The 72,089-nt window shown below is 35.1% G+C and overlaps 1 long non-coding RNA gene across 1 annotated transcript; it reads left to right on the plus strand.

The window, feature by feature from the left end:
* Positions 1-30,473: 30,473 nt before the first annotated feature.
* LOC150106568 (uncharacterized) lies at positions 30,474-56,904 on the plus strand. The gene is made up of 3 exons (XR_016548318.1): positions 30,474-30,826; positions 41,102-41,493; positions 56,182-56,904. It is a non-coding gene; the product is annotated as an uncharacterized LOC150106568 (long non-coding RNA).
* Positions 56,905-72,089: the final 15,185 nt, after the last annotated feature.

Genomic DNA, 72,089 nt, shown 5'->3' on the forward strand with positions numbered 1-72,089 from the left:
AATACTAAAAATTAATGGAAACGAGTGTGGAGCATAAATACTAATGCCCAACTCAAAATTTAGTTTGATAGTTGCTGCCTCAACATCCCGGCAGGGGCGAGCAGTAGTGTCTGGAGCCTGTGTGCAAAACTTTAGTTGGCGCCCCTATCCTCCCCTCCAATAAAAAAATCACTTTAAAAAAACGTTTTTTTTTTTTTAAATATTTCCTCCTCTTTGGCGCCTTTACTATCCTGGCGCCTGTGTGCATCGCACACATTGCACATATGGCCGGCGTGCCCCTGTATCCCGGGTGTGGAACTGGAAAGACATGGATAACACTGAACAGGATTCTTACGCAATAGAAGATGTGCAAGCTTTCTGTACAAGTGGAGGAAAATTCCCTCACCGGAGTGTGACCGTGGACACCCGAACCAATCAATCCATCATATTTGCATTGAGTGCAGTCTTCGCACATATACGAGTCAAAGGAGCGACTTCCTAGAGGTGACACCGCCTTCTATAGACTGGATCAGAGAACATAATCTTAACTTATAAGTGCTTTCTCCGTCAAACGTGTAACTGCCTGTTTTAGTGTAATTATTTATCATTTACACTTTTTTTTTATTTTACTTTTTACATATCTGTACCCATTTTTGTAAATGTACTTTTATAACTTTATGTAGATTGCCATACGATAAACAATAAATAACCTCCTGGTAGGGTTACTGTTGGGAAGAAAACGAAAACACCACACACATACACTTAGTAATCTACAGTTTATTCGACATCTGAAACAACTATCGTTCAAAGATTTGAACCGTAGGTCAGATGTCCACAGAAACTGCACTTTCTCGCGATAGTTTAGGGCTCCTGTGCAGTCAGTCGAAATAAATTATCAATTTATTGTTTTTTCCCTTAACATAAATATCACTCTTTCTAGACATGTAGAATGAATCTAAGCTGCAAACATAACTTTAACTAGGCAAAATAGCTGAAAATATCACAACATTTTCTGCAAAAATGGTATGGCACCGTAAATGAATTCATTTTTTATATTTAGAAAGACATCCCAACTAATGTAATTCTGATTTTTATGTGTGGTCTCTTTGAGTTTACTTAGGTAGGGCGATATCGATGTTTATTCTTCTTTCCGACAATTTACTATTTCATAGCGAACCCTCTCTCTCGTTTCGTTTTGGTTGCCTAAGAAATATCGATGTTCATTTTAATTTTTTAAATTTAGAAAAAAAAAAAAAAAAAAAAAGATTACAAGCATTTATACTTCCAGTTTATTTTTGACATCCGTGCATCATGGTACGTGAAGAAATTTCATAGTGAATGCTTTGCTTTCTCTATGTAAAAAAATGTGGCTAATATTCCTTTCTTAATTAAATTCATGTATTTCAGTAATGTAAACTTGCGTACTACAGAACTATATATATATATATATATATATATATATATATAACGTTTTTTAACTTGGGTATATTATGTATTCAAGATACCAAATAATTTTATATAAACTTGGTTTTAATTCTATTTCCAAAGTAAGCAAACAGACAAGAAAGTCAAGTTTGCGCCTGCAAGTAGTGCAAGTCCAAGACAACTCTTGGTAGTGCCAGTCGAGGCAACTCTTGGTAAAGGTGGATAAAGTTCTGATCACTTTTCTTAGTGTATATAATACTAATATACTAATAACTAACTAACTAACTAATATATAATATATATGTGTGTGTGTGTGTGTGTGTGTGTGTGTGTGTGTGTGTGTGTGTGTGTGTGTGTGTGTGTGTGTGTGTGTGTGTGTGTGTGTGTGTGTGTGTGTGTGTAATATAATATATATAATAATATATAACTAAATAATAACTAATAAAAAGTAATATACTAATAAAGTATACTAAGAAAAGTGACCACAGCTTTATCCACCTTTACCACGAGTTGCCTCGACTGGCACTACCAAGAGTTGTCTTGGACTTGCACTACTTGCAGGCGCAAACTTGACTTTCTTGTCTGTTTGCTTACTTGGTCATGTTGTCATTTCCTGATAACATGATCAGGAAATGACACTGTCTAACGGCAATTTATTCTTACAATTCATTTGTAAATATATAGACTGTGTATTTTTTAATGCCTGGAAAAGAAACTTTTTTTTCCTGGAATCATTCATTCATTATTTGGTGCCACAAGTAAACATGTGGAGAGCAATTAACTTTTCTTAACAATTAACTAGAATCTACACAACTCTTAGTGACTGATCTTCAGGACCTTTCCGTGGGTTTGCGCCGCCTGAGTGCAAAATTTTTGTGCCCCCCCCCTTTAAAAATTAAAAGATCCCGAAGTACAGTAACACGTTTCGAATCATTTTATTATACTGCACATTAAGAGGAAATCTCCCTCTCTCTCTCTCTCTCTCTGTAAAAAATATAGTTTATGATCCTTTTTCATTAACGTATGAATTTTTATTAGTTAATGCTGCTATTTAGAATTTATGATCAGAGATGTTGAAGCCTAGATTAATATCATAGCTTGTAAGACGTCATTAAAACAATTTTTTTTAAGGGGAAGGGGCGGAAAAATATGTTACTGCACGTGGCGACAAAATTGCTAGGGTTGGCCCTGTGGCCAGTCCTGGTGAATATGGTGTTTGAGGTAGATATTGAAATCCCAAGTCGTATATTGTCTGTTGGATTTCATAAGCAGGTGCATTGTCCTGCAAAAGCAACACGCCTCTGCTTAGTTTCTCGAACCGATTTTCCTTCAGTACCTCCTTCAATTCCTTCAGAGCTGCTGTAACAGTTTCACCTTTCTTGAGGTAAGGTAAGGATTACACCATCCATATCCTAAAAGACAATGGCAAGAACTTTCCCTGCTGACTGTTTGGTTCGAAACTTCTTTGGCCATGGAGAACCTTTGTGTCTCCACTCCATTGACTGTTGTTTGTTCTCTGGGTCATAGTGACGAAGCCATGTTTCATCAACGGTTAGAATATGAGCTAAAAAATTTCACGAGGATGAAATCCCTTTATGAAATGTTCTTTTAACATCTCAACTATACCCGCCTCAGTGGATATCATTCACTGCAACCAGTATGTCCCCGCCAAAAAATCGCTTTCCGAACGAAGTAGGATAAATAGTAGTTATAAACAGTAGGATAATAAAAAGATATATACTTCTCAAAATAATCCAAAACAAACAAACAAAAAAAAAAATTGCACACACATCTTCGCCCCCACACGCCTTATAATTCATTTTTCGGTGAACTGTATTTTCGATGAATTGTGATTTTTCGATGATTTGTTGTTTTTCGATCAATTGCGTTTCGATGAATTGTCTTTTCGATTAACTGCTCATCGGTGAATTGCTTTTTCGGGGAATTGTCTTTCGATGAATTGCTTTTTCGATTAATTATTGTTCGATAAACTGATTTTCGATGAATTGTTTATTCGGTGAATTGCTTTTTCGATGAATTGTTGTTCGATGAATTGCCTTCGATGAATTGTCTTTCGGTAAACTGTTTTTCGATGAACTCTCCGGATACCCGCTAGAAGTGTATGTGTGGGATGAGGAATGATTGAGTGAGTGTAAGAGAGAAAATGTATTTTATAAAATCTATTAAATCACATTTTATGTAAGTAATATTTTTACACATTTGTATGCTAATTCAACAATGCATTTTTGTAATGTAATTCTCTGGTATTATTCACGCGAATAAGATAAGTGAATGCAACATATGCGATTTATTTTAAGATTTAGGAAAGCTAATATTTGTTTAAAGTGAATAAATTTAGATACTGGGAAGAAATCGAAAATAATTGTTGTACTTTTTAGACTTCGAAAAACGACCATTAATAATTTAAAAAGACATATTTAATTGCTATATTAAAAATATACGTGTATATATTTAAACATAAACGGGGCACTCAAATTTCTCTTACCAATTTTATTTCATTTAAAATTATTTCCGTTAATTTTTTTACATTTTCCACGTTAGTAAGTTTCGAAAATACTTCAATGTCTATCACTAAATAGTGCATAAATGAATATTGAATAGTTCCTATCCTAATTCTATGGAATTGGTTGGTTACTTCTTATTCCAGGAGTGTCTTATGACTGTAGCCGTGCGTGTGCACGGAGCAGACAAAACACCCGAGTTTCAGGGAGAGAGAAAAAAAAAAAAAACACCTCGCGCCGTATGAGACCGGCTAACTCACCTTTAATCGAAAGAGACCAACTGAAGGTTTCTCATGTCACTGAATGGAATTAAACCCAGTCAGTAGAAGAAGACCAGGTCTCTACGACCCATGGTCTTCTTCTATACTGACTGAGCTGCTGTGGCTCTATTGAATAGTACTTGAATCGAAAAGATTATGAATAGTGAACAACGTGCAGTGAACTTTTTAGAAATGTATAGCAGAATGATTCTATTCTTATATTAAAAGTAATACTTTTAATATATAGTAATTTTATCTTTCTGGCCTGGTTGGCCAAGTGTTCAGTGTATCCGCTCTCTAGTGCATAAATAGTGCATAATAGTGCATTCGAACACGCAGCCTCTGTAGCCAAGAGGCTGCGTGTTCGAATCCCGCCTAGGGGATGTTTGTGATTGTCTTCCACCCCCATACATTCATTCATACAAGTGAATAAACAATCTCCCAAGATGGAGTGGGTCACCATGGAGAAGTAGACTCAACCGTCCCGTAATGGGAGAGGTTTTCATCCCAGCAGTGGGGAAAAGTTACAAGCTGGAAAAATAATTAATCTTGTTTCATATGCTGTCGTTTTATTTTAATATTTTAACCCCTATAATATACAAATATCAGCTGACCGTATTGTCTGTATGGACGACATACAGACAAACTCTCCAATCAAACAGCGCAGAGGATCGGATTGGGACTTTTATGAATGCTTTTGTGTAGTAGACAAATTTCATTGCACAGTATGTTCCTGTCTTTAAACATAGTAGGTGTTCGAAAATATGTAAACATTAGTACTCCTTCACTACTGTATGTATAATAAGTTAACAAATGTTTGGAAATGACATCCAAATAAAAAAGGGAAACAATAAGCATGCTTAGAAAACTCTGTAAGCATTATGAATTACGGAAAAATACACATGAAATTAGGTTTGTGGGTGATAAAATTAAATCGATTACGAATCTCCTTCTCTTCTCTACATTAATTTCTTAAAAAAAAAAACCGTCTCTTCACAGCTGAAATTTAAGTATTGGTATGTTGTTTCAACATCTATCACTGTTCTATTACTATTATTTCAACGAAATATAATAAAAAGTATAATATTTTAACTAAGAAGGGCAGATTTGGAATGAATTCGCTTTGTAAAATTTTAATAAACATTCATGTTTTTTTTTTTAATTTCTTCTCACAGATGGCGCTTCTTTTTATCGCCGATAGTCACCAGCTTCCAAGTCAAATGAACGATAATGATGGATGCCTTCGGGAAAGTAATACGGATAACATCTACCAGACGGACAGTACCTATAGCGGAAAATGGTTGATTGAACTAAACAATCAACATAAAGATGCCGAAGGTAGAACAAATCTTGATCGGGGATGGCTGCTAGCAGTAGAACTTGTTCGTTCTGGTGCTTTTGAAGAAGCAAAATGCGTGTGGAAAAAAGAAGATACGCATGGGATGATTATGCTTTTCACGAATGATTGTAGAAATATCAGTGATCTCAAGAAAATGTATGAAAATACTGAGCCTTTTAAATTTCCTGAAATACGTTCTATCAACTCTCACAGTGAAACACAGTTCTTTAAAGCGATATTTCATTATCCAGGTGTTGAAAACCAGGTAAGCATATTTATATACTTATATGAATGAAGAGGCTTGAGATGGGAAATAAATTTCTGCGATACTATAATTTCTTCATCAGTGACCGCTATTAATATTTGACATTGCAACTGAATTATACATAGCTTTAAGTTTTTTCCTCCTACCATTTTCTACATGAAAGTGTAGGAAACACGAAGAGAACAAACAAAACAAACATGCAGAAGCAGTTGTCAGCTAGGATATCTTATTCAAAGGATGAAATGTATTTATTTCGGACGGTAGTTTGAACTGATGTTTTTTCTCTTTCGTGAGTTGAGTTCCTGTCTAAGCAATGTAAAAGTGCAACAATCATTCCCACATAAATATTTCGTCTTTTTTTTACATTAAAATATAATATTTAATGCATCGACAGTTAATGTTGTTTCAGTGAAAGAGACCAGTGGCGCTTTGATTGCCTGAACCAGAGGATCAGTTCTGATATCTGCAGAAAGAATTCTTTATTCAAAGAATTCTTTCTGCAGATAGAATTCTTTATTCAAAGAATTCTATCTGCAGAAAGAATTATTTGAATAAAGAAAGAACACTTTAACATGCATAAGGAATACGTTGCTGTCGATTAACATTTGGTGTTAACTTGTTCTGTGTGATGGTACTCTGTGAAAACTGTCTGACACCATTTCGCTCAGGCATGTGTTCTCCAAATCATTCATTTTCTTTCGTTAGAGAAGCCAGACACAAATTTTTTTACTTATGTTATTTTATTTTCTTCATTTATTTTCGGGGAGGCGAGGAGAGAATAGAATCAGCCTAATAAAGAAGTAAAAAGGTATTTTCAGAAAATTGAGATTATGTGTAACAAAAGCGAATGAGTTCCTTTTGTTACACATAATCCCCCCCCCCCCCTGAGTTCAGGGCAGGTAGGCCGGTTCTCCTGGAATTCTGATGACTCGAATTTTAAAGACTCGACACTTAGGTGGGGAAGGGGGGGGCTACCTTCACTTGTCATTTCTGGAATCTTAAATTAAAAACTACGACTTCCGTCTTTTAAAAAGATATAAGAATTTGAAATTCTAACACTACGCTATGACATTAAAGTTGGATAAATCCAGAAAAGAATGATACCAAACATATATATGTAGGATTTAAAATAGACCCGATTTAAAACGTGACAAAAAACGTGACATAAAAACGTTTCAAATTTCGGCTTATCTTTTTATATTATACTAGGGGGGACCCCCCCCCTGGCGCCTACAGCGCCAAACCCCCCCTGGTCTGGACTGATAGGCCAGTTCTCCTTGAATTCTGGTGACTCGAATTTTGAAGACTTGACACTTAGGGTAGCCCCCGAGTTTCTTCAAAACGTTTCAAATAACTTGACAAAAAACGTGACACAAAACCGTTACAAAAAAAAGCTTATCATTTTATATTATAGAGAAGATAGAGATAAATTAGACCCAAATGGAAAAAAAAATCTCAGTTACATGCAAACAATGAATCTTCTGAACTTGGAACATCCAAAGCCTATTAAATCATTCCAAGGAATTACGCACGCTAAAAAAAAATTATAATAAATACAAATAATTAGAAGGAAAAAAAAAAAAAAAGACTGGATTTCATTTGGTCGTGGATACTACAAATATAGTGACACCAATGACATTAGTAAATCAAGCTATATAGGAACTGTTGCAGTATAAACTGACAGAAACCTTGTGGAACAAAGTATGTGACACAAGTTAGCTATTGTTCGTCACTGCTGGCGCGCGGGCTTTGTGTGTGTGTGTGGAAAGATCTAATGAGCGATTGCAAAATATCACTTAGAATTAATCCTCGATTCCTATTAAGTGTCTTGCGAAAAGATGACTGTGGTATATTCTGTTTTGTTGCGCGAAGTAAAGCTTATTCAGTGTAAAGCATGGAGCGATTATTATTATTATTATTATTACTTAAGTATAAAGAGCTAATAAGCTTCATTTCGGCAATGAAAACATTATTTAAATTAAGGGGATATTAAATCCCACATAGTTTTAAAACCGAATAAGAAACTCAAAGATTGGAATCAGAGTTTCATGCCGAATATAGTAAACTATAGTTAATTTAAATAATGTTTTCATTGCCGCTTATTAATTCTTTATACTTAAGTAACTTAATGGTTGCACCTGTTTGGAAACTCGCATCGCAGAGTATATAAGTTCTTTTCGCTATACACTTTGTTATTATTAGGTCTAGCTACTCACTGATGAAGCCTCAATAAAAGCTGAAGCCGGTCTGGGTAGTGACCTCCCTACCATAATGTAATAACAGCATACATTTCCCAGGAAATGTGTTTTTACATTATGGAAAATACCTAAGAATAGCGATCAGAATTTACCGACTTTGCTGCGAGTCTTCCGGTATTGCACTACGTGCTAGGGTCACTTGCATTTGCTCACGCCAGTGGTCGCCCATACTTTATAGTTTACTATATTCGGCAAGAAACTCTCTGATTCCAATCTTTGAGTTTCTTATTCAGTTTTAAAACTATGTGGGATTTAATATCGCCTTAATTTAAATAATTATTATTATTATTATTATTATGACACCTCCAAGGAGTCCGTAGACTCGTCGCGGGAGGACACCCACTGTACAATTCTCCGTCTTCATCACTACACCGAACTTCTACTACCAATCATTTACATCAACGCCATCTACTGCCCGCCACCACCACAACTAATATTTTTTGTCTGTAAATTGCGTGTGTTTTGAAGGGGACGATTTGTCTGTATGCGGGATGAAAAATCCGAGTTTCCGAAGGGAAGGGGGGGGGGGGGTGAAAGTCAGATTAGAGTTGTCTTCTACTCAGTCACTGCTCCTAGAGAGCAGTGACTGAGTGGAATAATTTGCCCTCAGGGGGTAGTGAGTGCATCTAGTGTGAATTAATTTAAGGGAAAGTATTAGCTGGTTTCGGTGATTTATTTTATAGCCTCCCTCGATGAGTCCTTGACTCCCTGGAGGTCTCAGATAATAATAATAATAATAATAATAATAATAATAATAATAATAATAATAATAATAATAATCCTTAAAAGGTTTTGCAGGAAAATCTCCTTCTTACACTAAAAATTCAAAAGACTTCGTCTCTAAAATTAAAAATATAAAGCTCGAGAGTACAGATATTATGGCCAGCTTTCACGTGGTAGCACTCTTCACAAACATTCTAACTCAAGAGGTTCTTAATATTTTAAGTAACAAGATCTCAAAAAAGATGTTTCCTTTGCTATCACATTGTGTTAACTCAGGCTACTCTGAGTTTAAAAGAAAATTTATTAACAGAATAAGAGATTTGCAATGGTCTAGTATCTCCAATACTAGCCAACATTTGTTTCGAGGATTTCGAAGAAAAGACAATCTCCTCTGCTACACATAAACCTAAAATATGGCTTCGATACGTTGACGACATATTCCTTATTTGGGAATACAGTATAGATAATCTTCACATTTTTTTAAAATCACTTAAATAACTTCCACCCAGACATCAAATTGACCACAGAAATTGAAGAAAATGGATCTCTGCCTTTTTTAGACGTCAAACTTACTAAGATGTCTGACTCCATAAAAATCTCGATTTTCAAAAAATCAATGCACACAGATAGATACCTGCATGCGTCCTCAGACCACTATCCAGCACAGAAGTTAGGTATCATCTCCACCCTAGCGTATCGTGTGAGGTCTGTATTGTAGATCAGGGAAGAACTAAAAAACGAAATACAACATCTAACAAGAACCTTCGCAAATAATGGCTACTTTTCAAAAACTATTAATAAACAACTATACCGCCGTCATCAAAACAACGTAGAAACACAGGACAACCCCAAAGGTTATATCTCTTTAAAGTACATCAGCTCACTCTCCCAGAAACTAAGAAGAATTTTGATAACATTTAACACTCTTCATAAACTCAGATCAATTCTAAGCAAACCAAAACAGGCTCACAACCATCTTGTTTCCAGGGGTGTACAAAATCACTTGTGACTGTGGGCCATATTATGACCAAACTGAGAAGTCCATCCCTAGGTCTTGATGAACATCAAAGGAACATTACTTACAACAGAACCAGAGGAAACGTCCTCTCAAGCCATGTCCTGTTCTCAGTGAACACAAATAGTGAAGGCCGCCAACATGAGATAAACTGGACCACAACATCAAGCCTTCATATATGCCACGACGAGGTAAAACGCCGCATAGTCGAGACTAAAGAAATTGTCCAGGACTCCTATCACATAAACAGTAACCTTAGTTATAATTTACCGGACTCATTTAGCTTTGCTATCAGATACTGGCGCACTCGTGAAGTCACACGCTCGCAGATGCCTAACAATAGAATTTTAGCCCGGCTTGTAGCTTTAGTTCATACTTAACTGTAATTTGTAATCGTTTTGTAGTGGTACAATGTTTCTTTGTGGTATTTTTTGTTTGCTTTTAATGTTCTCAGGCCTGAAGAAGTCGTGAAGAAACATGTTGTGTGTTAAATAAAATAAATTGTTTGTCTAATTCTCGGAATTTAGTCAGTAAAAAATATGCACACACACACACACACACACACACACACACACACACACACACACACACACACACACACACACATATACTGTACATACATATATATATATATATAAACGTAGAAACACAGGACATATATTGGGTGGCTCCGCACCGCCCCGGCGCTTACGGCGCCCCCCCCCCCCGAGTTCCGGGCTGGTAAGCCAGTAACAGCGGGTAAGACGAAAAACCTTTTAAATTGCAGCTTATCTTTTTTTATATACATAGATTAGATATATAAATGGAAGAAATTTATTTTATCACTACATGTTACTAGATAGACATTTCCTATCCTATAATTCTCCGTACTATATCTGTGAATAATCTAAATTGGAATGGTACCTTTCAGATAGGTTAGCCTAATAGACTTGAAAAACTTTGTGGGAGAACGGGGTGTAAATTTTTAATTAAAATTGTTGAGGTACCTTCTTAAAAAGATATTCAAATTTCTAATTTTCCACATTAGACTTCGAATTGCTGAACCTAATTGTAGACCCCCCCCTTATTGTAGAACTTAAGTGGCTTAAAAAAATTTCGTGTTTGATGTCTATAGGGTTTCAGAACCATGTAAAGAAATACAAATAGAAAAGTATATAAATTAATAAGAAATAAAAAATACTTTTAGACTACCCACAGTACGAGACTATTCTAGGGGTTAAAAAAAACTTCATTGGTGTAAGCCCCATAAAATAATAAAACATGCGAGCGCGATAATTTTCTTTGTGGTTTTTCAATCACTCTTGATTAATGGTAATGCAAATTTCGTCTCATGTGACGTTAACATGAACACTGACATATGTTTCTTTTTTCCACAGATGGAGCTGTCGTTGAGCGGAGTGGCATGCTTTTGTGCAAATGTAACACCGCATTCTAAAAAAATTTGGGTCAAAAGTGATAAAGACGAGTACGACGAAGACAACAGGAATGGAGGCAAATGGCTTTTACATGAATTCGCTGAACCTGAAGACAGTGATGGACTCTCAAATCTTGATCGCAGTTGGTTGAAGGCAGTGCAACTTGTGCAAAAGGAAGTCTTCGGTGCCGTGAAGTACGAAATGAATGTCAGAGATGTGACCCGATCATCTACTCGTGGAGGGATGATTTCATTCATCACTGGGAACCACCTTGATGTAGAAGACGTGAGGAAAACAGCAGAAATTATTCGATCTCATGTGCAGTATCCTAAAATAATTACATACAAAACTGACGAAACTACCCGTAAGGGATATTTTCACAAGAACACTCCAATATGGGAAAAGACCACCAAGTTTCGGTATACTGCTGATGGAATTCTTCTGAATAGTGATGGTGAAGAGATCTGACATAATTCGGATCCATTTGACAATGCGAAAATCTTTTTCATCGACTGAGTTATTTGACTAATCTTTAAAAGTATTACTCTAGCAGTAGAAACGAATACATCGAATAATCTTTACTATATGCATTCGATAAATATATCAAGATTTCATTGTCCACAAAATTTTAACTTTTTGTTTTCTTTCCCAGCTGTGTGTGATTCTTACTCAGTTTCTCATGCTAATTCCAAATATGTTTTTAATTTTTCCCTATCATGTATAGTTTTTTAGAATCAAGTGTATACATTTGTATGATATAAATGCAATTAACAATATCGTACATGCAGAATGAAAGTCAACTAAAATGACAGCCCGAACGCCTTCCGTTTATGAGATAAACTTAATGTTTCCTGTTTCACAGCCTAACAATAATCAGCTAACATAACACGCCTTCACTTCTCCTTATACGCCGTGATCATTACTTACGGAAACTTAGATATGAGTCCAGAAGGTGTGTTTTCGGTCTCCGAAAATTTTTGGCAACCACAAAACTTCAGATTATAAAGAACTCGTTTTTTCTATGCTCAACGCATACTTCTTGTATCCCATGATATGCTTTGAGCATAGAAGAAACGATTTCTTTATAATCTGAAGTTTTGTGGTAGCCTAAAACGTTTTCTGACAACTGACTTAAAATGAGTCCATGCATTAGCATTATTTTGGTTTAGAACTTGTTCAAATTTGGGATTGTTCGTTAACAATCTAATTTCCGGCCCTTTGAAAATGCGTTCTTTTACTTTTGCATCACTTATTTTTTGGACTTTTTTGTTTCAAATACTGAATCCCTGCGTCTTCCTGTTCATTATTTTCCACAGTTTTTCATTAGTCCATGTTTGATATGAAATGGTGGCAAATAGATTTTTTCAGTCTCCACCGATGGTACATGTTAAGCATGCTTTTCTCCAGGTGTAAAATGTGTACCCAAAGGCGACTGTTTAACAACAAAATGATTACTCCTGATCCTGCTGTCCCATTCACATAGGAAGCAGAAAGAGTCTTCGGTCTCCTTGCAGGTGTCACGAATAATAATAATAATAGTAATTTTAAGTTTTTTTTTCCTTGACGCAGATCATAGCAGAAAAAGTGTTTATCATTTTAATAAGAAGCCCCACAATGGTGATTCCTTCTTTTGTGGTATCAATTCATTCAATGACAGTTTTTTTTTCTAACTCGAGTGGTGGCTGTCCAATGAACAATCTCTAAGTTCGCCTAAAGGTTGAACAATCTTGCTAGTTCTTTTTTTATGACATTGGTTCTAGCTCCCTAATAATATAATATTATCACTGTCTTTGAAAGTTAATTACTACCAAGTGACACCTACATTGGGCCTCTCTCAACTTCAACTGAGTTCATTATTATTATTTCTTGATTTATTTTCATTGGTGCAGAAGTATACCATCGTTTCTTCTGCACCAATGAAAACTCTGGCAGCGTTTTTCCCTCTGATGTTTTGCCTTCCACTATCAGAATTCATTCTTATCTAGAAGAGTAAGTACCTTATTCTGTGAACCTATTTTGCCTTACTACTTCGGTTTAACCTTATGAGGACAATTTAAACATGAGACAGGACTGTCTGTTTATTTTATTTATTTTTTTGTTTGTTTGTTAAAAGAAATATATAATCATTTTATTATGATGATGATTAAAATTATGTTATACCTTGTTCTTTGAAAATTATTTTATTTATCTTTATTCTAAATTGGTGAAAAGTTTTCTGCCATTATAAGTTATATTTTAGTTTAATTTCAATAGTTCTTAAATTCTCTATTTCAATATTTATTTATTTATTAAATTAATAATGACATATTCTGGATCATTACATAGAGACATATGACACATTAATTGGTTGTTAATCTATCTGAAAAGCACTATTTTGTTAAGTCTCTGATCCTTCATTAATCATTTTCTTACAGTTTGCGAAATTGCTCCCTGAGCTTGTAAAAAATTCTCGTATGATTCTAAAAAATAAAAGTCATATTCAGTAATTAAAATATTCTATTTTTACGGAGGAATGAACACTTTAGCTTGATAGGAAAAGGGTGGGTATTATTATTGTTATTATTATAATTATTACATTTATTATTTCAGAATAAAAGCATTGCAGGGGTGTGGAATAAAATGCTTTTATTCCACACTGAATAACAAGAATATAAACATTTTGTTCTGTCTGTTCCAACCTCTACGTAGTGAGGATTATACTTCCAGCTTCATAACCAAGGAGAGATAAAAAGTTCTCTTTCAATATATTTTAATTATATGCTACGTACAATTTTACATGTTTATTAGGTATAATTGAAATTTTTAAAATTTAAAATTTAAAATAATTACAGTCTTGTAAAGTTACTTTCTGCATGAACTAACATCTAACAGTGGATAGGCAAATATAGAAACTGTTTCTATTTGATAATTGAATTATAAACAAATCTATAACTTCAATGAGTTTTTTTGAGGTCGGATGTTCCTACCTTATGTAAACCAGCTTTTAAATACCTGATAGAGCATTTAAAAATTCATGTGTAGGGGCGCCACACCAAGGATGGGTGTTCACGAAAGTAGGGACAAATGATGTCACCTTTTTTATTATTTGCGAAGATCATTTTGGTAATCAAATCTTTATGGGTCCTAACATAAGACTACGGTAGGTTTATCTGTGAAAGTCGTCCTCAGTTCTGTTATGGTTTAATGCAGTCTATATTATATCCTTGTAAGTAAAGTTTGTAAATTTCCTTTAATATTTTCACACAGTTCAATTCCTTACTTTCGTTTCATCAACGAAGAACCAAAACTCTTGACGCTTTTCAGCACATTTTAAAATATCGAACTTCAAAAATGAAACTATTTCTGTTTCAACGGTTGATATCTTTAAGTCTTCCAGGGGGAAGAGAAACTCTGAACTGGCATATGATGCCATTCAAGCGATGTGATCATGTCAGAAACGCAAGGAGTAAGATTCATTCTAAGAAGACAGATCTGATGCGCACCATTATGTTAAACATTACCAAAGCTAAGCGGATAAGAATTAGTCTCTCTTTTTGCGGGAAAATACTGAAGAAGGTTGTAGAGATCAGTGTTTAGAGCACTTACGTTGTTGGCTCCCTCGACGCTTTATATGCTTCAAGATAATCTCAAGTATCTTATATAGTTCAAATAGCATTTGAGACCACTTCAGGGTTTGTCGTATAAATGGAAAGTGCTATCAACAAAAGTACGGATAGCATTTGAGGTCAGTGAGAGAAGGTAGTTAGTTCACTTATAAAAGGAAGACAGAACAGCCTCCACCAATACACTCAGTGACCGACCAGAAAGAAAACTGGAAATCCAGTTTAAAAGCGTAGAAAATAGACCACAAGATGGCAATTTACTGAGAAACCCTTGATACTAAATCGTATGAAATGCTTTGGAAATGTCGAGTGCGAGAGCATAGGTTTCTTCAAACCTTTCTGTGACACGTATCCTGAGGTAAGCGATGTAGTCAACTTGAACTATGGTTCTTGAATGGCGAAATAACTTGGTGATCACTCATTACTTGACAGTCCTTCAAGGAGTTGTCTGCTGATTTTTTTGTTGGTTAAATGTGCAGAATTTTGATTATTAGAAGAGGTTCTATGAAGCGAGATTTAACTTTAGATGATGTTAAAATACTTTCTTTCTATGTGTGTGTGTGTGTGTGTGTGTGTGTGTGTGTGTGTGTGTGTGTGTGTGTGTGTGTGTGTGTGTGTGTGAGAGAGAGAGAGAGAGAGAGAGAGAGAGACGAGAGGCTGAGAGAGAGAGAAAGGAACACAAATGAACAAAAATTGCATCCAATACCTTTTTAAGAAATCAAAAACACGACTGCCATTTGAAGAGCATGGGGAATAGAAATTGTAAATGGTTGTGTAGAAGAGGATGTATAGATGAAACTTGGATGAGATTTTTATCAGAATTAAGAAAAGGGGAGGTCATTCTAAAAGTATATTTGGTGGGATGGCGAACTTGTTATTCTGTATCAAGAGATGAATGAGTACAGAGGATTGTTGGATGATCTGGGTGGAGGTTTAACAAGTTGCTTTAGACCACTTCTTACAACAATTATCTTGGCACCTCTTACAGCTTGATCAGTGGAATTGGAACAAATGGAACTATTTGAAGTTCTGGATGATAAAGTCATAAAAAAAAGATGATCTTATTTTTACGGTAGGTGGCCATAAACAAATAAAATCTTTAAGGAAAACTGATCAGAGTGATTTATAGAATTGGTGTATCGGTGAAAACAGCTGATGAACAATTCATAACAGGACAAAAAAATCATACACCAAAAGGTGAAAAAGGGAAGAATATTCAAGATTATAATCCTCTGGAAATGCATGTCTGATCTACATACAGTTTAATTGGTATTTACACGATAAATATTAGTGAAGTAAATGTGGAAGAAGTTATTTTTAAGTTTTTAAATATACGAAGATATACTGGTAAACACTGCTGGAAGTAAATATGGATTTGTTTTTATCTCCTATATTACCAGTAATTCACATTCCACAAGTGAGATTACATACTACAAAATTCGACGGCAATAATTAAACGCAGTTACTTTCACGTTCACACTTAGCTGTCCAAATACAGTCATTAACCTGATGCTCAGGATCCTCCAACATCCGACGCAGTGCTTGATGACCCAGGCGTCGACTGATACGGTATGGATCTCTTCTTCCTTTTCACCATTAAGATGAGGGATGAAACACTGTCAGTCTGGCTCCTCAGTTGAGACCTCTCTGATAAGGGTGACCCTGCTGGCAGTTATACTACTGCCAGAATAGCTCTCAACATCACTGAAGCACTCAAGCCTCACCGCCACGACAAGGCCGTGTTCTTTCGGGGGGGGGGGGGTATTATTATTATTACTATTATTATTAGGTTTATTATAAGGTGCAATGTCACACAAGATACTTATTGTATGTATAAATATTTTAGCAATCAAATCAAATCAAAATTATCATCATCATCATCATCATTATTATTATTACGGGCAACCCCTTAAACTCATCGAGGGAGGCCCTAAACATCACATCAAGAACAACTATTTGGCTTTCGCACAGCATCTATCATACTTTGTTTTGAACTCATTTACAGTGTCATGGTACCCGGAACAAAGTCTGGCAGTTTATTCCACTCATTCACCACTCTACAAGTAGAAAACCTAGTTCTGACGTCCTGGCTAACTACACTCTTGCTCAGTTTCCATGGATGGCCCTAGTTCTCCCATCACTAGACCTGTTCTAAAAAATTTCATCTGAATGAATCTTGTGAAAACCCTTCAGTAATTTGAATGTCTCAATCATGCTTCAGTAATTTGAATGCCCCTTGTCCGTCTATCAACCAATTTCTGTAACCCACAGTTCTTCAACCTGTTCTCGTAAGGTTCATTCCATACACAAGCTATCATCTTGTTCACTCGCCACTGGATCCTCTCTACCTCTTCCCCATCAAGAAGAAACTCAGGGGGCCCAGATCTGGGCACAGTAATTAAGATGGAAGTAATCTTATCAAGGCTCGATAAAGAGGAACAATAACTTGCTTATCTCTGCTCGTCAAAGGATTCTTCAGTAACCAAGTGGTCCGATGAGCTGATTTAACCACATTTGCTATGTGCTCCCTAAACTTCAACTCCCTATCCACCAACACATCCAAAGTTTAATGGTATTATTCATCCATTTAACTCCCACTTGATTTACTTTCCGGACTCTAGGTATGCAGTCAGCCATTACCACTCTCAGACGCTCCTTAACCACTTCCCATGCACTATTAACATCCAGCGATTGCAGTTTTACATGCCATGACACTGATCCAAATCCATTCAGATGCAAGCCATCCTTATTGTATACGTCCTTTCGCCCGTCAAACTCACTCCACACATCCACAAAACTCCACAGCACTTCTCCTGCATATCCTATGCATAAAGCCATTCGCAATTAAGGCCCTCCTTCTCAACTCTACGCTGTCATACCGCGGCAACAGACTAACTATCTTAACTCTCTCACTCTTTTCTTTTGTTAGCGCTGGTAATTCTTTCAAGTCCTCTCTCATAGCAAATTTTGCACCTTTTAAATCATTCGTTCCGGCCACTGCTATCATTTCTTTCACCTTATGCTTTTGTGCTCTAATAACCTCATTTACATTATTAATTTTCGCTCCCAGAAATCACGTTTTTGTCAAACCCTCATCTATTACATCTTTTACTACTGAATCACCATATAACAATCGCTCCTTAATTGTTCTTTCAACTGATTCAGAAATTACCATTTATCATATTACGCACTTGCTTCTTTATGTTAGCTGATCCACTCGGTAGACATTTTTGTAATCGCTCTTCCGTGCAACCGAGCTATCTCTCCCATTGCAGCTAACTCTTCATTTTTTTTAATCAGTCAAACCATTCTCTCGCCCTGTACTTTTACTTTCACCATCAACTATACCATTTTTGAACTCACTCTCTGTGCTATCTGGCGTTACATCACAATTTTCTATAGCATTCTGACTTTCTTCCGCCACGTCAATCTCGCGACCACTTCAGATCCTCGCTTTCATGACACTTTCGGCACACTTTTCCACTACTACCGCTCTCAAACCAAACTCCAGCCATTCTCGGCAAAGCACACATTCCACAGGCCTTACACTGGACGAATTCCCTTTGGTTAAATTCTTCAAGCAAATACAGCGATTTGGACGCCATTAGCTTTCTTTGCTTTGGTGCCTGTGCTACGCTACCTATCTAACGTGTCTTATCAAAATACTCAAATATTTTAGAGTGAGATTCACATTAAAAAAATTGGGTTTTTTTTCTGAATAATAATCACTTTTAATCGGCTCTCCAACCAACACATCGTGTATTCAGTAAAAGGCACCACATATCCCCCAACAAAATATAAATAAATGAATAAATCGCTGAAATAACAACGTGTAATTCTAATTTCTGTAAAGGATATAAAGAAGTGATTATACATTGACACACTAACCATTATTCACAAAATACCTGTCATACTTCTGTTTAAATACATTCACAAATGAAGCATTCACAACCACCTCTGCAACGCATTCCACCCATTCACAACCCTCCAAGCAAAAAATCTAGTCCTAATACCCTTGTTAACCACACTCTTACACAATCTCCAGGGATAGCCCTCATTTTCTGCCTTCCTGCACTAGTCTTAAAAAACTCATCAGCATTAATCCTATAAAACCCCTTTAATAATTTATCTGCCTCTATCGTATCTGCTCTCTTACTACTATCAGCTAGTTTGCTGTCATATGCAGTCATATTCATGCCTGATAAAGTGGGGAAATCACTTCCTTATCCCTGCTTGTTAGTGTGTTCTTCAACAACCATGTACTGTAATTTGATGTGATGTTTTGGCAACCTTCGCAATATGCCCTTTAAACTTATGTTCTCTGTCCACAATAATTCCCAAGTGCCCTGCCTCTTCAACTTCTTGCAGTTCAGTTCCATTAATATAGCACACATCATGTGATCTCAATCTCCGGAAGTGCATCACCTTACACACCAGCCTTGTAATTCCACAATATACCCCTTCTTAACAGAATATTCAGCACATCTTACAAATTTCCAGGTCAAGACCATATGATCGCTTTCTCCAAGTGGAGACAGTGTAACTAAATTACTTATTGATATGTTCTCCGATGCTATGACCAGATCTAACACTCTCGAATATATTGTCGCTTCCATTGCATACTGTCTCATATAGTTATCTCTTAACAACTGTTTAAACTCCATTTCCTTTGTTCCTTGTGACCATTCCTTCTACTAATCTATGTCCCCAAAGTAAAAATCCCCCATAATAATAACTCGATCTTCACTCACTATGCTAATTTGTCAATACATACTATCCACATTCTTCTTTATACCCCTTGGATTACAGCAACAACCGATTACATATTTCACTCTGTCAATCTGTATCTCACACCAAACAGCCTCAAATGAACTGCCCTCTACGTACCTGTCACCTTGAGGAACGTCTACCCTTTTTGGCTTTAATGCTTCGTTTATCATTAGTAAAGCCCATCCTCATCATTCTGTCCTCGCTGTCCTGCCTGAAAATACTGTATCCCTTACATTCAATCCCTGTAACTATATCATTCTTAGTTAACCAAGTCTCACTAATTCCTATAATTTTTGGCCAAGTTATACTAAATAATAAAATACAAAAATTCTTCACACTTATTCCGAATACTTCGGACATTATTAGTATACATAATACTCCCTTCCTCCCCTAATTTACCTGTGTGTGAATTATCCGACTCTGAATACTGTTAATTTTATGAGAACAATTAATCCCAAATTCACAGCGACTGACCTTAGCACTCTTTACAGCTGACTTTATCACTTGCTTCACTAGAAAATTCCATTTCCCTGTTTTTGACCATTTACTCTATTCTTTATCAATGAATGTTCTCAATGCCATGCGCCCAATCCATTTAAGTGCAAACCATCTCTCTTAAAATACTCGTATGTGTGTAAATTAATTCGTGTGTGTGTGTGTGGTAATATTTAAATTTGATTGGGGATAAAGCTCATAGAAATTTGCTATGTTTACCAATTTCCAAAATTTTCGGAAAACAGAATGTTAAATAGTAACCTTTTCACTAGATGAAATTTATGTGTTAGTCGAATGCTGATTTGAGCATCTTGTCTGTTTTTTTAATATTATTTTAATGAAAATAAGTTAAAATATAAAACTTAAAATATAAAAGTTAATTGTAAAAGACAAATTTTGGATAAAGGATATCACAGCTGTTAATTAAATTTGTGATGTTTGTTTGTATTTTCGTAAATTTCGTTCAACTGGATTCACCTTATACATTTTTGATAATTGTTCTCCGAGATTAAGAATAGTTTACTAACTATTTTCTTTTGCTCCTTTCTTTTGATAGATGGCGCATGCTTCCATCAACTATATCAACCAGATTCCGAGCCAAATGAACGATAGCAGTGGATGTCTTTGGGAAACGAACGAATCTAACGGCTTTCAGATAGATGCCATTTATGGTGGAAAATGGGTGATTGAACTGAACAAACAGAAAGATACCCAAGGCCGAACAAGTCTTCATCGGGGATGGTTGCACGCAGTACAACTTGTCCTTTATGGCGTTTTTAACGCAGCAAAATGTGTGCGGAAAAATGAAGATGTAAATGCGATAATCATGCTTTTTATTAATGACTGCAGAAATATTAGTGAGCTCAAGAACATAGCGGAAAATGACAAATATTTTAAATTTCCTCAAATTCATTTTGATAACTTTGAAAAAGACGGTTATAAAGTAACCTTTCGTTATCCAGTTCTTGAAAACCAGGTAATCATTATACGTGTGTGTGTGTGTGTGTGTGTGTGTGTGTGTGTGTGTGTGTGTGTGTGTGTGTGTGTGTGTGTGTGTGTGTGTGTGTGTGTGTGTGTATTCTTATCGTCATCCTTATCAATACTCTGTATGATGATAAATAAATACAAATCAAAAATCAAAAAAATCAAAAAAACAAAAAAAAACTACTACTGTTATTATTATTATTATTATTATTATTATTATTATTATTATTTAAAAAGAATTTCAAATTACTTAAACCTTAAAGTATTTATCCCAATGAAATATTGCTTTCAATAAGTTTAACTGTGTATTATTAGAAACTAAAAAATTCAGTAAACTCATTGCTATTTTTCATAACAATTAAAATTTAAAAAGGGTACAGGTTTCTTAGTTCTTAGATCGATTATATTCATATGATAAAGTGGAGAAGAACAAAAAAAGACAATTTTCTAAATCATTAATCAACAAAATATAATTTTATAATTTTATAATGAAAAAATGTAAGTTTTGCTGTAATTATTTGTTACCTGTTTAATCTTTAAATTAAAATATCAATTTCAATTTCCTGATATGTAGCTTAAAGAAGCGTATAGGATATTGTAACAGTACTACGTGTAAACTGAATCACGTAGTACTATCATAGTAGTATCATGTAGTGCTATGAAAGTACTACATTATTCACTTTACGCTATTACTAATACTCTATCAAATTCATCCAAATTAATTTTTTACTTACCAATATTGTCGTATCTAACATTTCTTGCTTCTAAGGCGCTAAATCAACTTTTATTCTACTTTTACCATGAGTTGCCTTGGGATCTTTAAAATAAATAAATTAAAATACAGTAAATGACCCTGAACACGACATTTTGTTAGAATATTTGACAACAATTGGACAGAGAGAAAAAAGAAATGGACGCCAAGAACGGAATGAGAAGGTTCATTTCAGCGAAATGAACGAGAAAATTCAGCGAAAACAGTTAATCGAAAGACGGTTTAGCGAATGGCAATTCGCTTTAGATACAGTTCATCGAAAACGCAATTCGTCGAATACGCAATTAATCGAACAACAATTTAATGAATGGCGTTTCATCAAAAAGACAATTTATCGAATAAATAGTTCCTCGAACCACGGTTCATCGCACGACAATTCGTCGCAAATGCAAGTGATCGAAGAGCACAATTTACCGATAATTTTTCGATAAATTCTTTTATAATTCATCGAAAAAGTAATTTTCGTGCCAAGTATTGTTTAAAACTGTTCGTAACGATACCTAGATACAGACAATATACGTAAGTAGTCATTGATAGGTAATAATTATTTTGTTGTATTTTGGAACATATTTTCTGTAAATATGCAAACTGTTTCATTGTGTTCATAGTGATTTATCTCTGAACAATAAATTTCTGTTCTACCTAATTTTTTTTTGCCACAGCAATAGCCAGATTGAAATCAAAATTGACACCTTTTAATATAGATCTTAACCATGAAATGTCATTTAATTTCATCCAGCCAGACTGGATGAAAATAAATATCATTACTGATATCAGTTCGAAACTTAAGCTTTACAAAAATATTATAATAAAAGTAATCCAGTTGGAACTAAAACTGAACCGCGCAGACAACGTCTGTTCTTCGAATTCCACTAAGTCAGAAAGTGATTGTAATGTATAATTTCGACAAGTTGTACCTTTGTAGCCCAGAATGTAATGGAACTGAAAAATGGAACAGTTCGATAAATTTCGTAAATATGTCAAACCCACATAACTGGTGTGTGTGTGTGTGTTGTGTGTGGAAGTCACACACCAATTTTTATTTTTATTATTTTTATTTTTTTTAGATTTTTTTTTATTACATTACATACATTTGTTACAGTTATTACATGCATTTGATTACATGTGATACATACGTTTTATTTTATTTATTTATTTATTTTTTATCTTGGATGAGATGTAATTTCTCCGCTTTCATCCTCGAAGCTTATTTGTAAACTTATCTGAGGATGACACCAGTTTTTTATTATTTATTGGTTTGTTTGCTGTGTTGGGAAGCTACGAAATCTATGATTGAGAAATTCGCACGCACACGCACACGCACACACGCACGCACGCACGCACGCACGCACGCACACACACACACACACACACACACACACACACACACACACACACACACACACACGCGATACCTTGGAGTGTATTGATGAGTCGCTTAACTGGAAGCTTGAACGAATATATTGTGTTTCATTAAGTTTGTATTGTATTTTGGGTGCGTGTTTCTTGTTCATAATATGTCCTTAGAGCTCTTTTCAGGCTATTGTAGTTTGAAAGGTTTCTGTATTCAAACGGTAATTCGTTTATCATGTATGGGATGTAGAAGTTTCGTGTGGTCTTTCCGTAGTGATTATTGTATTTATATGTGATATAATTAGTTGTCTGAGTTCGTGTTATACGGTAAGTATTTCTGACTGTCCTGTAGTTGACATCGAAATAATGTTTTAGCAAAGCTGCATAGTGACATAAATGAAAGGTAGTATTTTGTGTTCTGACAGTGCAGTGTATATAAGGTTATTATTGTCTGTTTGTTCCCAAAAGATCAGTTTTATCATTTTGTACTGTAACGACATTAATCTATTTATGTATATTATTTTTGGGAAAACTCCCATGTTACTCCTCTTAATAAACTATTATAATTATGGCTGTTTTGCCTGTTCCAGTTTAGGAGTGCCCCTGTTTAAATGTCATTGGCTATTTATTCACGGATTCTTAGGGCATTGTAGATGTAAATTTACCAAAAAGTATATGTAGCATAAGGACGAGAAATTTATACATACCTTTTTCTGGGTGTTTGGGCTTTTCTTCTTTCTGCGATGTCCAAAAACTACTGAGTGTGTGGAGGGGGGGGTGTAGGCAATTTGGGAGAATTAAATTAGAAAAAACCCGGATTTGTTTTCAGTAATATATAGATAAACATATATATTATATTATTATGTTATATAGGATGGTGAAAAGGTGAAAAGGTTGATTTTTTTATAGGGAGGGGGAAGGGGAAAAGGGGGTTTACGGAGTGCGGTCCGTTTCGACAATATTTTTGGTCGTCATCTGAACACATTGGGAAAGTGGATGCTATGTCAGGTCGGGTAGGTGCTTCTCCGTGATGACGACCAAGAACAGTCGAAACGGACCGCACCCCGTCAACCCCCTTTTCCCCTTCCCCCTCCCTATAAAAAATCAACCCTTTCACCTTTTCCCCACCCTATATAATATAATAATATAATATATATGTTTATATATATATTACTGAAAAAAAACCCGGGTTTATCTAATTTAATTCTCCCAAATTGCCTACACCCCCCCTCCACACACTCAGTAGTTTTTGGACATCGCAGAAAGAAGAAAAGCCGCAACACCCAGAAAAAGGTATGTGTAAATTTCTCTTCCTTATGCTACATATACTTTTTGGTAAATTTACATCTACAATGCCCTAAGAATCCGTGAGTAAATAGCCAATGACATTTAAACAGCGGCACTCCTAAACTTATTATGGGATGCTGTCTATTTGTGTATTTGTGATTTCGAGGCAAAGGGTTTCAGCATGCTCAAATTGATAGGCAGTTTCTTTTGCTATTAATTTATGTTTGATAAATATTAATATTCCACTCCCTCTTTTTGTTTGGCGGCATGATCTATGTTGTTGGAAGCCCGGAATTTGGAAAGCAGTCGCTTCGTCATTAGTTATGGATACCTCTGTAATATATCAATAATACTAGTGTAATTTCTCAGATAAGCCTGTAACAATAACCAATGTTTTCGGATGCTTCTGATGTTAACATGCAAGATGGAGAGTCCTTTCGTTTGTACTTTGTGTTGTTTCCATGCATCAAGCGAGTCGAAAGTACAGTTGCTGATGTATTCTGGTATAATTATTATATATATATGTACTTCTATCTGATAGTTCACATTCATTTTTGTTGTGTTGAGGTCTTCTTTTTTAACTGAATTGGAGTGTTTTGTTTCACTCTGGCAGCCTATCTATGTCTTACGAGCTTTTTATTTGTATAGACTTTGAAGTCTGTCACTTTCTCAAGAGTATCATGCCGTTTTTGATCCACAAAAATTTATAATTTTTTTCTGTTTTTGCTTTTTTTGCTTGGTACAATAGATTCTGATTGAAAGGTGTTAAATACTCAGATAGAAAGAGTGGTGTATTCTCTTGCGTCGCCATTCAAGTCCTTGATTGGCGAGCCTTCTTTTTTGTTATTCCTGGGAATCCGATTTATAGTCTGAATATCATTATGCTGTAGGGGGATGTCAATTGCTTGGCCTAACTTTAAAACTACGTCTCTGAGATTTTCTGTGGATTCAGTTTTTGGAAGACCGTTTATGACAATGTCTTCTTTATGTTGTTGTTGATTAAAAAGTTTGTATTTAAAATTAGTATTTAAAATACCACTAATAGTAATAATATGGAGCCTCCGTAGTTCAGTTGGTATAAACGAAGCCCTTTAGTTAAAAGACGGGTTCGAATTCCGTCTATGACACGAATAATTTTTATCAGTCCTCTTCAACTGAAGGCAAGTTTGCAGGCCTCATACAGAGATGGCAGAGTTTTCCTTCGGAAAACAGGTAAACCAGTTCTATGAAACAGATATATTTACAGACATAAAACACTTATCGGAAAAGAAAGAGAATAGGAAACCATGTTGTTCTATAATTATTCCCTAGTAATGTAGCACTGATATTCCACCAACCATTAGGTTGATAAGAGAGGATGATGAGGAGGAATAATTATTACTACTACTAATAATAATTATTATTCCTCCTTAATTAATAATTAAATTAAAGAAGGAATTATTAATTTTAATTAATAATTAATAGTTATTAATAATAACAATGCATCTACTAGTATTACTAATAATTAGTAGTAATTGGTTTCACTGTAATGATGTAATCTGTGCTGTATATTAGGTGAGTTGTTTCCTTTATACTGTTTGTTGTGGTGGTTTTAATCGGAGCTTTGGGTCTAAGAGGAGCTGCATTAGCTTATATTTATGTAAGGCTTTTAATGTTGGTAGTATAATACGGTCATTCATAGAGTTCGTACTGTATGTTCCAATATCCCTAACTTTTGACAGAAGTGCAGATCACTGCACTTCTGTCAAAACAATCTGAGGTATGTCGTCAGCTTCATGCATACTGAGTTGAATTCCAAAGTTATATATAGCTACCTCCTGAAGATTTGCTGTTACTGGAGTTGTTGGGTTATTACGTAACTTTTGCAGCACAAGTTCAGTGAATATTTTGTTACGGAAAATGAAAATTCTTTTAGTCCATAAGTTTTAGTTCTATTATTAAAGATTCTGGGAATATTTGTTTCGAAATTAACTATATACACTTTCTGAAACCCCATTTTTCTAGTGTTGATCTATAAAAACATTTCATAACTTCTCTGATTTCTTCTATAGTCCATTTTTAAGTGGTTTGTTTAGTCACTTTTCAGCTTCCTATACTGGTTGCCTAACAATGAGAGCTGGGTCCTGTAATCCACTTCTCGTCTAATTGCTCAGGATCTCAAACATCTCATGCAGTCCTTGATGACTTGGGGCTTCGATTTGATCCCACATGGATGTCTTCTTGCTTTACACCATTAAAATGGGGGATGGAACACTGCTGTCCGACAAGTGCGGCTCTACTGGAAGCTACGTTATCGCAACGCATAGCTCTCAATACCATTGAAGCATGCAAGCCCCATCACCACGACCACGCCATGTACCTTGGGGATTATTCACATAATTGATACACAGTCAAAACAAGATATTTAAACAACAATTTGACTGGTTGAATAATATAAGCACGTAAACATAAGAAAGATATTTAATTAGCCAAATATTTCGGTCTGAAAATTGCAGACCATCTTCAGTGGCACTACAAGAAGATTGTCTGTAATTTTCAGACCCAAATATTTGGCTAATTAAATATCTTTCTTGTGTTTACGTGCTTATATTATTCAATCTTTATGTCACAAGTATCCTTAAAATATCAAATTTGACTGGTGATACAGAACAATTCAGATTCTACCCAAGAATCTAAGAATAGTCCTTCAGGTAGCGTCGTAAAATATGGACTATCCCAAGTAATGCTGTTTTTTGTAGTTCACATGTGGTCACTTCGTTGATGTTTAATTGCTATAAATAGTTGCATAGCTTCTTTGAAATTGCACCAAGTGCACCGATAACCATTGGCATGACTTTGGTGTGTTTAAGCCACAGCCGGCCAACTTGGATTGTCAGATCTCGATATTTAGTAATTTTTTTCCGCTTCTTTGTTGTTAATGTTTTTATCACTGGGTACTGCGATATCAATAATCCAAACCTGTCGATGTTTGATAATTGTGATGTCAGGTCTATGTTGTTCGAAATGCCGATCAGATTGTATTCTAAAATCCCAGAGAATGTTTGCTGTTTCGTTTTCCACTACTGTCTCTATTTTATACTGCCAACAGTTATCAGAAGACGGAAAGTCATATTTTTTTCATACATGCCAATGAATTCTTTCGACCACTTCATCATGCCGGTATTTATAGTCAGGTTGAATTATCCTGCTGCAGGCACTGGTTAGATGTTCTACAGTCTCATCTTTCTGATCGCATAATCTGCATTTCCTGTTATTATTGATGTTCAAAATGTTTGCTTTCATTGCATAAGTTTTTAATGCCTGTTCTTGAGCTGCTAAAATAAATCCTTGTTTCTTTTTTAATATATCCATATTGTAGCCATTGCCACGTCTTGTTCATGTCAATTTTGTCCTCAGTATCTCTAAGAAATTGGCCATGCAAAGGTTTATTTTTCCGGGGCACATATCGGTTATTTTGTTGTTCCTATTTTGTAATCGGATTTATTTCCTGTTGCATTTAGAAAGCCCTCTTTTGTAATTGCTTGAAGCATTGGCTCAGAACTCTTGTTGGTATAACTTTCTAAACTAATTTCTTCTTCTTCTTCCACAGTCTACCTCACTTGCTGCAGACCCCGTCCTCCTATTCTCCTTGGTAGGTACAACCGGTCAACATCACTTAGTGGATACATGATGTATAGTCATATTATTATTATTATTATTATTATTATTATTATTATTATTATTATTATTATTATTATTATTATATTAGTTGTTCATTATGCAAAAATTTCTATATGATCTTCATTATTAATATTAGAAGAACATGTGTTGGAAATACATAAAATAAAGATAAAAAAAGTATGATTAAACATTTTAACTGAAATCCAATGTAGCAAATGAACCAAATATGCAGCACTTAGTGCTGAATTTGGTAAAACTATAGGTTGAAATGTCACTCAAGATGATTACTGTATATGTGTAAATATTTTAGAAATCAATAAAAAAAAGTTTATTATTTTAAAAAAAATTGTTACCTATTACTACTATTAACACTAACACACTAGCTCTGTCAGGAAGTTCAACACTTATCATAGAACATCCACTCGAATTATAACAGCAGTTAATATACAACATGCTTATGCTTAAAATGTAAAACAACAAAAACACGTTTCAGGGGTAATCAATCATACTCAGTCCCTTATCTCGTCTGCCTTATTGCCATTTGACTGTGTCCTCTGATTTTCTAAATAAAATTAATAATAAACTTTAAAATACATTTCTGTTGAACATAATTCTACATTAGTGTTAAAAGTGCTGTATTTTGCAAATCAGTTAAATTGCGCGGCCAAAATTGCCTCTTGACCACATTTATTTTTATTTATTTATTTTTTTTACTGACATTGAAATCGTTATCATTCAGTGCATTCAAAGCTTATAATAGTTTTTAAACTATTAATTGCGACGTTTCATAAGACGAGTTGCAGTAAGCGTCACATAAGTAATATGTGGATGTTATAATATTAGTCATACTTTGATTCATAGTTCTCATATTCTGCAGGATATGAGAAATGTGAAGCAATAACTGCTGGTCAACGTAGATCACTGACGATATAAATACCCGTTCTGGAGAATTTAACTGCAATACGTTTCGGGTAATGGGGAAATGAATCTGTTTTATATTAATAGCGTTCTGTATATTACTAACAGTATATCTATCTATCTATGAAAGTAAAGACTGATTTTAGCATATTAGAAGTAATCATAGTGATCATGTTAAAGGTACGTTGCTTAGATTTAAGATTTCGATCATCGTTGAAGGTTTGTCTATGTACGGATTTCTTTCACTAACACCGAGTGAAAGATATTACCCTGTTTAGGTTATTATTATGATAAAGTGTTTTATTTTATTTTTTTTACAGAGAGACACTCTCAGTGTTTCTCTGTAAATACAGCTGGCCTTAACACTCGGGAGGTCGAGGTCGTAATTTTGCAGCGCAGGACGAGGTATATCTGAGAGCTACATTCATTACTAGTATGTACTAAAATGCAAAAAAAATAAAGAACAAACACTTAAAATAAAATACTTGATGGTACAAATTAAGTGAATATTGAATCCAACATTATTTCATAGCCGAATATAGAAACTACAAGAGTTTCGTGTCGAAAATACATATAGAAACTAAAAGTTTCGACGGAAACAAGCATAAGTAGTGCAACTTTAGACAACTCGTTGCAAAGGTGGAACAAGCTACAGATGTCTTTCCTTCCTTAGTATTTTCTATAAATGTAAAGCACATCTCCTAGAGGATATGTATGATAAAAATGATAAAAAAATTTGGCTCTCTATTTCAGTAATACATGATGGTTTATTTATTTTCAGTTACAATCTAGAAATTATTGAAACAAAGAAATATAAAGAATAAAAATTTTTGTTACAAAATAAGCAAGTATCTGTCAGATCTGCCGCGACCTCCGCAGGTCAAATATCACAAATCTTTGCATAACACGTCTTAAACCAAACTGACAGCAATAGTGCGAAATAGCACTCATAATATACTCACACGCAGTTACTTATGACCTTCAACCTATACAGTAGATAGGTTAAAGAATATTCATGTTAACAAATTAGCATGTATCTGTCAGACCAGATTCGACCTCCCGAGTGTTGAAAAGAGTCGGGATAGAAGCGTGACACTGAACTCTTAAACTAAAAATCAAGTTTCAGTAAACAAAAAGCCCCCGGTATACAAAAACGTGCCAGCTTTCCAGTATTACGATTGAGCAGATTGCAGCAACGCGTGGCAGCTCACTCCATGACGCCATCGTCTCGTTACAATCAGTGCTCTCCGCGATACTCAACCTTGAACTGTGGTCCATTCTCTCGACATCTCAGAAATTTCCGCTCATAAAGAATTCCAAAAATTATAAAACTAAACACATCAAAAAATACGTGTATAACAGCTTGTAAATCTAAACCACTACAGCAAATTCAACAGCTCCAGACAGTAGTCAATCTGTCATCAAAAAAGGCTCAACGAAGATGCTGTCAGTGCCTATGCAGAAGTGTAGGTGCTAGATATAACGTACATTGTTCAACACCGAATGCGGAATCTGTTTTTCATCTGTTTCCGGCGCTAAACCATAGATTCCGCGTTCGATGACATAATATCGCCAACATTCTAACCAAGTCCTCAAGCTACGTCACAAAGTTCCAAGTAGTAATATGTACGCATCACGCTCTGTCCATAACGTCCTGTCCGAGCGCTGTTCAAGTCCATAACGGTACAGGCAGATAGTTACCAGAGTCAGATTTTTAAAGCCCAGTATTTCAAACACTAGCGATCGTCCAGAAATATTCTTAGCTGTTCTAAACTTGTACAGAGGTAAGATATCTTCAATTTCAGTTTTTTTTTCCCTAAACGAATTTTAAACAATAATAATTGCAAGTAGTTCGAATCCCGATTACGCAACAACAAATAAAATAATCAAGTTTACTTGAGCTACGCAGCTTCAGGTCATTAGATGGAAAGCTGTGAGAGGAAGAGTTTAGTTGAAGTATCGGTAGATCATTAGCCATTACCTTGTTTCCTCTTCTGACTAAATGATGCATGAAATAATGCCTTTTATTCGCTTTTATTTCGATGTTCATTTACATTCTTGAACATAAATGGCGCAGAAAATAAAATAAAATGCGAATATTATTATTAATAATAACATAATATTAAAATTAATATCATTTTGAGTATTATCATCTATCACACAGTTCGTTTATAATGTTATATTGATATAAAGTCCAGCTTTAACTGACTTTTGAACTCTGAACTCAAAACTTTATCAAGATCAATGAAAAACGGTCTCATTATTGCTACACTAAAACCCAAGTGGGATTTTTAACCGTAAACTCCACCGCACTACCCAGTTGAAAGTGTTTTCCTAATGTCAAGGTAAAAGACTAAACCCAGTTTCAACCTAAAACACCAAAACCACTGTAAACCTAAAAGCACGAATCACAATATTATGCTGAAAGTTCAACCGTTAAGTTAACCTAAAATATAATCCTATATTAAACCCCAAAAGTCTAATTAAAATTTCAAATTTAATTTGAAATTGGGATTAGGCATTTCTCCATTTTACAATGTAACTGTAATCCCAATCTGAAACTTAGTCTAACACGAATGTAAAACTAAAACTTCATCCCAACATTAATTGAAACCTACCTTAAAGTTGAACTGAAATATTATCCACAATGTAAAACTAAAACTAAGAAATAATAAACGATAAAACAGGCTGTAATCTTCAAGTGAGCTGAGTGTGCTGATATTTTCATTTAAATTGTTGAATGCAATTAAATATATCCGTAAACTGATGATCTGTTTATATAAATAGGAGACGGAATATATCATTTTTAATACATCATATTTCCTAACGATTAGAAATCAAGAGAAATAGTAAAATATATGACCTTTAATAATCTACTTTTATTTCGCATTCATTAGTGGCACATTTAACCTTCTTTTTACAGCAAACGACTAAAGCTGAGGCTTGTGCTCTTTAACCTTGTACACACATCAAGGTGAATGTGGAAATAATAGCAAGAAGTGACCATTTTATCATTTAGAACAAAAAAATACAAACGTTTAACATAGAATATATCACATTTATATTTAAATAACGTGGCTGTAATTTATATATACTAAATTCTAATATTGATGTACTTACATCAGTTAAGAGAACGCATTGCATTTGAAAGCCTCGTGTAAGTTGAATCTCCATGTACACGCGCAATAAACATGTTGCACACTGCATCATTCAACTATTTACGTGAGCGAATCTGAAGCAATTGCGTTACAGAAAATTGTGCAACAGAGACAAGAACTTTGCAATATATACTGTATATGCATATGTATATATATATATATTATATATATATATATATATATATATATATATATATATGTATATATATATATATATATATATATATATATATATATGTATTTATATATATATATATATATATTATGTATATGTATATGTATATATATATATATATATGTATACGTATATGTATATGTATATATATATATATATATGTATACGTATATGTATATATATATATATATATATATATATATATATATATATATATATATATATATATATATATATCTATATATATACGACTAGTTTCATCGGTATTCCGACTTCTTCAGGTGAGTAAGAAATAACATAAGACTTATAAAAATAACAAGGTAAAAAGCATGGACTTTCTGGCTTAATAAAAAGAAGCAGAATAGTAACAGTCATATTTGAATAGGTGACCGCGTGCTACTATTGGCATGAGTTGAATGTGTGTAACAGCTAATTTTAGAGCGCCAGTACTAAATTACTGCGCTATGGGAATCAGGCAAATTGTAGCTCAGATTGTTGTTCAAGTGTGAAGGGTACAGAACTATTTCTTTTAATTCTATAATACGTCTTTCAAATTCATCCTTGCATATATATAAATTGGTAGTGCGGTTCCAATTAACTTGGTGTAGCCGTTCTTCAAGGTTAGAGTTTGCGGAGAAGAGCACGTGACTGGAAAGGGCGCTCGCTCGTGTTCTACTGTAGGAGATGTCACGTCTATGTTCCTCAAAACGAAGTGAAACAGATTTATCTGTCTGGCCAAAATAAGGTCGACCACAGTCGCACATAACTTTATAAACACCAGGAAAATGCAGTTGGTTGTGTTTTGATTTTGGTCGACTCAGAAAAAAACGAAGTTTTGGCAGAGTAGTATAGTCGGTCTTTATGTTGAATTTCTTCAAAATTCTAGATAGTTTTCAGGTAAGAGAGCTGATAAATGGTAACTGTATATGAGTGATAGGGTTGGATTCTTCTTCTTGTCGAGGTTGTTGGCGTGGTCTCAAACGTTAAGTGATGTTACGAGAAGAATATCCATTATTTAAGAAGGTGTTTTTCAGGAAGTTAAGCTCTGTTTGAAGGTCTTCTTCTGTGGAAGTGAGACATCTTGCTCGATGGGCAAGGGTGGAGATGATGCCCAGTTTCTGAGGAGGAAAGTGATGAGAAGAGCCATGCAAATATCTATCAGTGTGGGTGGTTTTGCGAAAAATTGAAAATTTAAGACAGTCAGGTGATCTACTGATCTTGAGATCTAAGAAGGGGAGAACGCCGTTAATCTCTAGTTCTGAAGTGAATTTAATGTTCTGATGTTGATTATTTAAATGGTTTAGGAAGTTTTGAGGTTCCACCAAACCATGTTCCCAGATAAGGAAGACGTCATCAATGTAGCGTAACGACAGTTTAGGTTTTAAAGTAGCTATAGAAATAGCTCTCTCTTCAAAATCTTCTAAAAAATTGTTAGCTAAGACTGGGGCTAGAGTGCTGCCCATAGTAGCTACCCCGATAGTTTGTTTATATATTTTATCTTCATAGCAGAAATAGCCCGAATTGATGCAGTGAGTTAGAAGAGCAAATATTTTTTTAGAAACTTTGTCCTTAAGAAGAGTCGGAACTTCATCTGTAGGTACATTCGTTAAAAGAGACACGATGTCAAAACTCACCATTCTGTCAGAGGCTATTAGATTTAAATTTTTTATTTATGAGATGAAATCTTCAGAGTTTTTGATGAAGGAGGAGGAATTGCCATCTAAATGTTTTAAAGAAGTTGCAAGATATTTAGACAGATTGTACGTGGGTGAGTCAATACCTTTCACAATAGGTCTTAGAGCAGTGTCAGTCTTGTGGATCTTAGGCAGGCCATACAAACGAGGAATAAGAGAATGGAGAGAACGGAGATATAGTCTTTTGTGTCTAGGAAGTTCAGAAGTAGATTTTCGAAGATTGTTTGAACGGTAATGAAGTTTTCTTGTGGGATCACTTTCTAGAATAGAATAGGTATCAGAACTTAATAAGTTGTTAATCTTTGAACGATAGTCAGATTTGTCTAAGATTACTGTCGCATTCCCTTTATCACATGTAAGATAATAATGTCATTGTTGTTACGAAGCTGGTGGATTGCTTTTCTTTCTGTCGGAGATAGATTATCTGTAGGACGCCGATTGTTGTTTATAGTAAAGATGGCATCGATCCTAAGTAGATTCGAAGTTTGTTTTGGTAACTGCGCAGCTGCCTTTTCAAATTTTGTAAGAAAGAGTTCCTTAGGAACTCTTTCTTACAAAAGAAAGAGGTTGGAGGTCGGAGAAGGAACGAAGTTAAGACACTTAGAGAGTACGCTAAGTTCTGCAGGCGAAAGAGTGTGTGTGAGGATTTGTTAATCACAACATTTTTTAGATTTTGTTAATTGATATGGGATTGGAGAGTTTGCTCCTGTCTAAGTTGGTTGAATTTTCTGATAAGAATTAATTTGTTGGAGAGTTGCGATCTAGAAGCACGGAGAGAGAGCTCATGTTTTAATATCAATCCAGGACCTGTTATCTAAAGATGAACTTAAGATATTTTCAAAAAGAATCTCTTTTACAGAACAAAGAAGCTAACGTCGGCTTGGTATCTGCAATTCTTTCATTTAATAAATCAAGTTTAGCCTTGCGGTAGATATTATAAGCACGTTTAGTGCGAATCGATTCTTTGAACTCTGAAACCTTTGGGATGACAGAGTGGAATTTGCATCTTTTCAGAAAAACTAACCTATTAATAAAAAGTCCAATTTTTACCAGAGTTTTTTCATAATCCTTGATATGATGTACATTAACCTCGTCAGAAGGTAGATACTGTATATATTGTTGTAATTAGGATTGACTCGGGATGTATACATTTATAAGATTAAAATTTAACTTACTAGAACCCGAGCAAGTATAACAAAAATCTTTAATAAATCACGACTAGTTTCATCGGTATTCCAACTTCTTCAGGTGAGTAAGAAATAACATAAGACTTATAAAAATAACAAGGTAAAAAACATGGACTTTCTTCTTATGGACAAGGTTTCTGAAAAAAATATTTGATCTTCTAACTCACTGCATCAATTCCGGCTATTTGTGCTATGAGGATAAAATATATAAACAAACTAGCGGGTTAGCTATGGGCAGCCCTCTATCCCCAGTCTTAGCTAACATTTTTTAGAAGATTTTGAAGAGAGAGCTATTTCTATAGCTACTTTAAAACCTAAACTGTGGTTACGCAACATTCATGACGTCTTCCTTATCTGTGAACATGGATTGAAGGAACTTCAAAACTTCGTAATCCATTTAAATAATCAACATCAGGACATTAAATTTACTTCAGAACTAGAGATTAACGGCGTTCTCCCCTTCTTAGATCTCAAGATCAGTAGATCACCTGACTGTCTTAAATTTTCAATTTTTCGCAAAACCACCCACACTGATAGATATTTGCATGGCTCTTCTCATCACTTTCCTCCTCAGAAACTGGGCATCATCTCCACCCTTGCCCATCGAGCAAGATGTCTCACTTCCACAGAAGAAGACCTTCAAACAGAGCTTAACTTCCTGAAAAACACCTTCTTAAATAATGGATATTCTTCTCGTAACATCACTAAATATTTGAGACCACACCAACATCCTCGACAAGAAGATGATTCCAACCCTATCACTCATATACAGTTACCATTTATCAGCTCTCTTACCTGAAAACTATCTAGAATTTTGAAGAAATTCTACATAAAGACAGACTATACTACTCTGCCAAAACTTCGTTCTTTTCTGAGTCGACCAAAACACAACCAACTGCATTTTTCTGGTGTTTATAAAGTTATGTGCGACTGTGGTCGACCTTATTTTGGCCAGACAGATAAATCTGTTTCACTTCGTTTTGAGGAACATAGACGTGACATCTCCTGCAGTAAAACACGAGCGAGCGCACTTTCCAGTCATGTGCTCTTCTCCACAAACTCTATCCTTGAAGAACGGCCACAGCAAGTTGATTGGAACCGCACAACCAATTTATATATATCTAGGGATGAATTTGAAAGACGTATTATAGAATCAAAAGAAATAGTTCTGGACACTTCACGCTTGAACAGCAATCTAAGCTGCAATTTGCCTGATTTACATAGCGCAGTAATCCAATACTGGCGCTCGAAAATTAGCTGTCACACACATTCTACTCATGCCAACAGTAGCACGTAGTCACCTATTCAAATATGACTTACTATTCCGCTTCATTTTATTAATATATATATATATATATATATATATATATATATATATATATATATTTATTTATTTATTTATTTATTTATATACATCAATTTGTAGTATTAACTCGGAATTGGGATATGTTCATATTTATATGTACTGACTATAACCGAGACTAGAATAACAATTAAATTTATTCAAAACGCAACATGTTTCATCGGATTGTCCGACTTCTTCCGGCGTGGGAACATAGAAAGCCAGTAAACACTATAAGAAACATCGTATCACTATAAAACGACTATTATAAACTTCAGTTAGCTTTGAATTGTAGTTACAGTCCGTGTTGAAGTTCTATTGTTAAATAGCTGCGTGCGTCTGATTTCACGCGTGTGCCAATATCGAATAGCAGAGCTGAAAGAGTCCGGTAGATTATAACTAAGGTTATTATTTATATGATGAGGGTCCATAACAATTTCCTTAGATTCGACTATGAGGCGTTCTACCTTGTCATGCCATATATGAAGGTTTGAAGTTGTTGTCCGGTTTATCTCATATTGACGGCCTTTATCATTTGTGTTTACTGAAAACAGTACATGGCTTGACAGGACACTTGCGCTAGTTCTTTTGTAGGCAATGTTCCTCAGGTGTTCTTCCAGACGTAGGAGGATGGATTTTTCAGTTTGGCCATAGTATTGTTTCCAGCAGTCACACCTGATTTTGTACACTCCTGAGAATTGCATATGATTGTGAGCCTGTTTGTATTTGCTTAAAATGGATCTTAGTTTAGGAAGAGAAGAGAAGCAGGTTTTTATGTTGAACTTTCGCAAAATTCTTCTTAGTTTCGTGGAGAGGGAGGTGATGTATGGTAAGAAGATATAACCTTTGGGGTTGTCTTGTGTTGTCTTATGTGTACATGTATATTGCAAAGGCTAACATTGTACATTACGTTGATTTGATATTAAGTTTTAATGTAACAGAATGTTAAAAATATTTCTGCCTGAAGTTAAGAGATTAGGCAAGATTATGTTGGCGACTTAATAATGAACATAGATATTGAAGGTTATTCAGATGTGGAGATTTTTCCACCAAAACTGAAGGTCAGTTATTCACAGAAGATTCGGGGGTCTCCGACCCTAAAAAAACAAGGAACTTCTTAATCATGAAAAAGAGCTCTTGAGAACCTCTAAAATGGGGAGTTTTTGTCTTGCTGCAGTTCTTTGACCCGCTCGGAGTTCCGAGATTTCGTTGGATCGTGATCCCGAAGCACGGGGAAAATCAGGAGAGGCAGATTATTCTACGGAGATGTACTTTCACTAACGGAACTCCGGGAAGAGTATTACACCAGAACGACCGCAAAAAGCCGTTCAGCAAAGGACAGTATATAGGACGGAGGACAGCAGTCAGCAGAACCGCCACAAATCTTCAAAGCTGGTAGTACTGCATATGTTTCTGCGAATTTGCGAGTAGATTCCATTGTATTAACGCTGACGTAATGATTATGAATTGTATGTCCGCTGAATGTAGCTTTGTTAAAATAGTTGTACAGTATAAGTCGCTATAAGAAATAATTGAGGCTGAGAATTAGCTATTGTATATTGAGAAGAATGTTAGCCAAAGATATAAATTGTAACAGCCAGTAAATGCTCAGATTTTGACGAGCAAGTTATTTAAGCATTGTGAATAGCTGATCTAAGTTGTAAGGTTGCGAAATGAGCTTAAAATGGGCATCAGAGAAAAATTGTTCAGTTGTATAATATATATATATATATATATATATAATAATTGTACGTATATATATATATATATATATATATATATATACGTACAATTTTTTTCTTTCCATTTGATTTATGACCTCCGTAAAATCGATTTAGGAATTTTTTAATAAAATTTTGCCGCATCGAATTTTGCAGTGTCATGAAAATGTAATCGTGTTTCTAAAAAACTATAAGTGATAGGAAAATTTTAAAAAGATATTTTAAATCAGAATGATAAATTGAGTACGAATCATGCAAAGCTAGAAAAGGAAACCAAAAAAATTAAAATTTATGGGATAGTATTTTATCTTTGAGAGCTTTTTTGTTATTTTAAGCGTAAATATATAATACATTGCATCTTCCAGGAGGAGTACTGGACACCATGCAGGTACCAGTGTAATACTACTACTAATAATTTTAAACCACAGTTTATTATCTTTCAAAGGAATTTTATGAGATTAGGGTGTACAATTTGTTACATGTTATTCAAATTATTATGATTAGGACAATGCAATACTATAATTAATGTAAAAATTAATAGTAATCCTGACAAAAACAATTTACAGTTATTACAGTTTTACATTAAAACAGTTAAACAGCTATGTTTCTATTTTGCCATTTATATTTTAATTTTACAGTTTAATTTTATTCACAATTCACATAAGCAATTACTTTTTTTTTGTCAAGATGCAATAGATAATGCAAAATGCATTTATTTCACTTTTCACATTAGTAGTTTTACTTGTAGACGGAAAGTTACTTGAGTTACATTCGTATTAGTAGTAAAAGTACTAATACAAATGTATTAGTAGTTTTACTTGTAGACGGAAAGTTACTTGAGTTACATTCGTATTAGTAGTAAAAGTACTAACACAAATGTAGTAGTAGTTTTACTTGTAGACGGAAAGTTACTTGAGTTACATTCGTAAAAGTACTAATACAAATGTATTAGTAGTTTTACTTGTAGTCAAATATCAAGCCTAACGCAAAGTAAAACCTAAACCTTCACCGTAATATCTTATTAAAACAACTTTAAAGTAAAACTATAAAACTTCAACCCGAATGTAAAATTAAGAACCGATGAAAATGATCTTAAAATTGACTTTCACGTAGGAGTGAGCGAAAAGCGCTGTTTCTTTAATTAAATTGGGGATAAGTTAGTAATTGTCAGTAAGTAACGCAATTAAATATATTCGTAAACTGATGATTCATCTATACAAACATGATGGAATATATCATTTGGAAATCTCTTTTCGTAAAGAATAGAAACTGAGAGTAATAACGAAATATATGACTTCAAATAATCTCCTTTTACTTTACATTGGTTAATGGCATTTTTCTCCCTGTCTTTGCAGAAGTAAATAATGCTGAGTTGAGTTATTGACCTTGTGCAAACGTGGAAGGTGAAATAGAAATTCTTGCACAATTCCTTCGTAAATACGAATAAGCACATCTTGTGCGCTCATTTAGTCGTTTAGAAGATAAAATTGAAATACTTATCAGCGAATACATCAGATTTGTATTTACAAGGGCGCAATTTTAATTTACATTCTAAATTATGAAGTTGGCGTTCTCGCATTACTTAACAAACGGTGGAACTGTATTTGAAAGCAAAGTGTAAGTATAATCTACACGTCTATCTGGACTAAAAGTGCAGGGCTTGATGACTATACTTGAAATATTGAAGTACTTAACTGTAGAAGATAGAGAGGACTGCATTTCGGAGAATTGTGCAAGAGGGGTATCGCAGATGTACATATTTGTCTATATGTACATCTGTTAATACTATAACCCAATTATAGCATTAATTACATTCATTCGGAATTAAAAAGGAAGTCAAAAATTAAAAAGAGATATTCCAATTTTACTTACTGTCGTTAATAGTTTTAGACAGATAAATACATATTTTTTTATTTATTGTTATTATCAACAATTCCAAAAGACTTATCTGCTCTCTACATATTGATTATTACCGTATTGAAAATAATAAGCAGTTATAAAAACGACAGTTTGTTTCACTCGAGTTATATTCGAAAGAAACAAACTTTTGTTTTTATAACTGCTTATATTTATTTATTATTATTATCACTTTTTATAATTGCTTATCATACTGTGTTAATGAAGAAACTGCTCTTTGCAGTTTCTTTGTTAACATAGTACGGATTTCATTGATCTGTAGTAAAGTCGACCTTGTATAACAACAACGAAGAAAGTGCTCTTTTCAATCTCTTTATTCTCCTAGATAAATGACTTGCGTGTGGAGGAAGGGAGAGAGGAGAGGAGATTAATTGAGTTGAAAAAAAATTTTTTCTAGACCAGAAATAGGATATGTATACTGCTGTATTCATATCTTGCATACAGATACATTTTATCTAACAAATACATTTTTTTTATATTTATTATTATTATTATCAACAGTTCGAAAACATTTATGTCTTTTTTGTAGAGCAGCAGAATATGTTTACTGATGTATTCATATCCTGCACAATAAGTAAGGTATCGTGATTTTAATGAAAAAACGAAAACCATCAAGGGAACTTTTCTTTATCCCATAATTTTCTTTGTCCCTGTATACAGTATACATTTCATCCGTGATTGGTGTTTTTGGCAAAAATGCACGTTGTCTGCCAATAAAACAAAATAACGGACCCAATACATGCAAGCCACTGCAGACAGTTAAAGGCACACAATTTGTATATAAAGTTCTATTGAAATATGTAACAATTTCACACAAAACTTACAGTGAATTGGATATTCACTTTATTTTTCTTTATTTCAACAGATGGATAAGGATAAGGAATCCCCTAAACCTTTTTTTCCAAGCACATTATCGAGAGGAGGATGCTTGTCTATCTTGCACGGATCAGATATAAACATATATGGTGGAAAATGGTTGTTATCACTATCTGAGACATGCCTTGAAAGCGGCTGGTCGCTGGCAAGAAAACTTGTAACGAAAAATTTTTTCCAAGAAGCACAATGCATGTGGAAAGAAGGAAATGAGTATGGGATGATTGCCCTTTTTACAGACGACTTCGAAAAGATTAATTCTATCATGAAAGAAGCAGGTTTACTTCTCGAACTGTTCAAGTTTCCTGAAGTAGTGTATCGTGATTTTAATGAAGAAACGAAAACCATCAGGGAACTTTTCTTTATCCCATAATTCAGAAAAAGGTAATTTACATATACTGCTATAATCATTGTACTTTTCAGAATAATAAATTGCAAATGAATTTTTTTTCTTTTTATTATCTATTAACAAATGAAGTACTTCGTAAATATTTCATGTTATTATTATAATAAAAAGAATTTTTGAGTATATATATATATATATATATATATATATTTAGAGCATCCTCTAATAATCTGATGATGCGTGATCTATAAATACTGTTTTAGCAATGTTTTAGTTTTAGTAATTACACAGTAATGATTAATTACTATAATAGTTCATGAAAGTGAGGAGGAGGTGTGCTACTAATGATAATCGACGATCACAGCGCAGTTAAAGTTGAGACCTATCGCTGCAATACTAGTAACAGTATTCCATGTCGCTGTGAGGTTATAGTAATCTGCTGTGATGTGTAGTTTAACAAAATCAAATACATAGTGGAGTGCTGTTACAGACCTAATGGATCGGTTGCAAATAAAGATAATGGGTTAGAAACGATAAATCACAATTACGGACTTTGATTATCTGAACAGTCATTTGGGTACCATTAAAGTCCCACGAGAGAAATACTAGTGAATTTATTGAGCTGTTACGCGACACCTTTATCAAGCATCTTATGATCAGAAGGAACTCGAGGTCAAAGCATAAGATCTGATGTAGTGGCAGAGAGGGATTTCAGTTATGGTCGTAACTATTGTTCCTGAGGATGGTGACAGTGATCATGAGGTACTGATTTTTGAGAAATGCCTAAGTTAATGAATATTCCATTCAAAACAGGATTACATGCTGCATTGTGGCTTTGCTAGCTAAAGACAACCCAAAAGAATTATATCTTTATGCTGCAAGTAAAAGGAAGAATGAACATCTAAGAATAACTACTGAATGTAGATACTGTGCAGGTGAGAGATGCAGAAGAGATTGGTCAACTAATTAGCAACCTTTTGTTACCCATTCACTGGATGAAGAAATTTATGTGCAAGAGTAGGAGGTACTACAGCTGTTGCACAAAATGAATAAGATTTCAACAAGGGACTGATGGGATATCAGCACTAATTCTGAAAACGTGTTCAGCTGAACTGGCTATTCCTTTGATCAGGATATGATCTGAGCCTCAGAACGGCGGAGATTCCACAGAAGTGAAAAGAATTTATGGACGAAAGAATGTAATGGTGCAAAGTCGATGTATTAAAGTAACGACCTATCAGTAGCATTTCGGTGGTGGCGAAGAATTTGTAAAAGTTCATTAGGAGTCACATAGAAATGGATTGGTGGAGAAGCTATACTTTCCAATCAAAAAGAAAAGGAAGACCACGTTTCAGTAAACACGCTCACATTCTATATTAATGTCACCATTGTGTTAGACAAGAGGAATGGGTACACCATGATTCTTTCGGATTTTTCCAAGGCTTTTCACAGGATACAGCATGGAATAGTATTGAATAAATTGGAGAATATAGGTTTGGAGTATAAAATATTAGCATGGATAAATGGATGTCTGACTGGCTGATATCAAAAAGTGTTACATAAGGGATGTGATTCTGCAAGACTTAAGATGAATAGTGTTGTACAACAAACATCAATCTTTGGTCCATTGCTATTCAATCTACATATTAATGACTTTGGGAAGGATTTGAAAGGTACTGCATCATTTTAAAAAATTTAAATGATGCAGTACCTGGAATGGTTTCAATATGCTGCAATTGTGGCATGGGAAAATGGTTGTCATTTCAAGGTTAGTAAATGTAACGTCATCTACTTTAGTGTGATATGATATCCAGTTTCATATTATATTGGTTGCATTATACTAGAATAAGCTGGTCAGACTAGGGATCTTCGAGTTTAGTGGTATAGCAAATACAACTCAGAGAATAATTGACAGCATAAGTGACAATAATGATATTATTGTCACTTATGCTGTAACAGATCATTTACTGAAAATAAAAACATAATTTTAAAAAAAAATGTTTTTTTTTTCACTTACCATTTTTTCCACACCAGTTTCTTATTCCTACCCAGTTTTTGGGGAGATAAAAAGACAAAATTGGCACTGGTTCTTCGAGCTCTCCTTCAGGTGGGAGTGGATTGGAAACATTTTTCTCACTGGAAGTGACTGATGTTGATGGCTGACGGGAAAGGGTCTGGGTATTCTGTTTGCATACTGTAGGTTCAGGATGTGACAGCCGAGGCTCCTGTTGCTCTCCTTCTGTGTGAGCCATTTGGTTTTTCAAACCTAAATACTTCTGCAAAACAGTCAAATATGCTTTTACTTTTTCATTGGGATGTTGATTTCCCATTTTTATAATGGCACTAATCTCATCATCTAGAATAAATAATTCACGCTCCTCTGGTGATTAGAGAAGCATAAATTTTTTAAACATACGATTCATTTTCTAATAAATGAACTCAATAAAGGAACAATGATACTGCCTAATAATGGGAGCAGTGCTCCCCCGTGCTGCAAAATCAATTTTCTTCTAGTAATGAAGGGAAGCGATTTGTTGCTTAGTGCTCTTATAATTTTTTTTTCCTTCATAGGCGTGACTTCTGGTGATTATCTAGTGGAATATTGCCAGATATAACATTTTTGCAGATTTCACAGAGCAACATTATTTAGTGGGAGGTGCAGTGTTTTAGAGCATCATTTGCCTGTTTGGGAGAGGAATGAGATAAGTACTTGATAAGATACTCATATCGTTTGAGTCTGTCAGCCATTCGGGAATTTACACTGTGTTGGATTCTTCTCCTGGTAAGATCCGTGCCTTAAGCATAAAATATCAGGTGTTTCCTGTCTAAAGTCTAAAATTAAATATCAGTGGGGTTCCCAGGTTGCGTCTTTATAAATCTCCACTAACAGACTCGTATGCCCTGGAAGCACTTGTGAAGCTAAATGAGAAAATTGTAAAATCTCGAGGATTTTTAAATGCAATAACATAATGATGGCTATTGAGATAAATTGTCCGAAAATGTGTTCCTTGAAAGAATAAATTTTATATCAGTTAGAACGGCACTGAGGTTACGGTGATGTGAACCTTTTATGAAAACATCAGCTATATCCATGCTGTCCTTAGACTGGTGAACCAAATCATCGATTATGAGTAAATTTCTGACATTTGAATCAAATTCAGGTAACTTCAAACCATTCACGAATTCTATATTGGTAAATTTTTTAAATTTTCACTGTAACAGTATACGATTCGCTCTGGTGGTGGTTTGATTAGTTGATTACAATGTTCTATGAGAGACAACATGAATGTTGTTTTTCCTGACTGAGTAGCTTCGGAAATAATGCATGTAAATGGATGTATGGGCATCCATAGACTGTGATTATTTTTATATAATTAGAAATAATGTAAAAATAGATACATACTTGTTTTTAATACCAGTAAAATTTTCCCATCAATATTTTTTTTATCACAGTCACTATGTAATCATTCCAAGACGAATTTTTTTTAATTCTAAACTTTTTAAATTCTAAGAAAAAAAAGAACTATTGTGTAATAATAGTAACAATAACAGCAATGTGAAAATTGCACAAGAGAAAGGTGACACTGCGAATTATCATGTGGGAAACAACCATCGATTTTTTTACATACCAGGTAGAATGTTGTTTAGTTTTCTGTCCCATAGATGGCATCTTTTGCTTATGGGGTATGTGAGTGTAAGGAATTATCCTTTAAAATACCCATAAGGAAAAGTGCATGTGTCTGTTGATACTCTGCCCTTCGAAAAAGTGCATCCAAATCTTTTTGTTACGGAGATCGTTTTGAGTTGACAGCTTCATTTGTCTGTATGGACAAAAAATGGCATAGGAATTTGATGTTTAGTGGCTCACCCCTTACTGCTGCTATCATAGATTATAGATTAATATCAGTGGCCACACAAGAATTTAAAGTAATGCCTTTGCAATTGGTCACAAACTTACCCCCCCCCCTCCCGAGTTCTGTAGGAATAAGATTCGGGACCTGTGGTAACAAATTCAACAATAACTTCAGAGTTGAGTTCATCGCCTAGCTCACCAGTGGATGGTGAGTAATCACCCAGTTTTTCAGTGAAAATGACAGAATCGGTATCTGTATACAAAAGCCTTCTTTGCAAAGGTTCCATAACCTCTGTAGGCGGCTACAAATGAAGAGATGACAGCATTCCCTTTCCTATTTTCAGGCTCGGCACCTTCAATAGGAGAGTAGGCAACCATCATCTGCTCTTCTGAAACTAACCTGGCATCTTGGATAACTTTACTGTTATCTAAAAATAGTTCTACGAGGTCTTCATAATAGGAAATCACCTGGGTCCGAGTTCTTGACATTCTAATGTCAAGCCTTCCCCATAGGGAATTCAAACAAAGCTTAGCAAGCAAACGTTTACCAGGGTTTTTACTGATGTGTTCACTATTTAATATAATACCTTCCCTTTGCAAAAACTCATCCAGAGAAGCTTGTCGGTGTTTTACTTCAGGCCATCCAGATGAGTCCTGTTTCAGCTTCAGAAAGGTATCAATGTAGTGAGCAAAGAAGTTTTCTTCACCTTCAAATTTTTTAGAAAAATGCCACACCTGATAAAATTATAAAACTTTATAACCATGAGCACATGCTAAATCTAATTCTGGAGTGCACCAAAAACATGTAAAAGATTGGTCCATATCAGAGCACGATGGAACCATTTCAGAAGCACACATCCCACACAAGGGGAAGATTATTTTTTGTTCACTGTGATTGGCAAAACCGGTAAAAAAGAGTTCATCAGGTGCTTCCACTTTTGCATGGCAAATACCAAAGTATACCTCAGGACTATAGTCGAAAATTATCGAGAATAACTTCGGGAAGTCCCATAGAAAATACTTGGTATTTCATTGCCCATGGATAAAGGCTATTGAAGTTCAAATAGCAAATTACTTCCCCTTCTGATTGAGTTTTGTGATACATTATGTAGTAATCAGTTCTGCCACCATGCACAGCACAGCACTATGAGGTAAAATGGGATCTGGAATTTTAAGAGCAGCAATATAGTTTTTCATGTCTATGTTTTTTTGAAATTTCCATAATTAGTTGGCATTCACAAATTGAGACCACATAGAGTCCTTTGCTAAGAAAATATTTTTTGTGATCCTTTGTTTCCTCAAAAAGGGAAACATCTGTGTTTCTGTATGGCTGGAAAGTACTTGATCTAGGGCATTGTCGACATCCATGGTGGAAACAACCATAGAATTCGCATAAAATGTTTCCACTTTTCCCATCGACAAAATAAGGTCTGATGCAGACTCCCCCCAACAGAACATGCATGTTGTTGTGGTGTTTTTGCCATTTGAGCCAAGCCAAAGTCTTTTGACTTTGCACATTTGCCCCCCACCCCCTCTAACCCAAAGCAGGAAGTATGGCCAAAATGTTAGGTTTTTAAAAAGTTCTGGAGACATACTCTCAAGCCTACTCCTGCAATTGTTATGTCATGGAGAAACGGGTCAATCTGGATGAGCTGCATGAAGAGAGAGTGAAAAGTGTTGCAGCTGTCAAGCAAAAGACACATGTCATCTTTTGTATATGCTAACAGTTCTGTTTTCAGACAGTATTCATTGTCTAGCCGACTTTCGTACCAATTCTCGAACTCTGTACGAGCTTCTTTTGTCATAAATTCCAGCTGGAAAAATGATTTTTCAGGGATGGCTGAAAAATCCAGCAAATCGGATTTATGAAACTTATGAGGAAGGAAACCCTTATGAACGTCTAGCAGATCGAACATGGCTGGGAGTTTCCTGAGAGGTACACTAATGTATGAAAAACTATCAAGAAATATGTTTAATGGATCATAATATACAGCAAGTATCTTCGATCCAACAAATGCTACATGGGACAGGAAATTTTTAAAATTTCCTGCCCCATGCCCAGTTCAAAAAGATATTCCAAAATAAAATACCCATCAAAACCATGAAAACTGTGTATAATGACATGGATATTTTCGTTTTTTGGTTTGATAGTCTGAAGGATCCTAACCATTTCTTATTATTGACAGAAAATAACACAGTTTTCACCCCAGAACCCACATTTGTGACTACCAAAATCAACTAAATAATACTGAAACATGATGATGATTTTTGCAATAGTTCCTACCACTCCGTTTCATGATATTATTGACAGAAAAGAACTCATCTAAAATCACAGTTTTCACACCAGAACCCACATTTGTGACTACCAAAATCAAAATTTTAAATCGAGTTTTGACACAGAAACTATTGCAATAGTTTCTGTGTCAAAATAGATCAAAGAAACATGCTTATTTGATATCTCCAATTTTTGCACAAAACAGTGATATTTAGGGTGATCTATTTTACAGTAGTTTTATTTTATTATTATTTTGCAGTAATTTTCAGATGGACAGACGTGGCTTTATCTGTAGAGAAAGCAGTCAAACATTGTCTGCAATGATGGATTTTTGGACAAACATTGTTTTGTATGGGCAAATTCAGACATTTGTAGCGACATAAAAATCTATTGCATGACCTGCACAAAAGAAGGTCCTGCACACTATGAGTGGCATTTGTGCAACAGCAGATGCATACATTTAAACATTTATGCATTTGCAATTCGATTGGGTTTTTGAATTTTTTATGCAACTGGGGCAATAATAGTTAATCCTAAACAGAGCTGGCACACTATGCACAAAATCATAATGAGAAAAGCGAAATAAGAGACAAAAATAAGAAAAGGCATCAACTATCCTTTGGATACTTACTTCAGAGAGCAACATGAATGGTATGCTCTCTAAGCTGGATGCACTAACACCCAACCGAACGTGAGAAAAAGTTCCTAAACTCGATAAATAATGAATGATCTCATTAAGCATATTTTTGAATTTTGAAGACATTTTGAAAAACGACTCCGATGGGAGGAGTTCAAGGTCACGAAATCTAATATGATACTCCATTTGATGAGTTTGATATTTGATAGAGAATCGTGAACGACCCACCGAAACTGTATAAAATTCCCCATTGAGTGAGGGCTCAGTTCTAGAAGTAGAAGGAACTTTAGTTTCACATCCAGATTGTGGATATAAAAATTGTGGGGGTCCTGGCTCTCACCTGCCACACCAGCGACTGTTACATGAGGACTAATGCCATGAACTGTGCATTATTCATTTTCTCCTGCAGATGTGTCTGTGAAATCAACTTCTACAAAAATAGGCACATGATTATACACAATCCTGTTACTATCAACAAATACGAATTACAGATGATTGCTAATTAAAAAAAATTACTTTCTAGATTTCAGAGATCTCTTTTAGAAAATAAATACATGTTACTCATTATAAGGTGTTTTTGCAATTTTGACACTATGCGATCTAACACAATTTTACTAAACAACCACCCTTAAAATCTTTCTTAAATCACCCTAACAAGGAAAAAAATATAATGACTTATGGCAATTTCACAATACACAACAGTTGGAAATATTTTAATGAACATGTTTTTTTTATTTCAAAACCGCCTTATAACTTATATTAATAACTTAGACAAATATTTGCTAATGTAGTCACTAAAAATCCCTCTACTTATGTTAATATTTCAAATGACAATTGCTATGTTTAAGATATGCAAAAGAAACAACTTACTTTCTCTCCAGAATGCCTCATATTGCAACTAACGAAGTTCTGTAACCAAATACATTTTCAAATATAACTGAAAAGACCAATGTCTCTGAATCTTGTAAATGTGTATTTATAAAGAATCATAACCAATTAAAAACTGAAAACAAGAACACATGACATCCTGTAACCGTAGAACTCTTCGATCACATGAAGTCAAATTCTATACTTTGGTAGTTACACTAATCAAAACAAATACACCATCTACTTGAAAACAAGAAGTGATTATAAAATCCTTAATCAGGAATGAATAAAGATTAGGATATGTGTGTCACAATGAAAAAATGACTTGAATGCTAAAATCACTTAGTCACATCACTAAGCATGGGAAACAATTTAAGAAATCATACCTTTGAGCAACACTGTTAGAGAGCAATGATAGGGTGTAATTAGTTATTGAGAAAGTGTCTAAACTAAAATTCCCATAGCCAGAAAAGGAACAAAACACCTATATGGGAAAATTCGTATATCCCCCGAGGACTAACGTGGACTAATCCATACTCTAAACATCACACGTGTAATCTAACCATTTATTTTAATACAGTAACAATTTCCCACGATCAGGAACTAATAAAGATTTGGATATGTGTCAAAGTGAAGGAAATCACGTGAATGTGACATACACACCCATGGAAAATCATGCCTTTGAACATCACTACAAATGTTAAATAAGAAGAGTAAGAAACAAAAAATAGTGTATTTTTCACTTTATTTAATTTCTGTATGTTAGATTCAGAAATACAATATTCTAAATAACATTTCAATAATTAAATATACTTAAGGAATTGACAGCATATACTAGAAATATAAATTAAATCAACTTTGATATACACTTTCCAATATTTTGGCAATATCACGTTGCCATCTTCATGGGTACTTAAGATAAAGACACATGCACGCAAGTACTACACAACAGCAAATGAGAAACGAAGTGAGAAAGCTACCATTTTCCTAAAGTCCTGATGGCCCCCTGGTAGGCTGTATTAGGTGTTCTTGGCCTTTGGGCTGAAGTTCTTCTGATGTATGTTTCCCAAATTTGGGGCAGTCTCATGCATCCAAATTTGTTGAGGTTTGGCATGTTCCTAAGGACTCAGGCTGATTCCATGAATAGTCTTTCATATTTGAACTTGCTGCGGTGTACTACTGTGGCTTTCTTCCACCTCATTCTGTGGCACATATCCAGAGCATGGTCTGCAAGCCCAGAGTGGCTGTACTGGTGAAATCGGATATAGTACTTATGTTCTGAGATTCTGATATTTGATGTCCTTCCTGTTTGGCCAAAATAGGAAAATGTACAGCTGCAATTAACCTGGTATACACCAGGTTAATTGCAGCTGTACATTAACCTGGTATAGGTCTAGGGGAAGTGGTGTTGGTCTTTAGTTGAGCAGATAAGGGATGCAAATTTTCTATATGGTTTTATATTTTATATTTTTATTATATGCTGCCAAATCCTTAAGTATTTAATTATCATGTTTAACCATCGTATAAGCCGTACTACAAGAATTACTATCATCCACGGAGATTTCATCATATGCAAGGCCCGCCATTACGGCAAACTCAAGCTGAAGTTATCTAGGCAACACTGAATCATCTGGCCTTCCTGAAACGCTGCTGGGATAATCAGGTAATCCCAAATTGTGTAAAATTTACGCACCATTTCTTTTCACAGACAGCTCTCCGTGTCTATAACCACGTGAGCCAGATTTTGCTATCAGAGCAAATTAACGTTACATGCGGTTCCCTAGCCTACATAAAGAGAGATATTTTAGCGCTAGAGAAAGAGCTTTCAAATATGCTAAATCACGAACGTTTGGTCAATTCTACATGATGTCTCGTGCACTGCGGCAAATAAAGAATTCGAAAAAATATAGAGTCGACATATCAACAAGTTTGATAAATTAAAAAAGAACTCGACATCCAAACCAAAACTACAAACCAACACTGTAGTTAGCCTTTCTTCAGTTATCTTGAAGCTTGAAGCACTTAATGCTCTGTCACATGGTCACAACTTTGCCATTGCTCCTAGGAAATTACCTACCGAGGAATTAATGATCCAGATTGAACGCAGGATTCGGCACTTTCCAAACCACATTGCCAACGATATTACATTGGATGCAGCCTGTGTTCTCACAAAAGCAAAATCACCAAAAACCAACATATCCAATAGTGAATACAAGTCTCTACAAGAAATGAAGAAAAACAAAGAAATAGTTATCACCAAAGCTGATAAGGGGAACACTACTGTGGTACTCGATCATACTGACTACACAGGTAAGCTTAATGCTTTACTATTAGATCGAACTACTTACCTCCCCATTGAATACAATCCCACCAACTCACAAATTAGAAAACTTCATAGGCTCCTTAAGAAGGTCACTTCTTCGTCTGTGGAGATTACTAACAGACTAAACCCATATAACTCAAGACCCCCCCCCGTATATAGGGGCTTCCAAAAATACATAAAGATAATGTGCCATTACATCCCATAGTGGATGGCATTGATTCCCCCACTTACAAACTATCTAAATATTTAGCCTCCCACTATTCTGGCAACACACCATCACACATAAAACACTCAGCCCACTTCAAAGACAGTATAGAAAACCTTACACTCCAACATAATGAAATAATGGTCAGTTTTGACGTCTCCTCCTTATTCACAAATGTCCCCCTCAAAGAAACCATAGGGCTAATCCAAGCTAAATTTCCTCCTGATATCTTAGCCCTATTTCAGTTCACAACGAACTGAGGCTATTTCGTTTGGCAGGAAAAATTCTACAAACAGATAGCTGGGACAGCCATGGGTTCACCACTTTCCCCATCCTTGGCCAACTTCTTTATGGAGACTTTTGAAGAGAAATCCTTAAACTATGCCCCACAAAACCTACCATATGGCTACGCTACGTTGATGATGTGTTCGCTATTTGGCCACATGGCCCGGATACACTCCTTTCCTTCTTAACACACTTAAACAACCAACACCCTAGAATCAAGTTCACCCTGGAAAAAAGAGGAAAACAATAGCCTCCCCTTCCTAGATACACTAATAACCCGCCAATCTGATGGACCCTTGGTTTTCTCAGTTTATAGAAAACCCACCCATACAGGCAGATACATTCACCAACAATTCCCCCCCCCCTCACAAAAATATGGAGTTATTAAGACTATTCAACAGGACTTGAATTATTCAACAGGACTATTCAACAGGACTATTCAACAGGACTAAACTAATCTGTTCAAATGACCAAGCCCTAACCACTGAATTAAATCACATCGTTAACACTTTCTCAGCCAATGGCTACCCCCCAAAGAAAATCCAAAAATTACTGAAACCAGTTATCCACAACCCACCTCCCAAAAAAGATTACTCTAAGTCCATCACATTCCCTACATCCAAGGCACCTCGGAAAAAATCAACAAAATCCTAAAAAAAACATGACTTGATCTCTTGTTACAGACCATATAGAAAATTGGCATCCCTTATCCGCTCCACTAAAGATTAACCAGGTGTGTACCAGGTCCCTTGCAACAGTAAATTGTCCTACTTTGGCCAAACAGGCAGGACAGCAAATTCCAGAATCTCAGAACACAAGGACTACATTCGATTTCACCAGTACAGCTACTCTGGGCTTGCAGACCGTGCTCTGGATACTCGCCACAGAATAAGGTGGAAGAAAGCCACAGTAATACACCACAGCAAGTTCAAATATGAAAGACTCTTCATGGAACCAGCGTGATTCCTTAGGAACATGCCAAACCTCAACAAATTTGGATGCATGAAACTACCCCAAATTTGGGAAACATGCATCAGTATAACTTCAGCCCAAAGGCCAAGAACACTTAATATAGCCCGCCAGGGGGCGCACCATTAGGAATTTAGGAAAACGGTAGCTTCCTTGCTTCGTTTCTCATTTGCTGTTGTGTAGTACTTGCATGTAGGTGTCTTTATCTTAAGGTCCCATGAAGATGGCAAATTATCATGTTTAACCAGCGTATAAGCCTTTCTACAAGAAATAATATTTCAGTCAGATAAAAGGTAACATAGAAATTAACAAAGTATACTACAGAGCTAATATTCATTTGAAATAATAAGAAATAACTATTCATTTCTGGTGGCAAAAGACTTTTCTAATACGAAAACGCTAACGGAGAATTCTAAACCCAGTCAGAGGATGTCACACGTAAGCACGACAAAATTGCGACTGGAAATGAGACGTTAAAGATAACACAAATGAAACAAATCTACAGTTGGGGAAAAATAAATTCACACACAATTTATTTATTTATTTATTTTGTTCAGTTATTCTGTTTAGAATAAGTAGTTAAACTGAATTTTAAAAGTAAGTCATGAAAGGATAAATTGAGATTTACACTTACCACCATGCGAAAAAACATAGCTGGAGCCACACATTGCGAATGAAATTAATGAATAGTACCAAACGGATAGAAATCTAAAGAAAGAAATATTCAACTAGATTTTCAGGTTATTTACAGAAATTTCATTCTTTCAACCCATGTGTTTTGTTTGTGTTATGATGTGGATATATGGTTATAATTCAACTATTTTGGAATGTCGATTGCCATTCAGAAGCGCCATTCTGGAGAGAACGTAAGTTAATCTAAATTAGCATTAGAATTTTTCTAGATTACATACAAAAGTGCTTGTAATCCATTAAAATCTCAGTTTATTTTTTTAAAAAATACCGTTTGGTTTTGCATTCAAAAAAGAACTTATTTTTATCTCCAATCCCGGACATCATCTCTTGAAAAAAAAAGTGTGTGGTTGAGGGGGGAACACAAGTGATAGCCTATAATTAATTATTCAGAAAAATGTCTAAATGTCTAAATGTTGCTGCCAGCTCTTGATTCTAAACTAAGAATTCCCATACTCATTTATTGACAAGAGAACTGTGTGTGTGTGTGGGGGGGTGCGTGCGTGCAGGGGAACAGCAGTGATAGCCTATAATTAATTATTTAGAAAATGTCTAAATGCTGCCGTCATCTCTTGACTCTGAACTAAAATTACCATATTCAGTAACATAAATGAAATGCCCCTAATCTATATTGGACAATTCGTGCTGCCAACTACAGACAAGCGAAAACACGTGACGACATTGGCAGATGTGTGCCACCCTGGGAAATTCCAAGATATTTTATCTTTAACCACCACCCACAATACCAAACGTGAACAAAAACACACTACGTGATATCACTGACACATATGTTCCCCAGAAATTTCGAAACTCTTAACGTTACGATTCCTTATCTCTAACCATCACCCACAATTCCATACGCAAACCATTTAGTTATCTACATCACATAACAACACTCATCCATGACACTGACATCGCTTTCCCCATTTACCCTACCCCTATTTGGTTTAAACTGCCCCACCAATCACGACACGAATCCTTATCCACTAATATCTTCCTTTTCCATTCAAAACAATAACGTCACTTATTTACAACTAACAAATTACGTCACTTATCTACATCTGATAACAACACACATCCAGGACACTGACATCGTTTTCCCCATTCGCCATACCCCTGTTTGGTTAAAAGTGTCCCACCAATCACGACACGAGTCCTTATCTCTAATCAACACCAACATCCCATACACGAACAAAAACATACAACCTGACATCACTGACACGTGTCCCCAGAGAAATTCCAAACATTCCACACTCATAACGTCACGCACCGCATCACACACAAAAACGTCACTGATCTTATCAGCCAATCACGTCACGATTCCTTATCTTATCTTGATCTTGATCTGGTTATCAATGACCGAACTACTACTGTTGTTTTAATAATCTTAGCTGTCAGTGCAAAAGGCATCGATTTTTTAGTTATTTGATGCCATCCTCGTGTCTGTGACAAATAAATTTACTTCTTCTCATTTACCTTATGTTTTACATTTTGTTGTATTTACTTGTTACAGTTCTTATTCGAATTTGTTTTAAAAAATAATGTTACTCTTTTTGGGGTAAAAAGTAGTTATTTTGAATAGTTCACTATCAGCATTATTTCCCAGTCTGTGTCAAATTGATTTTAGCAAAACTCAGTTCTGTCTGATCTCTCTCAAGAAAGAATTCACTTTCCTACCCCTTAGCTTCACTAATACTCTAATGTCCAACCACCATCAGATTTCTCTTCTTGGACTGATCTGCATCTCCGATCTTTCCTGGCACAAACATATTTTGACTATAGCCTCTACAGCTGCAAAAAAACTTGGTCTACTTTTTTTGCAGAAGACAACACTTCACACCTTCACAGCGGCTAACCCTATACGAAGCACAAATCAGCTTAGCCATGGAATATTGTTCCCATATTTGAGATGGTGAACCAAGATCCTTTGTAAACTGGTCGATTCTATCCAGAACAGGGCAATCCAGATAATTAATGATCCCTCTCACACAGTCCTTCAGTTTCCGCCTTGTGCCTCTTCTATAGATATTTACATGGACAGTGCTCTGCTGAATTGGCCACATTAATTCCTCCACTCTTCTCGAAATTCAGTAAAACAAGAGCCACTTCTAACCAACACCTTACAATTCGCCTAAAACACACCGAAGAAACTTCACTGTCTCCTCTTTCATCCCATCTACTTTTGCCCTTTGGAAGTCTCCCCATTCTGCCCCCCACCACAGACTACAACCGCAATTTTGGCAAAATGTGAACAGATTCCTCCTTTCTCCTGATCCTCTTGTACACACACACACACACACGGCACTGATCTGATGTAGGTCTTGTGTCCTTTCGTGTGTGGGTCAGATAGAAAAAAGTATTGGGGCATGTAGGAGATTGATAGGAACGCAATCTTCATCTATTTAGTCCCCATTTTCCTATTCCTTTCCACACCCCCAACACCTTTTCCATTTCTCGAATGTTGTGTTAGGATATATGCTCTTTCTCATTAATTAAGAATCGTTAAAGTGCAATAAATAATCAGAATTCATTTAAAAGTAATTTATATAAATTAGCAATGATAACGTTGATAATTGAAGTGTGTTAGTAACAGCACTCTCATTTGTTTCTTTATTTCAACAGACGGATTTTTCATCATCAGGAATCGCCTACTTCTGTCCTAAAAAAACATTCGGATTATTTTATAGCCTCTGGGCTGTAAATAAAAACGATGATTATGAATTGGACAATAAAAGCAACAAATACGGAGGAAAATGGGTGTTACATCGATATGCTAATTGTGAACAGAATTTCAGACTCACACAGCTGGATCGCAGTTGGCAGAAGGCAGTGAATCTCGTGTGTAAGGGAGAATTCAATGCCGTGCAAAGTACACTTAAAATCGACAATATTGGTTGTGAAGGAACGTTGATGTTTCCCACGAAAAATTACAAAGATACAAATGATGTATTAGAAAGAGCAAAAAAGATTGATGCCTCTCGTTTTGAATTTACCACAAAAATAACATATGTAACTGATGAAACCAGTGACCAGAGAAAGAGTGACAATGACGAAGATAAAGGGAAAAGTCTTTATATGTATAAAACGTATAAGAAAAATGTCCTTTATGAAAGTAAGGACGAGAAGTGGATTCCCATCACCAAATGAATGTAGTCCTATGACCATCTTTACGATTACTGCAAAGAAATACTGATTTATGGTAGCAATATAACCATAATTAATAATTATATATAATCTTAATTAATAGCTATTAGATATCTGCTTATTTAGTAATTCTGTATTTATCATGATTGCATTAATTAATATATATTTCTATTTTAATAAGATTCTGGTTTTAATTATCAATTTATTTTAAATGCGTATCTAATCTACTGTTTAGAATTGCAATAATTTTGAATAATTTTGTAACTTTATTTCTTTTTGTGTTGTTTCACTGCTCTTTTTCTTCAATCATGCTGTTATTTGAAATCAAGTATTAAAGTTAAAATAAATATAATATAAATAAAACTATTCTGAGAATTATTATCTATTGTATTAATAGTACAATGTGCTGTTAAAGTTTACACCGTTTATCTCCTATTTCGTTTTTTGTATTTTATGATAATTAAAATACTTTGATTTGTTCCACTCATGATGCTCCACTCGATACATCTCACAAAGGTTATTAACGCGGATATTTTATAATTTTTAATAATAATATTATTATTTAATAACGATGAATTTAAATACTTGCTGACTCTTTTTAAAAAGTAAGAAGAGAGAGAGTTTAGAGGAAACGTTCTTGGCCCAAAGTAATAAATTTTTGTAAAATAATAATCCAGAACTAGAACAGATTAATGATTATTAACAGTCTTAACACATTTCTCTGTTGCCTTTAATTTATAATTGAAGATCGACTTTCTACGTCAGTAAGCCAAATTAACAACAATTACAAGATCATATATCAAAATATAAATTTTTTTCAAAGTTTTCTGAATATGAAAGTTTACAAATGTATATTAGTACAGTAATACAGTGTCTTAATCTTTCTCTTTTTCTTACTATCCCTTTCTATGACAAATATGTATATGTTGAAAATTAGCACATTTCTCTGTTGCCTTTAATTTATAATTAAAGATCGATTTTTTAGCATCAGTAGCCAAACTAACAACAATTATTACAAGATCATATGAATTTTATTTTAATTTTGGAAAAATAAAATAATTTTCATTTTAAATAGCATTTATTATAAATGATTTCATTGAACATCTGGTGGCTACAATGTTCTCTGGTTTTAAAAGCTTCTTGAAATCCTGTTGGGGACATGATCAACACTTATAAGGACTTTGAAAATGAAATAAGCGCTTTAGATAAGATTGGTTTTATATTATTTATATTATTATTTGCATAATTTTAATACTGTGCAATAATAATATAAAATGGAATAATGGCATACTCTTTAGGTATATAATTAACAAAACTCTCCACAAAAGCAGAATTCTAAAATTATTTAAAGGAAGTCGATTATAGTCATCTCAGATGTTTTTTTCTGTTCTTGTCTAGGAAAATTGTAATTAGTTTGATGTAACTAAGTGTTTTATGCAGTTTATCTCAAATTAATATACGTGATCATATTTAATGCTAACGGTTGAAATACTGGTAGTCTCAGATGGAATTACATTGAATTTTATTTTAATTGTCTATTGCAGGGGTAGTCAACCTTTCAAACAGTGCGGGCCGTATTTAAAATTTCAATGAAGCTCCCGCGGCCACTAAGCTGTACTGTAGTATTTAGAATTGTAAGATGCTTTCCAGATTCACAAGGAACGCTTCGGATACTTTACATAAAATGTTATAAAAATAAACAAGCTCGGATTTAAGAGCGTAGGTAGGAGTCGGGTTCTTAAGTAAATACAATCAATACTTGAAAAAATATAATTTAATGAAGAAAACATTCATTTTTTACAATGTCGATGGACAACTTGGCAATGTTTTTCCTCTACCAGCTTGTCGATGTTGGAATCAATGTTGGAAGTCTCTATGCGCAGAGTATTCTCGAGATGTTGGTCTGTAATCTGAGTTCTTTCTTGGGCTTCACATGCTTCATTCTGGAGAAGAACTGCTCACATAAGTATGTGCTTCCTAACAAAGCGCACATCTTCAATGCATGCCGGCGAAGATTAGGGAATGAGTCTTCAGAAATGTAGTCTTTGTAAAATGTAAGCAAGGGCACAATGAATAATTTTTCTCTCAAAGAAGTGTTGTGTTGGAGTTCAAGCAGCTTCATTTGTACTGAGCCTGGCATTTCGGCAGCATTGACACTGAATGGCATTGAAAATAAATCTAAAGAAGACTGTTGGTTACGAAAATCACTAAATCTCTCTTTGAACTTACTTCGCAACACGGCTAATTTCGTAGCGAATTCATCAAGAGACGAACAGGTGGACTCAGCGAGAATCTGAAAATGAGTTAAATCCTTTTTTGCGAGTTGTGCCTCCCAAAGTTTGAGCTTGGATACAAAAGCTTTGATGCGATGAAATAGAGTGTGCACCAGTCGATCTTTGGATTGTAGCTGCGTATTTAGGTCTTTTATACAACGAGATGTCGGTCACAAAGGCAAAGTCGGTTATCCACTTCGGATCGATAAATTCCGCAATCGGATTCCCCTTGGTTTGCATGAACTGCTGAATTTCGCTCCTTAAGTCAAAGACTCTTTGAAGAACCTTCCCTCTGCTCAACCATCGCATATCACTATAATAAACCACATCGTCGTGATCTGCTCCGTACTCTTAGGTTAAAAACTCTTGGATTTGACGATGACTCAATCCTCTTGCCCTAATAATGTTGACGACAGTCACAATAACTTTAATGACAATCTCAAATTCAATAGTTTTCGCACACAAATTCTCCCGGTGGATTAAACAGTAGTAATGGATGAAATCTTTTCCTTCTAGTTCCGGTTCTTTCCGTAGGTACGCAACAAACCTTCGTTCTTTCCCACCATAGCAGGGGTAACATCAGTGACCACACTCTCGGGGTTGGTTAAGCTGAGGTCGAAACGCTGGAACGTTTTCTTGGCTGCTTCAAGAATATCAGTGCCTTTCGTCGTTCCCTTCACAGGTAGCTCTAGCAGTTCTTCTGTCACAGTGAACTGTTGATCAATTCCACGGCAAAGATAGCCAGTTGTGCTGTATCCTTCACATCTGTGCTCTCATCTAAAGCAAGTGAATATGACGTAAATTGGAACGACCGTTTTTTAAAGTTCCTTCAATGTCATTGGTAAGTTCTTGCCCCGAGACTTACCCCCAGACAAACTTGGTTTTTTAAAAACTTCCTTATTATTTGGGCACAGAACATTCCCAGCAGCGATGAGACACGCTTTCTTTCAAACGGACCCTGCTGACATTTTAAATCAATTTGGAGAAGGTTCATTTTGTCCGCACGAAGCCGCCGTTGAAGGTGATAAATTGGTCGCGTGCATTGTCTCATAGTATATTGTATTCTTTTGATACTGACACTGACTCACGACAAATTAAACACACTGGCTTATCGTCGATAGGCACAAAAAAGTACAAATTTGTCCATTTTTCGTTAAAAACCCCGACAAGAATGACTTGATTTACGCTTTTTTACTCATAGACGCCATAGTGATGGAAGATGAACCCAAAACATGATCCAAAATGGCCGTGTAACGGTTATTATCCACTAAATATGTCTCACACTAATGAAAAAAGTCTGGCAATATAAAACCACAATAGGCTATGGCTGACACGACGATCCTGCCTGCACTTATACACGAATATCACACTGTTCACGACTGACTGTGGATGAGATCGTCTTGTATATTTATATGAAAATAACGAAGTATCGAGAACCTTCGAGATGTATCTGGAAGGCAGTAGACAGCGCACTCGAACGGACTAATGCTTCAGCCATCTACCTGCGACATTAGTACTAGTACTTAAGTATGGGACAAAAACCCGAGTTTCCGGGAGAAAAAACCCGCTTGCCCTTGCCAGAGATCGACTAACTCGGGAACCGGTCGAAAAAAGGCTTAGAAAAATTTCCTCTAATCGCTGACTAGATTCGAAACACTAAGTCTTCCTTCTTGCTGTTAAGCGCTGTGGTGTGCAAACGCCACACTCACTGAGCTACACATGCATGTTTATTTAATATTTATTTTTATAGTATTTTATGTAAAGTATCAAATGCACAGCGTTTCTTGTGAATCTGGAAAGCATCTTACAATTCTAAATACCGCAATATAGCTTAGTGGCCGGGGGTTTCATTGAAATTATCGCGTTTTAATTTTAAGTAGTTATTTTTTCAAAATGGCCGATGGGTCACGGCAAAGAGCTCCGCGGGCCATGCGTTGAAGACCTCTGGTCTATTGCATTAATAGAGCTTCACCTTTTAACCACGCTATCGGCCAGGACGTATATAAACGTCCACATTTACATGGATGCGAAGTGCATATTAAAATTGCAATCCCATTGATAATACATTGAAATTTATGATGGATACGAAGCTTTTGAAGGTACGTATTTGATCGTTAATGGCCGGTAAGGTATCAAAGGGGAAGGGTGATAATGATTCAAGATGGCAGTTTTCCGCCGCACTCGAGAATCTTTGAAATATTAATTAGTTATGAACTCAACTGCCGGTGGTGAAGGTTATTGGAGAAAACGCGATGCCTATCATGTTGACTTTACAGATTGGGGCATGAAAATTTTACCAAATATATGATCAGTTGCAAGATAATAGAATATCTGGAAATGCGATCAAATGTAAATATGATGACTTGAGCACGATAAAGATGATGTTTCCACAACGCATTGAAAATTGATGTAACATCTGTGTAATCCATGCCACATAGTGCTAAACAAATACGTAACTGATTCGGCTTACAAAACCAAATAACTCTGGACAACCCTGTTTTGAACATAGATGAAAAGATTTGGACTCCTGAAGGTGTATCTCGCTTTTCAAACAGACAGACAGGAGTTGCAAGAGATTACAGTGCTCCTGCATTTTTCCGTCAGTTACGTATTTGTTTAGCACTATGTGGCATGGATTACACAGATGTTACATCAATTTTCAATGCGTCTTGAATCCTTATCCTCCTCCCCCCTTAACCGCTAGTGAATGGAATAATGTGATTATCTCCTTCGATTTTTTGAATTACTGAGAAACCCAGGTTTCTTGGAGATGGGGACAGCTCCCTTACTTCTTGTGACAAAGATCGAGCAACTAGGAAACCTGCTGGAAATAAACTTAAGAAAGAGTCCATAACGGTTTTTGTCCTGGAGATCTACCATTATGAAAGTTTAGCAACAAAATTATAGAGGCATTATGAAAATTGAGGAAGTTAACTAACGGTTAATCAAAATTAAAAATCAATGTATAAGAAACGAAGTTAAAATTATTTGAACAAAATTAAATAACCAGTAAAAGATTACGTGATGAAAAATTTCTATTAAATAACTCAGGAAATGTCCACGAGGCAAATAAAGACGGATTAATTCATTTTAGGATGTGTATTAGATAACAAAAGGACTACCTACAACAGTTTAAAAATAATAATAAATAATAAAATTAATCGGAAATGTGATTCACAATTGAGCACTTGAAATTTCGGAGGCTACCTGACTAATTCACTGGGTAGCGACAGATGCCCTTAAACAATTAAACGCATGCTCACTTAATTAGTGATAGTGTGAAGGTCATGTTTAAAAAGCATCATAGAATTTTTACCCATAATGTTTTGATGAAACACGTTCTGTTAACCATAAAGGAGCTATTAAATATATAGAGACAAATTTACTAAACTTACAGGTGAAGTGCGCCTCACTTCACAAGTGGATAATACTGATATAAATCTGCATTATATTGGCAATGTAAAATGAAGGGCATAAACAACATAGGACGAAGAAGGATTCACATTATTCAGACATTCTAAGGAGAGAGTTACTGTTCAAGGGTTGCTCAAATGCAGCAGGCACGCACAGACGTAAGATGTGTTTCGACATTTGAGGGCCTGTGTCCCTCCCGCCAAAATTAGTTCCAAAAGTCACGCGCTTGTGGTGATCGCGGAACATAACTAGTGTAGTGAAGATAAATGCTTTTCTGATTAATAAATACTCAAGGTTGATTTTAGTGAAAGATATAAAACCCTTGTTTAAAATGACTGAGCAACAGAAGAGTATAAAACGGAAATACGAAAAAGGAAAGCGAATATTTAATCAACAATGGAATGACAATTTTGCTTTTATTATTAAGTGAAAAGGTTCTGTGTCTTATCTGTCCTACGACCATCAGTCACTTTAACGCCAGTAATTTAAAACGTCTCCATGAATGTAATCATAAAAACGAGTACATCGGAATTTCTTCCTGAATCAGAACTGCGAAAACACAAGATAAAACGTTTGAAATCTAATTTAGTCTCTCAACAAAATACCCTATTTTCCCTCTGTAAGCAAAGCGATTTGGCTACTGAAGATATGTTTGTTATAGTTTGGAATATCTCCATGAATGCAAGTAAACTACGTGGGCTGTTCCATACGTAATAAGACTAATTTTACTCTGGCGAAACCATTCATCACAATATTAATTCCTGTGGAATAAAGAAATGTTGCTGTCTGAATTAACAAAAAGGTTAATATATGGCGTATGCGGGCTGATGTGGCAGAGTGTCACGTGACTAAACGCAAGCTTGTTTCGGAGCGCCTACGAAATGGAAATGGAAATAGAAACCGTTTTCGAAATGGAAGCGTCCTTGGAACAGCGTTATGCGATTAAATTTTGTATGCGTTTGCAAAAACGGGCATTGGACACTTTTAACATGATACGCGAAGCTTTCCACGATGAAGCAATGTCGAGGGCAAGTGTTTTTCGCTGGCATAAAACTTTTAAGGAAGGAAGGCAAAATCTGGAAGACCTTGAACGTGAGGGAAGACCTTCAACGTCCATCACAGAGACAATGATCAACACAGCAGCGATTATCATCAAGGAGGATCGCAGAATTACAGTACGCCAGCTGCATGTTGTCCTGAATATTTCTGTGGGAAGTGTTTACTCATTTGGGACTGAAACGTGTTTGCTCCCGATGGATTCCCAAACTCTTGACACCGGATAAATGCAGCATCGAGTGGTTGTGTGCACAGAATGGAAAGAAAGACTGGAACAAGAAGGCAACAACTTCTTAAGCTTGTCCGATGCCGATTTTTGCAAACGCACACAAAATTTAATCGCTCGTAGGCGTGCCGAAACAAGCATGCGTTTAGTCACGTGACACTCTGCCACATCAGCCTGTCTACGCCATCTATCAACCTCTTTTGTTAATACAGACAGCAACATTTCTTTATTCCAAAGAAATTAATATTGTGATGAGTGGTTTCGCGAAAGTAAAATTAGTCTTATTACTTATTGAACCGCCTACGTACTTTACACTCATGAAGAATTTTTAGAAAAGAATATTAGTGATGGGAATGCAATTCTCGCTCCAGAGAACTCAAAATTTAAACAGCAATAGAACAAATTCTTATCTCCTGCCGAACTGCTGAGAAACATATTTCGGAAATTAGTTCTACAATCGTGTGTACACTGCAAAGTGATCTGAAAAGCTGGCTTGCTTTCAGCTTAGCATTGGATGAATCAACAGACATTCAATATATCCCCCTGCTAGCTGTATTTCTTCGCTATGTTGCAAGAAATGAAAATGTATAAGAAGAATTCTTAGACTTGATAAGCATAGAGAAAACCCACAAAAGGTATTGACATCGGAAATGCACGTAAGAAAGCTTTATTAAATGCTCAACTGCCACTGCATAAACGTTAGCATTGCAACAGATGGGCACCAGCTATAGTAGGCCAAAATACTGGCCTAGTTGGGCAATTGATACATGATATCAACTATCCTGAATGTCTCTTGTTCATGGCATCATTCATCTTGAGCATTTAGTAAGCAAATACTTCAAGTTCAACAATGTCATAAATTGCGTTTTAGAAATTGCGAACTTTATTCGGACAAGTGCAAAAACACACAGTGAATTTGGCAAAATCTGTCTGGTAAGATGTCAAAGCTGTTCTAAGAAGCTTAGTGAAGTGGCTGTTAGTGAGGTTTGCACGATGTTTTGACGTGACAAATTTCATTACAGAGAAGAGATATTAACAGCAGTAAGTTGTTGAGGAGCTGGAGCTTGCAGAAAAGAAAAGCGACCTCTCATTCGCCTATCTTTTACCAATCTTTTGAATAACTTTACTGCTCTTTAGGAACCAATCATAGCTTTCATGAAAGAAAAGAAAGAGAAATATACACAACTAGAAGATAATAGATGGGTACAGGATCTGATGTTCTTTACAGATGTAATGCAACACCTCCAATATTTAAATCTGGAACTTCAAGGAAGGAACAAAGTCATTACTGAATTTGTCCATTCAGTTTTCAAAAAAAAAAAAAGCTTTTTCAAAGAGATCTGGTAACAAAGAAATTTCAGCACTTTCCCAACCTTATATTAAGAACAACTGTTTTTTCTGATGCTGAAATTAAAGACAGTAAACTGAAACAATATGAAGGAAACTTAGAAAGACTTTATAATGATATTGAGAATAGGTTTGAGAAACTAAAAAGTTAAAACCATATTTTTTTAAATTTCTTTTTGAATCCTTTTGTGATTGATGTCATCAAGGATGGATGACCTGTTGTTGCACCTTTATCTCGGATGTTGCTTCAATAGAGACAGAGCTTATTGAGCTGCAGGAAAATGTAGGTTTGAAGCGAGTACATAAAAGCTCATCTGTAACTGACTTTTGGAAACAAATCCCAGGGGCAAAGTATCTTAATCTTCAGAAAAATCTCTTCAGACTACTCTCCGTTTTTTGGGACAACTTACTGCTCTGAATATGTCTTCTCTGTAATGAAATTTGTCACGTCAAAACATCGTGCAATCCTCACTAACAGCCACCTCACTGAGCTTCTTAGAACAGCTTTGACATCCTACCAGACAGATTTTAAACTATTAACTGCACAAATGAAGAATCAATCAAAGCCTTCAACGAGTAGAGATTAAACGTATTCTTCTTTGGTGGGTAGGACTATTATATAGTTCTATTTTTTATTATTTATAAATACAATTTTAAAATAATATTTTCTGCGGCACTTGAACATTCAAAAATGTTTGAAAAGTATTATAGGTGGCTTTTATTACCTAAGAACTTGCCCACCCCTGTAGAATATTGTAAATTTCCTCATTCTTGATATCTGTTCAATAGCTTTGTTTAATGACTGACTGGCTGATACAGACTTTTCATGAAAACGGTTTCTCCATTTAACAGAGACATACAAAATATAAACAAAATGTTTGAAAAAATAAACGATAAATAAATAATCAATGCAAAAGTTGCAAAGGGTGTTATCCCCAGCAAATTAAAAACAGCAGTAAATACACCTGGCTACAAACAAGGTAAAATAAATCACATAACTATAAACCCATTGCTATAATAATAAAATAACTATAAACCCATTGCCAATCCCCCAGTCATTTCAAATCTCGAGAAAAAAAATAACACGACAGAGATTAGAAGACTAGTTACAACACCACATAATCTGCCAATTCCAAAAAAATGATGTTAACGCATCTACAATTATGTGAGAAATAAGGACAATTAAGACATACTGACATACGACATAAGAGTTTTATTCATCAAAATATTATTGAAATGAAAATACAGCGTATACATAGGACAACGGGAAAACACTTTACATCAACAAATAATTTTCTTCCAGTGTTATTAAACACGATATACCTTCATGCATTTTACACGCTACCTTCTATTATATTTCTCGCATCTTAATATTGTTTTCAGGTGACCATGCGCACATGGTGTTTGATTTTCTTGAGGAACAACCCAAATGCTAGTTCTTTGGGTTGATATATTCTGGTCCATTCGGTCTATGCTACCCATGTGTTCATTGTTAACGTTTACAAAATATGGCTGTTGTATTATTACCAGCAGTTTACATACTAATGAACAGTGTCGCACCTCATTACACTGGAAACAGGAAACTGATTTATATCACATACATTCTCTCCAAACATCCTTCTTATTGATAGGCAATGATGGCTACTCAACTGCATTATTAGTAAGAAGCACTTAATTTCTTCGTACGTTACCTGCAAGTTTCGATTTTTTTTTTTTTTTGCAAAGCTATTTGTTTCCATTCTATTTGTAGTACTTGCTCACTGCTTCGCGGGAGATAAAACTAACTTTGACCACTTTATTAACACTCACAAACTTAACTTCCATGGACTCTCCCGTTGTGCTCTCCCCAACTTCCATATAACAAAAATTTCAACAAGAATTTCTGATTATCCTGCATCTTCATAAGCCTTTATATAATCTTTATAATTTTTGAAGCCTTTCCACAGCCTTTTCATCTCCCCTCTCAGAACCCAGCAAACCAAATATTTAAACATTAATCCACTTGCGATAGCATCAGGACCTTGTAAACAGGCAGAATGATTTCCTTATTCTTACATGTAAATATTCTTTGCAAAATGGCATGTATTCCTCTCGGTTGTAATTTTCATTTTTGCTAGGTGATATTTGAACTTAATTTTCCTATTCAACATAACTTAAGTTCCTGATCTCATCAATTTCTCCAAATATAATCCCACGAATATAATATGCCATTGAATATTTCACCACATCAAAGTGCATAAATGCACGGATTAAACTGAATTGATAGCAATTATCATTTCCCCATACTAGAGTCTATTCAAATCATTCTGTAAATGTTATATGTCATTAGAATTTCTGATTATCCTCCATGTCTTTGCATCATCAGCAAACAATTGAACTACTCTTGTCATTTCCTTACAACATTAATAGTTACGCGTAACGGCCACTACATTAGAAGAATTTATGCGAATGTAAGTAAACGTGAATAATGTAACATATATGCAAAATACCTGGTCATGTGCGTTACCACGTGTTCTAGGCAACTGTTTAAGAATATTGCTGGCCAGTAATCTCGTCAATAGTGTTGATCACAATGCAAAAGTCCAAAGCATCTTTTGGAGTTTGATAAAGGTTATTGTTGTTATTGTGGAGCCACGATTTTGAAAACAGCAGAGCTGACTGACTATTAAAAGTTCAGATATTCCAGGTGTTTAATCAGTGGAAAATTAACCCTCATCGCTTATATAAAAGACATAAGTGTGGTTCTAAGACTATCGTCAGGAACAAAATCGCCTTCTTCTGAGAAGACTTGTACAGAAAAACTGAACTGCTTGTGTGCAGCAATTGACCGAAGCATTTAATGACGCTGTTCAGCACCAACATCTCACCGAACTATGCGCTAGGAATTGAATAAATTTGCTTTTGGCAGTCTCGTACCTACAAGGTAGCTAATGATTTCTGCGAAGGACCGGAAAGTTCTTTTACAGTGATGTCAGGAACATTTTGAGCGACCGCTGAAGACTAGAAAAAAATCATGTGGTCCAACTGGTTATGGCACACCTTGTTCTATATCGACGGTCATCAGAGAGTTTGGTGGAATCAAACTGAAGCAATGAACCAGCTTGCATTGTAAACACAACTCAAGGTTCAGGAGGTGAGGCTAAAGTGTGAGACATGTACTGTTGGTACGGAACCGGGCCCCCTCATGTCCTCCAAGAAATATCTGAACACTGTTACCGATCAATCCCATTACAATGTTCAGTTCTTATCCAGCAGGTGACGGTTGTTTCATGGACAACAATGCTACCGTCCTTCGGCAAAAATTGGTTACCTGTGGTTCACCAAGAACGAATTTCACCATCTTCCATGGGAACCACTAATGCCGGATCTGAACCCTATTGTGAATGTATGGGAAATGTTAGGAAAACAAATCCTGGTGGAAAGTTCTCTTCCGTCAAATCTGACCAGAAAAGGACTGTCTTGTGAATGTTTGGTATGTTGTTCACCCAGATCTGAGATCCAACACCTTGGAATCTATGCCAAACTGCAAGTATGCTGTAATTTTAGCTAAAGAATGTCCAACAAGGTATTAAATAAATTTCTAATTCAGTAACCTCTACGTGTAGAATGAGGAACAGATGTCCAAACATTGGGCTCTGCAATACACCACTGGACGCCCTAAATATGGCAGATTCACGCCCCATATATCAGTTTATGACACCACTGCTTCCTTCATCTACTTCGCTTATGGGAAGCCAAGGAATTATCTTACATCAAGTGTGGCCTTCATCCTTCTAAAATCATGGACTTGCAGATGTCAGATGTGATGTACACAAAATATTTTTGGTTGACAAGTAAAACAATCAGAAGAGAAACTTTGGTTTAATCATCAGTCATATTTATGCAATGCAAATTCTGTGGCATGTTTTATGTCAAAAATAGTTTACTTTTTACCTTACTAATTGCACCTAACAGACTTGTTTTGTTGATGTATCACTTATTTTGTCATATGCACACAGTTAATTTTAGAGAAAGCTCATAAAGCTTTCTCTAAACACCATAAAGTAACCAACTAATCAAAGAATCAATAGTCAAATTGTTCCCATATTCTCCAGTTTATGCAAGAGTTGTTCATATGGTATCTTATTAAATGCTTTATCACAGTCCAACGGTATGATAGTATATTCCTTCCCTTTATCAAACTGTGTCCTAATGTTATTGTAAAATAAGAAAAATTGCTCAGACATTATCTCCCTTAAGTAAATTCATGCTCTTCCTTGTTAATTATTGCTTGTTTCTCAACCCATTTATTTACATGAGTTAATATTCACTTTTTCCACTGCTGGGAGATCTGTCCTCAGCTCAGAAGCAAGTTATACAAATATGTGGAGGAGAGAGTTCTGCTGATCATTCCTTTAGATTACGTGCTGATATCCAATTGTTCCTATGTTATTTGGGACAAATCTAGAACTTCATTTTCAATCACCTGTATCCCTTTCTCCAATGCAGTATTAATACCAAACACCAGGTTTAGAGATCTTGGTGAAGTGAGCACTCATTATTGTTACTATCGCATCTGCATCTGACATAAGTGAACTGTCAGCATTTAACGTTATTCTTACACATCGTGTTATCAATAATTATCTTGCTGCCTGCTTGAATTCTATGAAGAGTAAGTATTGATTATGTTATCTTATCAACAGTGTAATTCTGTGATCTGATAAATATACGTCAATGATATCTCTGCGAAATCCAACTTATACTGCTAAATAATTATTGATATTTTAAGGAAATCGTAGTAATTGAGTCGTCCGCCTTCTTTCCAGACATATTGTCATTAATATTATATTATATATATATATATTGATTGTGAAAGCCTATGGAAGGACAGATGGTAAAAGTTTTTAGGATACAGTACTCGTTTTCAAGTGCTCTGTGTATCAGAGAGAGAAAGGGTAATCAGAGAGAGAAAGGGTAAAATTGAAGGAAGTATTGTTGTTGCTCCTGTTTTGTTTATGTAGTGATTACTTTATTTGCAAGGAGAATATAAGAGTTTGCGAAATGAGAGGGTAACCGTCAGATTATTTGTAAAAAAAAAGACGAAAGCTAATTAGAAAGATGAAAAGAAATAAAATTATATGAGTATGTATTGTTTATTTTTAAGTAATGAGTTTAATATGAATAGAAAAATTACTTGTAAACGTAACAGGGACAGACAACTAGTTCATAAGTAAGGTTGCCTATACAATCAATTGATATGCATACGCTACTTATTATTATTATTGTTTTATTTACATAATTGATACACAGACAAAACAAGATATCAATTAAACAACAATTTGACTAGTTATACAGAACAATTCAAATTCTACCCAAGAATCTAATAATAGTCTCTCAGGGAGCCTTGTAAATCTCAATATTTAGTAATTTTTTCCAGTTCTTTGTTGTTAATGTTGTTATCTCTGGGTACTGCGATATTAATAATCCAAACCTGTTGATGTTCGATAATTGTGATGTCAGATCTATTCTGTTTCCAAATGCCGATCAGTTTGTATCCTATAGTAACAGAGATAGTACCAGAGAACATTTGCTGTTTCGTTTTTTCGATACTGTCTCTATTTTATGCTGCCACCAGTTATCAGAAGAAGAAAAGCCATATTTTTTGCACATATGCTAATGAATTATTTTGGCCACTCAGGCATGGCGATAATTTAATCAGTTTGAGCTATCTTGCTGCAGGCACTGATTAGATGTTCCACAGACTCATCTTTCTAATCGCATAATCTGCATTTGCTGTTATTATTCATGTTCAAATTTTTGCTTTCATTACATCAGTTTGTAATGACTATTCTTGAGGTGCTAGAATCCTTCTCTTTCTTTTTTAATATATATCCATATTGTATATCCATATTGCAGCCATTGCCCCGTTTTGTTCCCATCAATTATATCCTCAGTATCCTCAGTATCTCGAAAAAATTGGCCATGCAAAGAATTATTTTTCAGCGCACTTATCGGTTATTTTGCTGTACGTTTAGTAATGGGATTTGTTTCCTATTGCTTTTAGAACGACCTTTTGTGTAACTCCTTGAAACATTTGCTCAGAGCTATTGTCGATGTAACTTTATAAGGTAATTTCTTCTTCTTCCACAATCTGTCTCACGTGCACCATACCCTGCCCACCTATTCTCCTTGATAGGTTCAACCGTCCAATATCACTTTGTGGTTGTAATTCGTGATGCATAGTAATTATTTTTCTAGTTTTGCGGTCCAGATTTTTTTAAATTATCGGGTAAGTAGTGACATATGGAATTTTCCATGTTGCAGTACACAGCTTAAGCATAATGGTAGGCACATTATTAGACGAGAGTTACTTGGGTCCTCACACATATCTTTTATGAAGAGAAAAGTACTTCCTGATATCATCTATCATCCAGTCTTCTACTGAACCTGACTGCAACAAATAATAAAATTGTTCTGCCATTCGACCATGTTGACTGGTTAGATGCTTTAACCAAAATCCAGGTGTCAGGTTTGTTTCCGCTTTTTTTTAATTTTCTAGCTTAACCCTGACCATTTCAGTGATAATGATTTTTTGATTTCTGTTTGTTTCATTTCTGATTCTGTTTCCTTAATTCGTGAGATATCTTTATTATCTTCAATAGGATTATCCCCGATTGACTTCCAAAATTCGATTGTTTCCTCTTTTTTTTTAGTGAATGATTGTTTGCATTTGTATTTCTATGGAGAGTCCGAAAGAAGTGAACATTGGTTCCTTCGATGTTGCACATTTGGTGAATATCTGATGAATGTTTTGGTATGTTTGTACATATTGGTTTAGTGTTGCTTCATATCTTTTAATTTTCTGCGTCACTGCAATAATTCTTAACTTTAGCTCTTCAATAACTTCAGCAATTGTTTTGCTGGTCAAATTATATTTATTTATGTGTTTTGGTTTTATACTATTATTTTTCATCTGTCCTTCTTTAGGACTATTTGAGTTGCTGAGATCAGATTGAAGTTTGTTGATTTTTCGTTCCAACCGGGTTTTCCATTGTGCAGATTCTTTCATCTCGGCTGTTGTTCTCTCGGTT

The sequence above is a fragment of the Typopeltis vanoorti genome, chromosome 5 (assembly GCF_054136105.1).
Source record: "Typopeltis vanoorti isolate ZY-2024b chromosome 5, IOZ_Tvanoo_1.0, whole genome shotgun sequence".
NCBI classification, from domain to species: domain Eukaryota; kingdom Metazoa; phylum Arthropoda; class Arachnida; order Uropygi; family Thelyphonidae; genus Typopeltis; species Typopeltis vanoorti.